Genomic DNA, 71,712 nt, shown 5'->3' with positions numbered 1-71,712 from the left:
TTCATCAGAAAATAGTCTGTTTTTAAACAAAAAACAAAAAAACTTTTACTGAAAAAATGGCGACACTGTTGATCACAGACCTCTCCACAACATTTTTCTGTGATAGCATTAGTGACATTTTTGCCAAGTTTTCTTTTAAATCCTTTTCAAAACCATGTCCGTAACATTTTTTATTTACCAAACACTGAGTAAGAAAATGTAGTTTTTGGTAGTCTAAAAAATGTAGATCGCGATTTTGATAAATTATTGGAGAACATCTCAATAAAAAATCAGATAAAGTTTCTAATTAATAAAAAGAGGGGGCAGTTTTGTGAAAACCAGAAAATGGATTGTTACAAACCCTGTGAACTGGAATCAACTTCCAAATAAGCATTTCATGAAATCATCTCCCTGTTTTTCATCCAGCTCTGATTGGCATTTCCCTTAATGCCAGTTCACCATGCAAACAAATGGTGGTGTTACTACTTCTAATAGGTTTCCAGATGGAGGGGAGGTGGTACCCACAATCACGAATGAGAGGAGACATCCACAAGATCACTCCCTCTGTTGAAATGGGATCCAAACAATGAATATTTTAAAAAGCCCTGTTCTAGATGCTTAAAGCACTACTGTCCAACTCTTATAAGCTCAGGTGTTTTGGATCTTGTCTGTATCAACTCTTATTTCCTTCTCCATTTCTACTAGTTAATTCACCCTGACACTGTCCAAGATCCTACTGTTGGAGAAGAGACAAGAAAGAGGAGTTTGTACTCGATCATCTTGCTATTACCCCAACTGTGCACGTTCATGTAACCACCTTCCTAGATATCTTGGTACACCAGTCCTTTGGCTCTGGACTCTTTTTATGTAGTGCATGCTGACAAAATGTGAGCTTGGCAGCCTTCTCTTTTATTCCCAGAGCAGATGTACTGCTATTGCTCAGGCTGCAAATTTCCTCCAAACTCCCTGCTATGATGCCTTTCCCCTGCACTAGAAGGAACTCCTCAAGAAGCAAGTTCAGTCTCCAAGGTCCCAGCAATCCCTGGTCTTTTCTGAGATTGAAAACCAGGTTGCCAGTTAGTGCCAGCATTTGTTGGGATGTGGACTGAGATTTATATCATTTGGACTGCTGCCAGTTGGTTAACTTCCTATCACAGCTCACTAATCAGCTGGGCTGGATCCAAGCTGGAAACAGAGGTGAATGGCTCAATGTGCCACTAGCCGTTCCATGAGACATCCAGTCCCCCAAGCTCTGCACGCTTATCTGTAGCCATACACAGCCTTGCTTCCTTACTTCTCTTTACATCTTTCAGGCAAAGATGAAATTATCTGTGTCTGAGCCAAGAGGTAGTGCTACCCATAAGCAAAGCAAGGCTGTATTCCTTACTTTGTTCCAAACTCCTCTTGAAGCCAAAGGTGTTTCATATGAGTGAGCAGCTACAAAAGAAAATTTTTATTAAGAATTAAAGTAATAAATCAATGGAAGTTTGTTTTTACTACAGCTGAAAGGCCAAAGCTGTTTGATATTTGTCTCGGAAAGATCAATAGAGTCAAGGGCAAAACCAACTGCAATGAATGAAATGATAGATTAATCTATTGTTTTCACGTATGACAGTGGAGCTCTGAACCATGCAAGCATGCTGCAAAAGGACAAGTCCCTCTATATTCCCTAAGATGAGTTCATTTTGTTTTTCCAAATAGGTCCTCCTGGTGTCTCAGGTCAAGTTCCTATGATTTGCCTCCAGCATAAGACAAACCCTACCTCATTTTTCCAGGCTTCCTAGGTCATAGCAGTGTGGGCAAGTCACTAATAGAGTGAGTGTGGCCTTTGCAAATATTCAGCCCAATCCTGCAAGCTGCTAGGCTTGGAGCGCTCTCAACTCTAACAGGACCTACCATGGAAATTGAGACCACTCAGCAGCTTATGGGATCATTTCCTGCATCCAATTGTATAGTAGTGTGTGAAGTGACTCTCTGCTTGGTGAGACCCAATTCCTTGAAGACTTATCCCAAATTGCAGTTTTTCCTCCTCTTCACTCCAGTGCAGTGACCCATAAATTCCAATGGATCCCTGACCTGTCCTTCCTCTGATCACTAATACTCAGCCACTGACAGGTCATCTTCTTCCCATGTCCTTCTCCCTAATCCCCCAGAGTGTCTACAGCCTACAACCTGTCCCCTTGGCCCCCTTACTACTTCTTCCTAACCCTGCCAACTATTATTGGTGATATTCAATCAGGGAGATGGGCCTGACTGAGAATGAATCATCCGTGACACATTGGCTGCTGGACTCTGATTTCCTGGGGCCGTCTAATCTCACACTTTGGGGATTCCCTGGATCAGAGGTTGTCTCAGGGTGCATTTCATCCTCCACAACTCTGGACAAGACATGAGAGTTGAACTGGAGCTGGGCTAGTGAAGTTACGGCCAAAGATTGTAAGAACTGCTGAGAAAGATGTGAGCAAAGGGAATAGGCTGCAGGCAGGAAGCAACGATAAATTATATGGTTCACTACTCTCTTCATAAAGGAAAATGAGTCCAAGAAGAAGCTACATGATGGGTAAATTATGTTAATCTTCCTGGTGATTCCAATTGCCATGGATTCAGAGAAGCTTTTTTTATTGAAAGTTTTGAATGCATGAGGTATTCATGCAAGTGCTGTGACAGTCTACAGCAGTGGATCTCAACCTCTTTACCATTGTGGGCCACATCCAATACTACCTGTATGGCCCTAAGGCTGTAACATGGATTGCAGCTGTGTGCTGACTGGGCCGAAAGTGGCCTGTGGGCTGCAGGTTGAGAACCACTGGTCTACAGCCAAGTTCAGTGTAGGCAGGTACTCTGAAAGCTTCCCATATGGAGCTTTACCAGTGTTCCTCCAGCCTGACCTGCAGCTCCTGCTACTGCAGTCATGGACACTCCCACAGTGCTGAACCTCAGACTTGACCGGCAGCATCTCCTGTTAATTCAATCCTGGGCTTCTAGTCAGGAGAGAGAGACAGAGAGAGATTTTGGTTCTGGGCCACCTTTAAAATAAAATGTCTGTTTTTTTTAAACATATATTATAATGGTCCCATTGTGCACCACAACACTAGAGCTGTCTGCCCCACGACAGGCAGGGAACTTCTGGCAAGCAGCCTGTCCAGTGTTTATGAGCAATGTACTGTGAAAATGACCTGGAATACTCTCATGGACACAGCTCCTGCTTTATATTACAGCAGAGAAATCATCATCACTGCCAAAAAAAAAAAAAAAAAAGGACAAAAGGCCACCAAACAATAATGCCACCATAAATAAGGTCTATAAAATAAGATATGAAGAAGTTGCATAACTAACCAGGTCTGTGTCACACACATGCTACTCAGCTTGGGAAGAGTCCTCTGGGTCATGTAAATTACTCATTCCATGTGGCAAAGTACCCAGTAAATCATCAAATAAAGCATGTGCAGGCTTACAACCCTCATAAGGAAATGAAGGCAAGAATTTTGAAGAACTTAGTTTCTGCAAACCTCTGCTCAAATTCTGAGCTGGATGGGAAAAGAAGATAGATATGTTGCTCACACTGATCTCTAAAAGATATTTGTCAACATCACTGAACTACCATAGTATTGGCAGCGACTGCTAAGTATGAGGCCTGAGACTGGGATAACTTTTGTCTTCTTTATAGTGCCTTCCGTCATGCTGAAGAAATACTGGGATTGCTATACAACTGGACAGCTGTGGATGTTTGTGGGATGGTTCTTAGGGTACCCAGGACTGTGAGTCACCTTGTTACCTCCTGCCTCAAGTGTGAGGGAGTCTTGCTTGTGCTTTGCTAGTTGTCAGCTTGCTAAAACCACCCATCTAGTAGTTACTCAAGCCCTCTCCTTCAGTTCCAGCCTGTACTTTTCCCCTGTTGGTTTTGGATAACTTCATGCAATGACTGTATTTAAAAATAAAACTAAACTATTTACCATATATATTGGTCAAATCCTGAAATGTCATTTAATATTAGCAACGCAACACCACACAATAGTTGTGAGAGTAACAGAGTGTGCACTGGGATAGTCAACTGCCTCAGGTGATTGATGGCATTTGGTTTCCATAGGTGCCTACTAATAAATACACTTGAGGCAAAAGTTTCTCTCTGTGGTTTCTGTGTGTTTCTGTTTAATTATTTCTAATCTGCAGTACTGACTGTCTTGCAATGGCATCTGACACACCCAGAAACATTGGGCCAAATTTTCTGCTGGTGCAAATGGGTTGTCAGCAGCGGGGTGAAACCTTGTTATGGGTTGAGTTAAAACCTTATTGAGATTCTTAGGTGTGAATACACCTTTCAATTAACATAATTGTAACAACAACCCCCAACCTAGGACAAAAGGAGTATGTGACCCTACCCAGGAATTTTTCTTGAGTACTGTATTGTTTGGCTAATGTGGGTACATGTGAGTGTGAGCAAGGGAAGGCAGAACACAGAAGACTATAGAGAAACACAGTCACCATGAAGGAGCAGCTGAAAGTGAAGTATCTGACCCTGGAAGAAACCTGGGGAGAAGTTTTTGGGTGGGATGTGAACTGAAAAGAGAGTGTTCTTGGTGCTGTGAGTAAAATAAGCTGTTTCCTGCTATTTGATTCCTTCTGTGTTCAGACACATAGGACTTTGTATAGTCCCTGTGAATTACAAGATTGCATTGAAGAAATCCTTGACTGTTACCAATTGAGCATTAAAAAATTAAATTGAACATTAAGTAGCTGCTCAGGTCAGGGGCAACATAAGCAAAACTCTATTGAAATCAATTTACAGCAGTAGTGAGGATTTGGCTACTCTTCTTTGGGTTTTTCTTAATTTAGCTTGCTATAAGGCTCAGGCTCTTCTCCCCATCATCAACGAACTGGGATGTGAATGTAAAAACATCATTACTGTTAAAGCTGGCATCTAGTAGTGCTAGCCACGGAAACAACAAGGGTATAAAGGAGGAAGCCTAAACTGAAAAGCTCTGAAGGGAGTAAATTCTTCCTTGCCCATTGGTCTGACTGTGTAACTCCTGTTTTTGAATCCCTCCACTGGCTTCCCGTCTAATATCATACGAAATGTATGCTGTCCCCCCCAACTTCAAAGCGCAACATACTCTACCCCTCCCTGCTTATCCTCTCTTGTCCAGCTTCATGTCACCCTGTCCCCTCCATTCTGCCAAGGCTCCCAACCTCATCCTACTTTCTTGGATTTTCACATAATCACCTCCATGCTTTCTTCCATGCAGTTCTTATGCATGGTTTGACCTCCCTTGGGTTGTCCACACTCAAGTCCCTGTAGAGACCCAGGACTATTGTGCTAGTTACAGTGAATCTTGCTGATTTGTACCTTCATTGTACATATCTTGCCTATTGTTTTTCTCCTTCCCCTGACCTATGTCTTTCATTCATGAATTTGTGTGTCATTCTTGCACAGGGGCTATGTTAATCTTCTCTGTCTCATTCCAATTGTCTTATATGTGTGAGCTTTCAGCAGGAAGTATTCTTACATGTTTGGAAAGCACCTAGCACATAATGGATGCTACTGTAAATAAATAATCATAACCACCACCACCACACCACCAGGGAAGCATCCATGAAAGGAACAAAGAATGTAGGCCATACTTACAGGATGGAAACTCTATCCTGGAAAGCAGTGACTCTGAAAAAGATTTGGAGGTCATGATGGATAATTGTCTGAATATACACTCCCGCTGTGACCAAAAGGATTAATGCGGTCCTGTGATGTATAAACAGAGGACTCTCAAATAGGAGTAGAAGGATTATTTAGTCTCTGTATTTGGCACTGGTGCAACCTCTGCTGGAATCCTGAGTCCAGTTCTGGTGCCCACAATTCAAGAAGGATGTTGGTAAATTGGAGAGAGTTCAGAGCAGAGCCACAAGAATAATGAAAGGATTAGAAACATCCCTTATAGTGATAGACTCAATCGATTTATCTTAATAAAAAGAAGGTTAAGGGTTGACTTGATTACAGTCTATCAGTACCTATGGGGAAACAAATATTTAACAGGCTCTTCAGTGTAGCAGAGAATGGTACAACACAATCCAATGGCTGGAAGTTGAAGCTAGACAGATTCAAACCAGTAATACAGTGTAAATTTTTAATGGTGAGAGTAATTAGCTATTGAACAATTTACCATGGGTTGTGGTGAATTCTCCATCACTGACCATTTTAAATCAAGATGGATGTTTTTCTAAAAGCTCTGCTCTAGGAATTATTTTGGGGAAGTTCTCTGGCCCATGTAATACATGAAGTCAGGTGATCACAATTATCCCTCCTGGCCTTTGAATCTATGAAAAAAGCAATGAACCTACTTTTGTCATCAACATGCTCCAGAACAGACAGTGAAGATTTGAACATTGAGCAAGTGCTGCATTGGTACAGCCAGACATGAACAGGGGAGCCCCGTAAGCAGAGAGGTGGTAGGTGATGATCTAGATACAGGATCCAATTTTGGAGAATTCTCCCTTGCTATAGCCTGAGATGGAGACAGAGATGCCTATTTCTGAGTCTGACTCAAAGCCCATTGCGGGGAGTCTTTCCACTGAATTCAGTGGGTTTTCACTCAGGGCCTATGAGAGGATTAGGGCATTGCTGAATGACTGGTCTTATGAAAGGAATCTGGATGCTGAAATGTCTGAAGAGCAAGTGAAAATGGATCCCGCTATACCAAGCAAAATCTGCTGGAAATAATAAAATGTACTGAAAAGAAAATCCTTTGAAAGGCAAGCAAGTCTTTAGATGAAATAGATATAGATGGCCAGGATGCTGCACACTGGTAAGAATAAATATGTCATTAGTACACTGCTTATACTTAGGCCAGAAAGCTGATGCTCCAACATCTTTCTTTGTTTTCTCAAGCCACATCTTGAGAGGACTGGGCTTAGATACCACAGTGATGAGTGTTATGTAAGTACCCTAAGAAAATGCTTCCAAACCAGCAACTGTTGCCAAGAATTGTGACATATATAGTTATGAAATTCCCTGAGTTCGGCACCATCACACAGTGCTAGGGAGAGAGGCTATTTCAGGACATTACAGATGTTCTAGGGAGAAGTCAACACGTGAATCATGCTGGATAAGGAAAATGGAGGCAACAAAACTAGAGATATAATTAAGAAATGGTGACCAGAAGCAAAAGTGACAATATCTGTGTTTAATAGCCGAAAATTCAGGTGGTAAACAGTGTGACTAGTTTTGAGGAAACAGAAACTGTTTGACATGAAGTAAGCAGATATAAAGCTATTTGCATAGGCCATCATGAGTCATTTGCTTCATAGCAGATCATAACTCATTTTGTGAGAAAGCAACAGAGACTCTCAAGTCTGCAAAGTCAGACAAAACTGACATCTTGTAACTATAGTTTCTATAGTATCTTCATATATATTTCAGGCAGGGTGACAAGACAGCAAATTTGAAAAACCAGGACAGAGGGTAGAGGGTAATAAGATCCTATGTAAGAAAAAGACCCCAAAATTGGGACTGTCCCTATAAAATTGGGACATCTGGTCACCCTAATTTGAGGACCTAAATATGATTATAACAATACTGTCCACAGGCCCCAATGAGAAATTATGGCCCTATTGTATTGGGCACTGCACAAAACATAATGTTAAGAGACAGTCTTTACTATCTGAAAAGCCAAAAGAATAAAGAGGATGGATGAGTTAAAGTGCTACACCATGCAGACAGAGTGATGATGGGCACACACCAGGTTAGTTTAAGATCTTTCTTTTCATGTTTATTATTTAGATTTTTGTTTATTGGGGCAAAGGATGAGGTGAGGGAGAAATAGGCCTCTGGAGCTATTGCTATCTGGTAGCCAGAGATCACTAAAACACAGTTTAGTCCAGCAGCACCAACCCTCAAATATGTCCCATGCAGAACTCACATTGCATAGGCTATGCAGGTTGTGACATTGGATCTGACTCCGTACTACTTAAGGAATCCCCTATGCCAGAGGAATCTGGGGCTAGGGAATTCTGCCATCACTCTGGCCCTTTTTCACCACTCCATTGTGTAACACCAGCTCCATTCTGCTTCCCATTGTTCCCTATAGGAGGGAAGCCAAGCTGCCCTCAGAGAAGATGGTGGCCACTTATATTTGTAGGGGACAGCATCTTCCCTGAGGGCAGCTTGGCTTCATTCCCCTTGGGAACAATAGGAAGCTTTGTTAAGGACAGCTTCTAGCAGCACTCCCCTTGTGAACAGTAGGAGATGGCAGCCATTTTGAAAGAAGGCCGTTCTTCATGGAATTCTCTATCATCAAACAATATTTGTCATCTGCTGAAGGAAAAGCTTTCAGTTATGAAGGACAACAGCAAAAAATGGCCATTAATCCTAACCCAAATTAAATTCTTCAAACCTAGTCAAAGCATGAGATTTCAGTGAGTTTTAACTCTATGGAACACTCTGCATTATTCTGTTAACATAATCTGGGATAAATAATTTGACATGGGTGTTAAATTTCTGAAAGGATCCATTTTTAAATTAGTTTCAGTGTATAAACTAAACCAATTTCCTTGTAAATTCTCAGACAATTCCTTCTATACTCAAAGTGGATATGCTGTAATACATTTTTACATTGAGGAGGAGCTGTACTCTTCTGATGCAACCAAATGGCTGAATCCCTGCTTATGGTGGTCATGACAAAAAGCACCAGTGCCGACAATGCTTTGTCAGTGGGAGACGCTTTCCCACTGACAAAGCTACCACTCCTCATTGGTGGGTGGTTTTATTTTGTCAGCAGGAGAGCTCTCTCCTGCGGACAAAGAGTGGCTACACAGTGTGCCTTCACTGGCAAGGCTTTAGCAGCACAGCTGTGCCGCTGTAAACTGCACAGTGCAGACATAGCTTATGTGTTCCCTACTGTGCTTTAGCGCAGTACTATTTCAAACAGCGCTCTGCTAAAGGGCAGCAGTAGAGGGTCTACACCACAGGTGGGCAAACTATGGCCTGTGGGCCACATACGGCCCAAGGGACCATCCTGCCCAGACCCTGAGCTCCTGGCTGGGGAGGTTAGTCCCCGGCGCCTCCCTTGCTGTCCTCCCCTCCTCCCCTGCCCTCCCCTGCAGTTACACCACCGTGCGGGCAGTGCCCTGGGCGGTGGGGTTGTGCACTCCTGCAGAGCAGTGTGGCAGCGTGTCTGGCTCTGGTTGGGTGGTGCGGCAGCCAGACACACTGCTCGGAGCAGCAAGATAAGGGACCAAGTCCAGGGAGGTTGGATAAGGGGCAGAGGTTGGGGGGCAGTTGGGGGACATGGAACAGGAAGGGGTTGGATGGGCGTGGGGTCTCAGGAGGCCTGTCAGGGGGTGAGGGGTGGATAGGGGTCAGGGGGGCAGTCAGGGATCGGGGGGATTGGATAGGGTGTGGGGTCCCAGGGAGTAGTTAGGGGAGGGGAGTCCTTGGAGGGGGCAATCAGGGACAGGGAGCAGGGGGGTTGGATGGGGGCAGAGTTCCAGGGAGCAGTTGGGTGGGGGTTGAATGGGTCAGGGGTTTTGAGGGGGCCAGTTAGGGGGCAGGAAATGGGAGGAGGTGGGGTCCAGGCTGTTTGGGGAGGCACAGCCTTCCCTACCCGGCCTTCCATATAGTTTTGCAACCCCAGTGTGGCCCTTGGGCCAAAAAGTTTGCCCACCACTGGTCTACACAGACCTGTTAATGCACAACACGCTAGTGCACTTTAGAAATCACATGCCTGTGCTGTGCATTACCTCACCATATAGACAAGGCCTTAGTCCCACAACTCATTTTGCCTCAGCCACTAAACAAACATCAGATGGTAACAGATGACTCAAATTCATACAGAAATACAACATAGATATCAGAGTACAACATTCAACACCCGCAGCCTACTCTGCCAGTGTCCATGACCCAGCTGGACTGGAGTTATGACTTGCTGGCATATGGTCTCTCCCCTACTAGGAGGTAGCTCTTAGTCTTTCAGTCTGGGAATGCAAAAAAGCTAAAAACAGCCCTCGTCCTTCTTCTCTGAAATTTGGTTTCCTTTCATTCTGTTTCCTGATAACATAAATCTCTGACCCTCCACTGCAGCGCTATCGGCATTTTGCTAGATAAGGGTGCCCCAGACGAAGCCAAGGGAAGAGGAGGAGTTCACTAGGTATCTGAGGCATTGGAAATGGAGGAGGTGAGGGTAAAAAACAGAAGGGGAGACACTGCAACCTTGCCCTTTTAACGTTGCTAGTACAAGTGAGCATAGCATGTTTTGAACGTAAAGAGCTGCAGACATCTGGTGGAAGACTTGAACAACAAAACCATTAGGCAACACTTCTGCTTTAACAGCTGATAATTTCCCAATTGCAGTTATTTCCCCAGTGTTCTTTAGGCATTCTTACGTCCATTTTTGCTTATGACTTTAACCTTGTGAAAAGCAAACAGTAGGCTGAAGGATTGGGTTGAACTTTCTCCACTCTTGGCTCCTTAAAAATGATCTAGCTGAGACTGAAGAGGTCTAGAGAGGAACAAAAAGATTAGAAGTCTGACAGGACATATACACAACAGTAATGCTCTTACACTAAAAGTTTGTAAGGTGCCCTAGGAAACCTCAGAATGAAAGATACTATATAAGTGGATGGTCTACATACAAAACTGTATATCAAGGAAGTATTTCACCCACTGAGTTAACTGAAGTCCCATGTGGCATTAATTCCTGAGGTTAGTGTATTTATCTTATGGCTGTTATCAGTTTCTAAAAAAGTATGACCTCTCTCTCTCTCTCTAAGGTAAGAATGCACAGAACAGTATCACCAAGGATGGGATACTAGAGTGGCTTTGCTACCAGGGCTGGGTGAAATTTGGATAGTCTATTCACAAAGGGCGTGGGGAAGCAGTTTCAGATGGAAAAGAAAAAATTGAAAAAAAAATGTATCCCTTTTGGTTCCTACAGTTTTGAAAGAAAATGTTTTGACTTTTCATTCTGAAGTTTACAGGATTTTTTTAAAAAAGGAGAGAGGCTGAAAGATACCCATTAATGAAACAAAATGAAAAAACAACAACACCTGTTTCAGGACGAACAAAATGTTTTGTTCAACCCAAAATTATATATGCAAATTTTTGGTTCAGCCACAGTCCCCAAAAAGTCATTTATTCACTCAGCTGTATCTGCTACAGATGAAAATGGACATTGACATGATAATAGCGGCTTTTTTAAAAGTACTGATCTGCTCTGAAATATGACGACAATATGACAATAAAGCTCCTTCTTACTCAGATAGAACAGTCACAGGGAGCCTGAGACATATCTGCTCCCATTACTGACAAAAGAAAAATCTTTATTAGTGTTTACACTCGGGGTCTGATCCTGCTTTCTTTGAAGTCAAGGGGGCCTGGAAGAGGTCCTGTGTTCCAGATAAAGGGTCAAACTACTACATCGGTGCAATTGCATCAAAGGCAATGGAGGTAGCAGAGATGTCACTGTGGACATGATTTAGACATATATAAGTCACCACACTGGCCAAATGTGACTGATTTTTTTTTTTTGATAGAATTACATTAGTGTAACAGCCAGTTTTTGTGTTTAATAATGCATTTGTTCAAGCATATCATGACATTTTACTTGCACAATTCTAAATTGGGCACAATGACATGATTGAAGATTTGGCTGAAAAGCCAAACACAGATCATAAATAATAATGAGTTGGGGGAGGTGTTCAGCAGGTTACCACAGTTATTGGTGCTCTTGTTTAAAGCCTCATTAATGGGCCTGAAAACGAGGGGTGTAAGCAGATAAACAGAATATTAATGGCATTTCTGGTTGGCACTAAGTTCAGAGGCACTGTAAATAACTAGTGAAGACAGAAAAACAATACAAAGGATCCTAGAGAGGTGAGAACCATGAGCAGGAAAAGGGCAAAGTGACTCAGCTTGGAAAAATTTGAGTTAATATGTTTGGGGGAAATCGGGTGAAAGACAAATGTTGCAAAGCAGTGTGGTGCAGTGGCCAGAACACTAGACTCAAGAGATTTGGATTCAGTTCTCAGCTTGGTCTTTGACCTGTGTGACCTTGGGCCAGTCACGCCATCTCTATTTTCCATCCACCTTTGTCTGTCTTTTTTATTTAAACTATAAGCTCTTCAGAGTAGGGCCTGTTTCTCACGATGCATTTGTACAATGCCTAGCACAATGAGGCCCGGGCCCTCTTTTGGGAACTCTAGTCATTACCATGATATTAATCTCATGGAAGGGAGAAACCTAGAAAGCATTAAGACTGAAATGTAAGAATGATAATGGTCAGGGAAGCAGAGGTCCACGTGAGATCATTCCTGGAATCCTCCATTTAGTTCAGGCCACCTCAGTGCCAGAGAGATTGAACTCCATCCAGTCTGTCAACACAAGTAATCTAGGAACTGGAAGTACTGACTTACAAAGACAGATAAGAACTAAATTCACCTAATCGGCTATAATGAAGTGGCCTACATTCTAACCATGTCTGAAGAGGATGGCGGGGGGGCGGGCACACCAAGGAGAGAGACGGGGCATTCAACAACTGTATGAGGGAGTAGGAATAAAGGGATGAAGTTGAAAGAAGGTAAAGGAAGGCTGGATGTCAGGAAGCACATCTTGACAATGAAAACTGTGGAATGTTCTCCCAAGGGCCAGTTCATGCACATCCAGTTCCCTCAGTGGAGGCCCTCAGTTGGAGCCCCCTTTCTAGGCTTATAATTAAAGCTGCACATTGTATGTACCTTTATGAAAGAGAGAGAATAGGACTGTTCTGCTCTGCTGGGTCATGTGCAGATAGAAGTTGTGGGGAGACATGGCAAAGGGCAGCACTGAACAGGTTGCAGAGGGGGATCTGGGATAGTTAGTAAAACTATGTCTTGTGGGTGATAGAGAATTGAGTGAACAATGGGGTGGGCAAAGGGCTGAGTATCTGGATAAATGCTGGCAGATCAGTAAGAGCATAAAGCAGGCAGGGAGAGTAAAGCATGAGGCTAACGAAAATGAATTCTGGGTTTGAGATCGTGGGATCTTCAAAACCAGACTCAGAAAACAAAATTCTCCCAAAGACTTTTCTGTGAGCAGCAGAACTGGGCAGGTAATCTGGCTGCTGTTTCAAAGTAGAGATTCAGTGCCCTCTCCTGGGCAAAAGGCAGCTTGTGTGCCAAAACCCTCAAACAGTTAAAGTCATGGCTATTTTTAAAAACTTAAAAAAAATCCCTGATCTTGTGATTCCCTTGACAGCCATCAGAAAAAACAGAGGAGTCTGAGTCACAAAGATCCAATTCCAAATCAGATTTGGATCTGAACTTCTGTAAAGATCTTGAGGGTTTAGGTCCTATTTCCTATTAGTGTCTATCTGTACAAGTGTGCATTTTCACCTATCCATGATTCAAATTCAACTTGGTGGTGTGGCCAAACTGTGCTACTAGAAAGAGCTGTTCCTCTGTTCTTCTGGGACAGTGGATACTCTTAACATGTGAGGGTGAAGATGGGATGTTGCTGGAAAGGATTCAGAGGCTATTTTATAGCATACATAGGTCACCCTCTGCTGGAGAAAAGATAAAACAACATCTGGGAACTAACTGAGGGATGAAGAAAATTTAGAGGTGGTATCTTCTAATGTGGAGACTAACAGATCATAATCAAGTTATTCCTTCAACACAGAACCATAGAAGTGCAGGACTGGAAGGGACCTCATTAGATCATCTAGTCCAGTTCCCTGCACTCAAGGCAGGACTAAGTAATAACTAGACCTAGAGGCGGCTCTAGGCATTTTGCCACCCCAAGCATGGCAGGCAGGCTGCCTTCGGCTGCTTGCCTGCGGAAGGTCCGCTGGTCCCGCGGCTTCAGCGGAGCACCCCCCGTGGTTTGTCGCCCCAAGCATGCGCTTGGCGTGCTGGGTCCTGGAGCCACCCCTGACTATACCATCCCTGTTAAGTGTTGCAGTACTTAACTACTCTGACAGTTAGGAAGTTTTTCCTAATGTCTAACCTAAACCTCCCTTGCTGCAATTAAAACCCATTGCTTCTTGTCCTATCCTCTGAGGTTACTGAGAACAGTTTTTCACTCTCCTCCTTGTAACAGTTTTCAAGTACATAAAAGTTCGTTATCATGTCCCCTCTCAGTCTTCTCTTCTACAGACTAAACAAACCTAGTTCTCTTCAATGTTTCATCAGAGGTCATGTTTTCTAGGCCCTTCATCATTTCTGTTGCTCTCCTCTGGACTTTGTCCAGTTTGTCCAAATCTTTCCTGCAATGTGGCACCCAGAACTGGACACAATACTGCAGCAGAGTCATTATCAGCACGGAGTAGAGTGGAAGAATTACTTCTCCTGCCTTACTTACAGCACATCCCAGAATGATACTCAATTTTTTTTTGCAACAGTGTTTCACTGTTGACTCATATTTAGCTTGTGATCCACCATGACCCCTAGATCCCTTTCTGTAGTACTCCTTCCTAGACAGTCATTTCCCATTTCATATGTGTGCAGTTGATTGTTCCTTCCAAAGTGGAGTACTTTGCATTTGTCCTTATTGAATTTCATCCTATTTTTTACTGGACAAATTGGAGAAAGGGTCTGATCATTCTGAATTTTAATCTTATCCTCTAAAGCACTTGCAACCCCTCCCAGCACCCACAAACTTTATAAGTTTACTTTCTATGCCATTATCTAAATCATTGATGAAGACATTGTACAGAACTGGATTGAGCCTATGTTGGATTGGTTGTTGGACAGGTTGAAGCTAATTGTTCAGTTAGCTGTCATTGTGTCTCATTTTGCAACACTCATTTCTAGGCTACTAAGCCACAGTTTTCGAGTCCCATACCAAACTAGAGCACATGCCAACTTCTGACACAGCAGTGTGTGCAATGCCTTGGGGAAAATCCTGTCCCAGTTCCTGACCAGGACTTTGGAATAACACAAGCAGCAAGCAGGCCAAAAGGGTATACATGAGTTTCATGCCCTTGCAAAAAGGTAACAGTCTAAATTTGTCCACATTGAATCACTAGCTGTATATGTGGTGGAGTCACAGCTAACATGAGGTAATCAGATGAAAAGCCCAGCTGAAATAGTGACCAGGGGATAGAAACCACAGCCAATGAGGTAGGATGGATGCATGCAGTAAATGCTGTGACATCTGACTAATGAATCAATTCTGCCAAAAACATTCTATTCCAAGGCATTAGAAACCGAGAGGACATTGAATCAACTTGCACACAGGGGACACAATTCACCTGGAAGCCTTACCACACCGGTAAAACCTATTCCACATCTGGAAACTGAGGCAGGAGAACTAATGTGCCCAGAAAAGCTCGATGTTTCACAAAGAAGGCCTCATCCCCTAGGTTTCTCCTATTGCTGTAGTTAAAAAGAAAAACTAAAACAAAGCAACAAGGCAAGATCTGAATCAGTGTCAGTGTGCACTTACTAAACAAAGAAATAAGACCTGAGACACATCATCACCTCACTGTGGATCAGACTGCAGATGAACTAAATGGATCCCAGGTTTTTTTGCAGCAGAGTATCACTGAACAGAGCTTCACTAGGAGTTCAGATCCATAATATTCATAACACATGAATGCTTGAATTTGCTACAAATGATTTTAGAATCTCTCCAGCTGCATAGTTCTTTCAAAACACAATCTGTGAAGTCTTATGGCCATCTGGAGTTCTAAACGCCACAGCATACAGGAAAACATCTAAAGAGCATAATTCTCACCTCATAGCTGTGTTACTTCATGAACACAACATCACACTAAGTGCACAATGAGTACGAGAGGGGATTTTTCAGGCATAGTTTTGTACTATCATACAGGCAACCTCAGCCATACCAAAGGTAACCACACAGAAGTACAAAGCTTGCAGGACCTAACGGACCTCTGTGACTGTTGTGTCCTACATTTGGTAAATATCACACACCCTATTTGACAGCTCTCCAGCAATGATGAGCACTGACCATGAGCAGGATCACACACTACACTCAGAGTCTTGTACTAGTGAGACTTATGGTCCGCCATCAGCCCGTACAGCTTGTGCATGATGCTCTAGTACAAAACTTTCACTATTATTTAAATAGCTGCCCAGGAAAAAACAGACCTGCAGTCTGTCACAGAAACTGCAGAAGCTCATGTACATTTCTTGACCTATGCCATCTGTAAAGCAATGACTCAATAACAGGTATGACCTGCCATTGCGTCAGACAGCTGGCTGGATGCATTCTGTCATTCAAATGATGCAAGACAAGGATCAGCACACGTCAATTGCATCAGACTCTGGAATCACAGGAGACGTGCTGCTCCACACAAAAGATGAAATCATGCTTGCTCTTGTGTACTACAAGACTTGTTCTCCTTTGCTCCCTGTGAGGACTGTGTCATTGATGGTCTTCTCAGCCAGATCAGTGTATTGTAAAAAGCAAATAGCTACTGTGAGAAAAAGACTGGATTCTGTGGACTGACGGTTTAACAGAACTCCATATAAAATCCTGCCAGTTATGCCAGTCTGCTATCACTGACAATCAAACTTCTCTATTACATGTTGGCTGTACATTAGTGAGGACTTCTGTAATTTCTTCAGTGAAAGACTTCTACTGGCTATCAGTCTGACTGTCAATCTAACAAGATATACATAGTGACCTAGATACAGCACCCCAAAATACAAAATTTCAAAACATTCAAAATCAAATTCACACAGCAGTGACACCAAGGGTTATTTCCCAACCCATCGAAGCGAAAATAAGCAACCCTCAGTTATCTCCATCCTGTCGTTAAAAAACCTGTGGAAATAGAAAAGCTTTGCAACATGCCTGGAAGATCAACAAACACAAGCTGTATTGAAGTGAAACTCTGAAATACTCTTTTGGTTCAATAAACTATGCAAGGATTGCCAATAAGTAAAAAGATCAGAACCTGTGAAACCAAGACCTGGAGGCTCTCCAGATGGAAGTTAAAGATCCCATGGTAACATTTGGAAAATGTTGAGGATCAATTCAATATTCCCGATATACTTCAAGAGCTCCTGTTGCAGGAGCTAGGCCCCTAGAAGTTGTGTGTGTGTGTGGACAACCTGTTTGACCACTGCAGATTAGTGGCTGCCTCACAGAGCCCCATATTGGCCTCATGGCAGCCCTGCACACAGCCCCACATCTGTTTCCATTCTTGGAGCCACCAAATCAATGGCTGTCATGCTTTCTAGACTATTGTACCTCTTTCAGGAATCTGATTTGTTTTGCATACCCCCAAGTTTCACCTCATTTAAAAACTACTTGCTCACACAATCAGACATAAAAATGCAAAAGCGTCGCAGCACATTATTACTGAAAAATGCTGACTTTCTCATTTTACCATGTAATTATAAAATAAATCAACTGCAATATAAATATTGTAGTTACATTTCAGTGTACAATATATAGAGCAGTATAAACAAGTCTTGGTCTGTATGAAATTTTAATTTGTACTGACTTCGCTAGTGCTTTTTATGTAGCCTGTTGTAAAACTAGACAAATATCTAGATGAGTTCATGTACCCCTGGAAGACCTCTGTGTATCCCCAGAGGTACATGTACTCCTGGCTGAGAATCACTGCCACAAATAAATTGCACAGAGTTTTTCTAGTCCAGTCACAACAATCCTCTTTAGGGTCTGCTTTATTAACTTTAAAGTTCAAAATTAAACACAAATGCCTTCCCTCCAGCCTTCAGCAGGGTACATCCCAAACTCCCTTGGTCTGGCCAAAGTCCTTATTGTCTTGGTAGCCTATTCCCAGCCCTTCCCAGCTGGAGCAATTCCTCTAGTTCAGACTCCCAAGGCCTTCTCTGCAGGAGCCTCACTCAGTCTCTGAAATCTCACCACAACATACTGCAGCCATGTTCTGCTCTTTATAGGAAATTGCTGGATTCCCCTCGGGCGGGGCTTATTCTGGGGGTGCCTCCTGATTCATACTGCAAAGGCAGGGCAATCGGCTACTTATCTTGGATGCTTGTACATGAACACAAGAAGCCTGAGAAACAATCAGGAAGAACTGGAAGTCCTGGCACAAAGAACTATGATGTGATTGGAATAACAGAGACTTGGTGGGGTAACTCACATGAATAGAGCACTGCCATGGATGGATATAAGCTGTTCAGGAAGGACAGGCTGGGGAGGAAAGGTAGAGGAATTGCACTGTATGTAAGTGAGCGGTATGATTGCTCAGAGCTCCAGTATAAAACTGGAGAAAAGCCTGTTGAGAGTCCTCAGGTTAAGTTTACAACTGAGAGCAACAAGGGTGATGTTGTGGTGGGCATGTGCTATAGACTACCGGACCAGGAGGATGAGGTAGACTAGTCTTTCTTTGGACAATTAATTGAAGCTTCCAAAACACAGACCCCGGTTCCAATGGGGGACTTCAATCACCCTGAAATCTGCTGGGAGAGCAATACAGCAGTGAACAGACAATCCAGGCAGTTTTTGGAGAGTGCTGGGGACAACTTCCTGGCAGAACTACTGGAGGAACCAACCAGGGGCTGTTCTCCTCTTGACCTGCTGCTTATACACAGGGAAGAATTGGTAGGGCAAGTAGAAGTGGGTGGCAACCTGGGCAGCAGTGATGACGAGATAGTTGAGTTTAGGATCCTCACAAAAGGAAGAAAGGAGAGTAGCAAAATATGGACCCTGGACTTCAGAAAAGCAGACTTTGACTCCCTTAGGGATCTGATTGGCAGGATCCCTTGGGACACTAATATGAGGGGGAAAGGAGTCTGGGAAAGCTGGCTGTATTTTAAATAAGGATTGAGGGCACAGGAACAAACCATCCCAATGTGCAGAAAAAATAGCAAATATGGCAGGAGACCAGCTTGGCTTAACTGTGAAATCTTTGGTGAGCTTAAACACAAAAAGGAAGCTTACAAAAAGTGGAAACTTGGACAGATGACTAGAGAGGAGTATAAAAATATTGCTCAAGCATGCCGAAGTGTAATCAGGAAGGCCAAAACACAACTGGAGTTGCAGCTAGCAAAGGATGTGAAGGGTAATAAGATGGGTTTCTACAGGTATGTTAACAACAAGAAAAAGGTCAGGGAAAGTGTGGGACCCTTAATGAATGGGGGTAGCAACCTAGTAACAGATAATGTGGGAAAAGTTGAAGTACTCGATGCTTTTTTTGCCTTGGTCTTCACAGACAAGGTCAGCTCCTACACTTCTGTCCTGGGCAACACAGTATGGGGAGGAGATGAGCAGCCCTCAGTAATGAAAGAACAGGTTAAGGGCTATTTAGAAAAGCTAGACATGCACAAGTCCATGGGTCCAGATCTAATGCACCCAGGGTGTTCAGGGTATTGACTGATGTGATTGCAGAGCCATTGGCCATTATCTTTGAAAACTCATGGCGATTGGGGGAGGTCCTGGATGATTGGAAAACTGCAAATATAGTGCCCATCTTTAAAAAAGGGAAGAAGAAGAACCTGGGGAACTACAGACCAGTAAGCCTCACTGCAGTCCCTGGAAAATCATGGAGCAGGTCCTCAGGGAAACCATTTTGAAGCACTTGGAGGAGAGGAAGGTGATCAGGAACAGTCAGCATGGATTCACCAAGAGCAGGTCATGTCTGACCAACCTGATTACCTTCTATGATGAGATAACTGGCTCAGTGGATATGGGGAAAGCAGTGGACATGATATTTCTGGACTTTAGCAAAGCTTTTGATATGGTCTCCCATAGTATTCTAGCCAACAAGTTAAAGAAGTATGGATTGGATGAATGGACTATAAGATGGATAGAAAGCTGGCTAGATTGTCAGGCTCAATGGGTAGTGATCAACGGCTTGATGTCTAGTTGGGCCGGTATCAATTGGTGTGTCCCAGGGGTCGGTCCTGGGGCTGGTTTTGTTCAACATCTGTAGTAATGATCTGGATAATGGGATGGTTGCACCCTCAGCAAGTTTGCAGATGACACTAAGCTGGGGAGAGAGGTAGATATGCTGGAGGGTAGAGATAGGGTCCAGAGTGACCTAGACAAATTGGAGGATTGGGCCAAAAGAAATCTGATGAGGTTCAACGAGGACAAGTGCAGAGTCCTGCGCTTAGGATGGAAGACTCGCATGCATGTCGCTATGGGCTGGGGACCGACTGGCTAAGCAGCAATTCTGCAGAAAAGAACCTGGGGATTACAGTGGATGGGAAGCTGGATATGAGTCAGCAGTCTGCCCTTGTTGCCAAGAAGGCTGATGGCATATTGGGCTGCATTAGTAGGAGCATTGCCAGCAGATGGAGGGAAGTGATTATTCCCCTCTATTCAGCACTGGTGAGGCCACACCTGGAGTATTGGTCAAGTTTTGGACCCTCCACTACTGAAAAGAAGTGGACAAATTGTAGAGAGTCCAGCGGAGGGCAACGAAAATGATCAGGGGGCTGGAGCACATGACTTACGAGGAGATGCTGAGAGAACTGGGCTTGTTTAGTCTGCAGAAGAGAAGAGTGAGGGGGGATTTGATTGCAGCCCTCAACTACCTGAAGGGGAGTTCCAAAGAGGATGGAGCTCAGCTGTTCTCAGTGGTGGCAGATGACAGAACAAGGAGCAATGGTCTCAAGTTGCAGTGGGGGAGGTCTAGGTTGGATATTAGGAAAAACTATTTCATTAGGAGTGTGACGAAGCACTGGAATGGGTCACCTAGGGAGGTGGTGGAATCTCCTTCCCTAGAGGTTTTTAAGGCCCGACTTGACAAAGCCCTGACTGGGATGATTTAGTTGGTGTTGGTCCTGCTTTGAGCAGGGGTTGGACTAGATGACCTCCTGAGGTCTCTTCCAATTCTAATTTTCTATGATTCTATGATTATTTCCATTTTACAGAAGGAGAAATTGAGGCCAAGAGACGGGGAATGATTTGCCTAAGGCCACCCAGCAGGACAGTGGCAAAGCTGAAATAAAACCTTGGCCTCCTGTGTTCCAGTCCTGTGCTCTATCTACTAGACCAGGGGTGAGAAAACTTTTTGGCCTGAGGGCTGCATCATATTTTGGAAATTGTATGGAGGGCTGTGCCTCCCCAAACAGCCAGGCGTGGCCCTGTCCCCCTCTGCTTCTCGCCCCTTGACTGCTCATATCCCGGGACTCCTGCCCCATCCAACCCCTCCATTCACTGACAGCTGCCCCCCCAGGACCCCTGCCCCATCTACCCACCCCTTCTCCCTGTCCCCTGACTACCCCTGGAACCCTTGTCTCTGGCTGCCCCCTCCTGCCCCTTCCAACGCCCACCTCGCCTTCCTGACTGCCTCCCCAGGACCCCTGCCCCCATTCAACCCCCTGTTCCCTGCCCTCTGACTGCCCCGACCCCTATCCACAACCCCTCCCCATGACCATCACCACCCCGAACTCCCCTGCCCTCTATCCACTCCCCGTTCCCCACCTCCTTACCATGCTGCCTGGAGCACCGGTGGCTGATGGCGCTAGAGCACCAGGACAGGCGCCTGGCTGGAGCCATCCATGCCACTGCACAGCACAGGTCACCAGGTCAGACCACGGCTCTGCAGCTGTGCTGCCCCAGGACCTTCAGCCCCTCTGCCCAGAACATTGTGCCAGTGGCGGGGCGAGCTGAGGCTGCGGGGGAACAGCAGGGGAGGGGCCAGGGTGAGCCTCATGGGGCAGGAGCTCAGGGGCTGGGCAAGAGGGTCCTGTGGGCCTGATGTGGCCCCCAAGCCATAGTTTGCCCAACTCTGCACTAGACCATGCCAATATTTATTTTGTGTTGCAATGTGCTAAGAGGTCCCACTGTGCTAGGTGCTGTACATATACAATTAGTGGGAGATAGTGCCTGCCCCACAGAACTTACAATCCAGATGTACAAGGCAGACAAACGGTGAGAAAAAGAAAGTTATGATTATTTGCATTTTACAGACGGGGCACTGAGGCATAGAGAATAAGATACTTGCCCATTGTCATACAGGAAGTCTATGGCAGAGCTGAGAAATGAACCCAGATCTCCTGCATCCCAGTGCACTTGGGGATCACCTGACTATCCTTCCAAAAACTCATTTAAAATTATCATGCCCACCAACCCATATCAAATACATATTCTTCATGCATCAAACCCCCTGTTTATCTGTATAACTTCCACATCTCCTGACTTAATAAATGTTTATGCTGTACTGTATTATGTTGCAGTGTTGTACTATTCTATTCCATGCTGGTCTATTGTCATATTGTACTACTGTGTGGCATTGTTTTATACAGTTGCATTAGGTTGTATTTAAATCAAATTTAAAAGACTTCATTGGCATACCGTGCAACTGTTGCCAATGTGCAAAAAGTGGACAACAGTTAGGCAGCTGGTATGCTGAAACCACAGCCTAGCATGCTGACCAATATAATCTCTTTGTTGTCACATATGATCTCTGTGAAAGAAAAGTCTGCGGGGGAAATTGTTTCAGATCATCAAAATGTTTTTTTCAACAACATTGAAATGTTTCATCTTCCTTTTATTTTACATATATATTATTGTATTATACTATATAATACAACATTTTAAAAATCAATATGAAAAGGTGTTTCAAAAGAAAAAATTGAAATATTTTCTGCTGAAAATATACAATTAGGACATTTTAACATTGTTAGAAATTTTTCCCCTTTATTTCTCCAAAACAAAATTTCAGCAAAATTGATATGATTTCACAAGGTGTTTCTGTTTTGACAAACTGCTTTTTCTGACAGTTCCATCCAAGTTTTAATGATCATCTCTAGTCTCAATGTTTCCTTGTGTCCCCCCTTCTCTGTCTGTCTCCACCTGTTGCCTCTTGTCTTATACTTAAATTATGGACTTATTTAAGGAAGGGACTATCTTTTTCTTCTGTTTGTACAGTGCCTAGCACAATGGGATCCAGGTCCATGGCTGGGGCTGCTGGTGTACAGTAGTAAAAATTAATAATAGTGGACAAAACTCTTGTTTCTCTGCCAGGTGCAGTATATCAAGTATCCACCCAAAATAAGGGCATTACAGTGATTGGTATTCCCTATCTGCATTTAGCATGACTGTTCTTTTCTGTTCCAGAGGCAGTGCTATATGGCTTAATGGTATCTCTGTCATTCTTGTTTGTGTGTTCATCGTTGGATGTATTATATTTTACTTGGTTGTTGTCAGTGAACTGCGTTGCAATTATCACTGCAGGATATAGATATATACTAATACAAGAACTAGGGGTCACCAAATGAAATTAATAGGCAGCAGGTTTAAAACAAATAAAAGGAAGTTCTTCACGCAGTGCACAGTCAACTTGTGGAACTCCTTACCTGAGGAGGTTGTGAAGGCTAGGACTATAAGAGCATTTAAAAAAGAACTGAATAAATTCATGGTGGCTAACTCCATAAATGGCTATAAGCCAGGATGGGTAAGGAATGGTGTCCCTAGCCTCTGTTCATCAGAGGATGGAGGTGGATGGCACTGGGCTAGATGGACCTTTGGTCTGACCTGGTAGGGCCATTCTTATGTTATATTGCACTCTATCAGGACCGGCGCTAGGGGTTTGAGTGCCCTAGGCAGACAGCAATTTTGCTGCCCCGCGCGCTGGTCCCGCGGCTCCGGTGGAGCTGCCGCAGTGGTGCCTGCGGAGGGTCCGGTGCTTCGTGACTCCAGTGGAGCTGCCGCAGTGATGCCTGCGGGAGGTCCACCGGAGACGCGCGAGCAGCCGACCATCCGCAGGCATGACTGCGGCAGCTCCACTGGAGCCGCAGACCAGCAGACCCTCCGCAGGCACCACTGTGGCAGCTCCACCGGAGCCACCTACCGCCCCCTCCGGGAAAACAGTGCCCATCATTTATTCTGGTGCCCTAGATGATTGCCTAGGCTGCCTAAATGATAGCGCCAGCCCTGCACTCTATAACTGGGTGGCTTAGCTGTGTTTTTGTTTTAACCATGTTACTACTGTACTTTTATGAGCTATCCTGTCATATTGTATTGCTGCACTCCGCCTGTTCGTTATATTGTACTGTGTGGCTCTATGGTATTGGATTACACCTTATTTTAATACTGTGGCGTGTTGTGCTGTTGTATTCCATTGCATTGTTCTGTCCTGTTGTGCTCTCCTGCGTCTCGCGGCGCTATTGTGTAGAACGACGCTGCCCTGCTGCACTGTGCGTCGCAGTTTTAGAAACAACCCCAAACTGCTCGCTGTGCTGTTGTGACCCCTTCTCAGCCCACTCCGCACTGCTGCTAACTGGTAATGCACGTTAGCCACAGCCCCTGAGACTGTCCCCAGCCCGGCCTCTGCGGAGTCCCACTCAGCATCAACCACCTTGTTCGCCGCCGTTAGACCCTGCCCCTTTGGGCAGGCTGATCTGCATAGCCTCGCCCAGTAGGGCTGCTTCTATCCAATGGGACGCCGTGCCTGTCTGTGGGGGCGGAGTCTCGAGGTGGAACTTGGCTTCTCGTGGGTCCCTCCAGGGTAAGAGGGAGGGTGGGTGCGTGGGTGGATGACTGAAGTGGTGGTGGGTGTTGCAGCTGATTTCATCAACCGTGGGGCCCCTGGCCAGGCTGTCTGGGGCAGAGCAGAACAGCCCTGACTTGCTCAGGAGCCCGCGCCAGGGTCGCTGCGGCTCGGAAGCAGGTAAAATGGGACATGTTTGCCTGGCGCCTGATGCCTTTTGGTACTTGCAAGTCTCATGGGTAGGGCGGTTAATTGCCTATTGATCATCTCTGTGTGTGAGCTGCCTTGTCTTGTCCGTGCTGCCCCCCCAGCTTGCCGGGGCGTCGGAAGTTACTCTGCCACTCTAGATGCTAAACAACCAGCGAATGCCCCCGATCCGTAGCGGCTGTAATCGATATGTGGGATGTACTCGTCTGTCTGGGCTGCGTGTGTCCATCCCGGCCCGTGGGTTGCTTTCACTCTGGCTGGGTCTCTCCGGCGTGAGGAGGTCTCGGGCTGGTTCAGGCTGCAGAGTTGCTGTGCCGTGTACATGCCTGGGCATATCCCAGCTTGCTGGAGCATCCCTCGCACTTTCCCGTTCGTGTTTTAGGGGAGGGAGAGGCTCCAGTGGGCGAGCCTGTCTGTCTCAGCTAGACATCCTTGTAGGGAGAAAGGAAGCGGGCTGCCAGGAAGGATCGGTCTTTTTATTAGCTTTTCCTTGTAAGTTTCCGCGCTCGGAGTCAAGGTTATGATTGTCCGGTACCAAGCTGCAAAGCAGCGCCCTCCGTTTCTTCCCGGGAGAGAGGGGGCAACGGATCTGCACTGGCGGTGCGACGGGTCCGGAGAGGAAGGAAACTGGTACTGACACGTGGTGAGCGGGCAAGTCTGGACTTGCTGCAGGTACAATCTCCAGCCATAGCTCAGCCTCCCACTCCCCGCAGATGGGGTTTCATCTGATCGCTTTACAAACGGTCCAGATATTTTGATCCCTGCAAACGCAGACTTTGGAATAAGCCGTGGAATACTTTGCCTGCATGCCAAAGAGTCACTGGTAGGTGACACCACTGTAGTCTGGAAGGACATGCTGCAAGTCCCGACACTTTAAGCGATTGCGGGGGTGGCAGGCCTGATTATAAAACACAGCAGACACCAAAGTGTTTAGCGCACTGAGCTGTGGATTTCAAGGCTGAGATTGCAGCCAACGATAAATATGAGTGAAGATTACAAATGACTAATCTTATTGGTTATTTATGATAAACTATGCTATTTATTGAGCTTAGTGTTAGCACCAGCAAATATTGAGTACGAGCAACTTTTTTCATTATTGTAATTATTTATATTAAAGTTTAATAAATAATGAGCTAGAAGTTGATATAGTAGTTGATAATGATTTCTTTAGTTCTTAAAAGTGCATTTCCTGAGCACCGTGTGTATAATATTTATGGTATCTATGGGTGTGCTCTTCATCTGTAAATATTTTAAATACTTCTAGCTAGCAACTGACTGAGCATTTTTGTGTACATTTGGAGTAATTCTTAGTAAGTACAGATTAGAAATGGTTTTATTTGTAAAATTAATTATAAATGAGGTAGTAATTTTTTCCTGTGAGATGAGTATGAATGACAGGTTGTCAGTGGTATGATGTGGTAAACATTAGAGGACAAAAGCAAAAAGGAGTAGAGGATACAAAAAATTGTTACAGTAATCAAGAAACTGGCCAGTTAATAATGGATAGGTCAAGGGAGAAAACAGACAAAAAAGAGGCCAAGATTTTCAAAAGATAACAGTGATTTTGAGAAGTCAGTTTGAGACACTCTAAAAAGGCCTGGTTTTTAGAAGATGGATGCTTAGATTGGTCATCCAGAAATTTGAGGCACTGGAAAATACTCAAACAACCCCCTAACACAGACTAGTCACATTTGGAAATCTTGACCCCAGTGTATAATTATGTATATAAAACATATATATAGTGTATATGAAAATTATACATATTATGTCCATGATCCTGCAAACATTTAAGCACAAGACAAACTGTATGTACGTGAGCAGTCCCATTGATTTCAAGGTCTCAACTGTATCTCTTTCTTTCCTATATTGTTTGTCATCTTAAGTCTCGATCCTGCATTGTGATTTGCTAACATGGCTCTCTGCACTCCTGGGGAATCTCACTGAATTAAACAGAACTTCACATGGGTGTGGAGTTCTGTATTAATCAGATCCCGATGCATGATTGGGGCTTCAGATTATAAACTCTTTTGGGGATGATATAGGTCTTCCTATGTGTTTGAATGGCATTTCGCATGCTGTGAGCACTACAGGAATCCAAGTAATAACAATACAGTAATTCCTGAATTGGGTATTATTACTGTATTTAAAGTCTCATTTTATTTGCTGTTAGAACAAATTTTGAAAGAAATAAACAGAAGTCTAAAATGAACATTACTACAAGAGTCAGAACATAAAAAAATTGTCATAATGTCAGAGAGGTGTAAAATCAGCACAGTGCGCACTCCCCTTTTGATATTGTGGTGTTTTTTCTAAAAACAAACAGAAAACAAGCTAAGAGTTTTGAAGTAGGACACATTACACACTTATTGGACTTTTTGTGACTTGGAGAAAGTCTACAAGTTCACTGAAAAACATGTTTATTTTCAAACCAGGCTAAAAGATTCAACCATTTATTACTTATGATGAGCAATACCTTATTCTGCAAGTAACCCTGTTAAAATCAGTGGGACTGTTTACAAAGTAAGGTACAACTTGATGTGAGTAAAGATAAAAGAATCTGGCTCAGAGAATCTTATATATTACGCACAATATAGTATCAAGAAATGCTTGCAGAACAAAATGAATGATGTTGAGTGAATGGGGAACAGAGGATATTGGCACTAAAGGCAGGGACTTGACTTAATATGAGGGGAAAATGCTAGACATGCAGGAATATTTTCCAGGTTAATATTTTGGGATTTAAAAAAAATCCTTTTCTCCTGTTGCTTTTATTTAACATTGTCATTCTTTCTTTTTTAAAGCAACATATAAACCACATGATGGCATTTAATCTGGCTGACCTGTTTTCCACTGCCCAATTCTACCAGCTGCCAACTTCAGATATGCAGTAAGTATTTTATAGCAATTTTTCCCATTCTGGTACACCTCTACCTCGATATAACACGACCCGATATAACACAAATTCGGATATAACATGATAAAGCAGTGCTCGGGGGGTGGGGGGCAAGGCTGCGCACTCTGGTGGATCAAAGCACGTTCGATATAATGCGGTTTCACCTATAATGTGGTAAGATTTTTTGGCTCCTGAGGACAGCGTTATATCGAGGTAGAGGTATATATTGCAAGTAGTGCTGTATGGTACCAGTAAAGACTAGGTAAATCTTCAGTGATCCTTTAACTCTAATATGTTGACCGGATAATCCAGTAATGCTAAACCTGATGCCACTATCATGGTCCATTGAAATCCCTTTGCCACTTTGAAAATGTAGACAGAAATATCCATTAGGAATAGCAGGAGTCGTCTCAAAAGATGGCAAGTGTTTATCAAACAAATAGAAATGTTCTTCACTGTGTAAATATTGTAGGTCAGACTAGGTTATAAACCAAAAAAAAGCACCCTCGAATTTCAGGGATCTTCCTGAAAAGAATTTGAGGGTTGCTGTCAGTTCCTGGATTTTTATTTCAATTCAGTGCTTTGGATATTTATAAATCAGGCAGCTACTGGGTAAACCAACAAACAAACAAAAAACCCAACAGTTTTCAACTGAATATGAAGTCTGACCAATGTTCAAGGAAAGTGCAAGTTAGACAGGGCCTAATCCAAACACTCCCATTGACTTCAATGGGCTTTTAATCAGGGCCTCAGTATGTAGTTGTAGATCTGTGTACTACAAGGTGCCAGTCTAGCTTGTTAAGTCCTCTGTGAAATATCCTATTGTCAAGTTAAAAGGCTAGGCTGTGAGTGATCCTTGCATGGGCACACAGTGGTGGAGTGCGAAAATGAAACTTCCTTCCCCTTTTGCAGCTATCTAAGGGCCTCCTATACCAGCAGTCTCTGCAATCCCTGTGCTCTGGGGAGTGCAGGGACTTGTGCTTCCCCTGAGAAGCAGGATGCTATAAGAGAAGGGTCAGGATGAGGCATGGTCATGGGCCAGCCTTGCATCTGCACTGGCCTGCAGAGCATGGCTGGGGCGCCTGGGCGACAATCAGATTCATCCACTGCGGTCACCGAGCCATCCCTGAGACGTTGTGTCTCCTGTGATACAATCTCGCTGATGCTGCCCTGCCCCACCCACTCCACAGGGCCCTGACATAAATGCCGCAGTCTAACCCAGTGGGTTAAGAATGGTGGAACTGCAGAAAACAGGACGTTTACCAAAACTATGGTATTCTACACTAATGGTCCAAACCACTCCATCTTACAATAGTTCTAGTGCAGTATTTTGGTTGGGTATTACACATACAAGGAAGTGTTTAAATAGGGGAAAGCTGTTTTCACTGAGATTTTTAACAAATCATGAAATCATTTTGATTCAATAATTTAACAGTTTTTATGTACCAAGTTCGTAGATTCCCCTTAACGCAGAACAATGACTGTAGATTGTTTCCCTATAAAATCAATGAGCAGACTGATACTGTGAGATGTTTAGGTCCCAATCCGGAAAATGAGATCTTATTCTGGCAGTTGCCTCGAGATTCTGTACAGCTTCTGCAGAGGTGGGAAAATTTCTCATTTTAACCTAATTGGGACCAGATGTTTTAACCACTTACTAGAATCTCAAGGTTGCTTTCTATTGAGGGCGCTCATAAAGTCATAGAGTTTAAGACCACCAGCTCATCTAGTCTGACCTCTTGCATATCATAGGCCGTCAGCACTCCCAAACTAAATCCAGCAATCAGAACTAGACCCAAGTATCGCAGCCCACAGGAGGATGGACTATTATGTGGCACAAGCAGAGAATAGGAGGAACTGAGGTGCCTCACACCAGAAATTCAATAAAGCTTTCAATGTCCATGTATTGCTAAACCGGAGTGAGGACCAAGGAGCCATAGATACAAAAAATAGAAAAGATTATGCAGGATAAAACTGTATTTGGGAGGCCTACTCCCGACATCATTCCTATTATTGTCTCACCTTGCCTATTTTTTATTACTATTTATTGTTTGTATTAGGATGGCACCTGGGGTCCCCCACCAAGATTAGGTCCCCATTGTTCTTAAGATACCCTAGTGAATGCCTTTCCACTTCATTTGGGAATTTGCTCTTGTTCCATTTGTTTTTATTCATAGATATGGGCCCAAATCAAAGCCTCCATTCCAAATTCCATATCTGGGTCCATATCTGAACGTTTTACTTCTACAATGGACAGACGCTAAGCCATGGATCTGAACAGTGCTGAACTTGGGGCTTCAAACGCTGAGCTTATCCAAAGTTCAGGGTGTTTGGAGTCAGCCTATTATGGAGACAAATTTCAGATATGAACTTGGATTCAAATCTGTCATTGGTTTATATTTGGGAGGATGGTTCAGGCCCATTTCTATTTTTTCCTAACGGAAATGAGCCCTAACTAGACATTAATACTGAGCCTAAACATTTCCTCCTTTAGCTTCAGCCCATAGCTCCCTGACCACCATCTTCTGAGACTATGACAAACTCTCTTAATTTACTCTATAGTGTCAGTATCCTTGAAGCTATTTATGGACTGTGATCTCATCCCTCCTGCGATCTTTGCTTTACTGGGCTAGATAAATTTAGCACCCTTAATTTCTCGTTGTCATATGGCTTTCTTTGCAGCTTATACTGCTCAGGGTATGTGAGTTGATAGTAATAACTAATATCTTGCTTTCTGTGCTTATCCAGTGGAGATGCCACATCAGATGAGTCCTGATTGTTTGGATAGTGGGAAAAGCCTGGCCAATAGCCCACTTCTAAAGTGCAGCCTACTTTGCATAGGGCTCATGAGAGTGGGAGATCAGACCTGAGCAGGCTGACAAGGCATAACAAGGAACATTTACTGAGGGGCCCTTTTCATTTACAATTTATAATGGTGGCATAGATAGAAATGAGTTATGATTGAGGGGGAAGAGAAGTGGAGAGTGCTTGTGTATCTACGGCTGTAACATCATCTTTTCCAGTATGTTCCTAGGCCCTACTGTGTGAATATTAGCAGGCTGTCCTTTGACATGTTCCTAATGAGGCCTGTGGCTGGGCTGACAAAAACTTGTGCTCCACCCATTTTTGAATTGTTACAAGTTATAACAGTGGCTTCCTTGGAAAGCATGTTTCTCAAGCCCTTTCTACTCTTCTTTAATGTTTAGATTCCAATGAGTCGACCTCATGAGGCAGACACGGTGTTATTAATTCTTTCCTGATTTGCTGGATGAGGTTATGAGAGAAGTGACATGAAGAGAGACCCAGTGCTGTTTTTTGCTCTATTTCTTGTCGCCGAGGTAGGAATCCACTTGAAACAAATGAACCGAAACCTCTGCATAATGTGTTTTAATAGTTTCAGTTTGATTTCTGTTGAATTCTCTCTATGTGCTCTGCTCTCTGTAGTCTGCATTATTTGCATGGCCCAAATTCCAAATGAGTTCAGTGGGGGCTGAAATCAATAAAAGTTTTGCCATTAACTTCAGTGGGGCAAGGATTTCACCAAGGAATGCATGGCCGGGCTGTAAGCCTGTAGGCTAGCTTTACCTAGTACCTTTTACTAGTTTTGTTTAGTTTGCAGCTGAGGATTCACATCAGTTTTGTGTCTTGTGCTAAGTTCTGGCCATGAATTCCATTTGTTGCATTAAAATCTTGGGTGGTAGCATGGTGGCCAGTAATATAAAGTGTGGCTTTAGTTCTTTGGAGAACTGTTAGTTATCCCTTGCTAGGTTCTGTGCCCCATAGTATATATCCCCAGATTCCTTCTGCCTCATTGATCCAAGACTGTGTAGTTAACTTATCTTCTCTTGCACTGTTTTCACGCCAAATCACGTGAACATGAGCCCCTCTGAGTGGAGGTATTCATCAGCTCTATACCAACCAAGGCTCTGGATTGAAATCTGCTTTGTGTGCTCCATCCAGTTTGATGCTCTCTGAGGACCTGGATACCGCATTGGTGGCACTTTCCAGTGCTCCATTTATTCAGATCTTTGTGATGCTTCTAAATTAGGAAGAGTCCTACAGTTTAGCAGACCAGGATAACAAGTTATCTGGTCTGGACTATGTACTGACCTTCCATCAGGGAAGCTGCGGACCTGATCTTAAAAATCATCACTGATCAGTGTCCAACATGAGTTTGGAAATAACAACTGACCGCACCTCACTTCACTTGTAAATGCCACCAAATGGCACAAGGAATGGGCAGTTCAGCTGCATGACCTACCAAAGTCCCTCCTCTGTCTCTGCTTAGCCAGTTGCACCTCATACTGCCCTTTGGGAAGAAAGCATATGGCTTTGCTCTTGCCAAAATGAGGTTTTCCTCGTGCAACACAAGCATCTACTAAAGTAGTGGTGGGCAACCTGTGGCCCACAGGCTGCACATGGCCCATCAGAGTAATCTGCTGGTGGGCCACGTTTACATTGACCGTCTGCAGGCACGGCCACCTGCAGCTCCCAGTGGCCCCGTTTGCCGTTCCCGGCCAAGGGGAGCCCACTACTGTACTAAAGCAAATGGGAATTGGGGGTGTGCAAGGAATGCAGGCAAATTTTCCTTCCAATGAAAAAGCTTTGCCCAGTAAAGGACACGCTTGGTTCAGCTCAGGAGTGTTCTGGGACTTGTAGTGACCCCAGTTGTTTCTCTAGGTCCGAGGTGCTGCTCCAAACCCAATGGAATGCCAGGAGAGTGAGTATCTGGATGAGCACAGGAAGTGCATTCCTTGCAGGGAGTGTGGCCCAGGATGGGAGCTTTCCAAGGTAATTTGGCTGCTCTGGGATGAACCTGGATTGTTGGTACTGGTGGTACGAGGTGAATCCTCTGCTAGCCTTTAGTAGAAGGATAGTGTTAGAGCTGTCTCTGTTATGGATGTCTGTGCCTTTAAAAAGAACAGAGCTTTATTGGCAAGGGACGTTAGACTATTCCATTGATCATGATAAGTGATGCAGGGATGAGAATAGGAGAATGGGAAGATGGAAGTACCAATAAGTAAGGAGAGGTTTCAAATTGGTGTAGCTTGTTATGTGAACATCAAGGAAAGTCCATCATCTCCAGCTCTCAGGGGAAGTAAAAAATCCCTCTGGCAGATAACTCCAGTGTCCTGGTCAGAGCTATGCAATGTCTCATAGACTCATAGACTTTTAGGCCAGAAGGGACCATTGTGATCATCTAGTCTGACTCCTGCACATTTCAGGTCACAGAACCTTGCCTACTCTTGAAATGGAACCCCTAACCTGTCCTTGTGTGGGTCATTGGCAGCAGGTATCCACCTGGGACCTCTGGCTCTATAAATGAGCCTCTATGCCTAAGCTAAGAGACCTAGTTCTGTTCGTCAAGACTATAGACTCATCAACCTCTATATGTGATCCACTCACCACTAGAAGAGGACAGAGCGCCATATTTAATGGGTGTGATTTACACATTCCACTGTGGTTAGTGAGTTTGCTGTGTATAGCCTTGACTAGCTCAGGCTCATACTGTTTGATCCCAGCTGTCAGCAAACTCTCTCCTCCCCCCGAGGGCACAGCATTACACCAGCATCCCCCTGGCAGTAAAACAAGTTCTGGTGACTGAGGCAATGTGTGAGCTGTTGCTGAATGCAGAATGGCTGCCTCATTTGTTTCCTGCTATCCAGTGCAGTGCAAAGATGTGAGATGCCCAGAGTGTGAAAGGCAACTGAGAATTCTCGCACTGAAGAGAAGCCATTTGCCTCTAGAGAATAGAACAGCTTCTTCCCTTTGTGGTATCTTCGGATCTGATGCCATTTCTTTGTCTCAGTGATGGATCTGCGCTTGTCTCTTGCAGGAGTGTGGCTATGGTGAGGGAAGGGATGCCCAGTGCACTGCTTGCCCTCCCAGAAGGTTTAAGGACAGCTGGGGGTTCCATGGTTGCAAACCTTGTCTTTCCTGCCCCCTCATCAACCGTGTCCAGAAATCCAACTGCACTGCCACTTCCAATGCAGCCTGTGGGGAATGTCTGCCAGGGTGAGTACAGCTGGCAGCTGGAACACCAGAAGCAGACGCACGTGGGAGGGCGTAGGGTGGTGCTGTTCAAAGAGATGATATATACAATTCCCTTATATCTTGTCCGTTGTTAGAGCATTCTCCACTTACTTTTTGGCAGGTTTTACAGTAAAACCCGGATTGGCGGGCTGCAGGATCTGGAATGCATCCCCTGCACAAAGCAGACTCCTTCCTCTGAGCCTCAGTGTACGTAGCCAGCAGCACTCCAACCTGTTGTCTTTCACTGTGTAACATGTCATGTCACAGGGCATGCAGTGAGCCCTGCAGAATTAACAGGAGGTGGGAGGAGAGGTGGAGTGGAGACAGCCAGTGATGCATGTAATTCAATATCACCTATCTCTGACAGTGGCCACTGTTACATGCTTCAAATAAAGGCATAAACCCCCATAGTGTAACTAAGGGCAGGTCTGCACTTAAAACACTGAATTGGCACAGCTGTGCGGCTGTAGTGCTTTAATGAGGACGCTCTAAACTGACAGTAAAGAACTCTCACGTCAATTTAGTTAATCCACCTCTGTGAGAGGCGGTAGCTGTGTAGGCGGGAGAAGCGTGTCTACACTGGTGCTTAGTTTGGTATAATTATATTGCTTGGGGTATGGATTTTTTACATCCTTGACTGACATAGTTATACCAAAGTAATTCTGTAATGTACAAAGGAAAATTCCCTCCTGACCCTCTGCTGCTGATCATCTTTTCCCTGAAACATGAAGATTGAGACTTTTTGTTGTTTCTGTCCTCTTGAATGTCCTTGCAGAGGCTGTGCTTATTTATTTAAATGTCTAGTCCTTGTTATGAAGTTTATTACGCTAGCTGAGGCAGAAGAATTCTGTCCCAGTGAGTTCTGATCAAGGATGTACTGACAGTGTATACCTGGAGGGGAGGGGCAGGTAGGGCCAGCAGTGCCATGATATGTGGTCAGACACAGCAGCTCAGCCATTTTCTATCCTGTAATGTTTTGTTATTTCTGTTGTTAAAAATCAGCCCCATCACTTTTCAGTCATTCGGCAGCTGGTGTTGTTGTTTCTCAGTCTTCTTGGGTCCAGTTGGTGGTTCTGCCACTGAGGGTACATCTACACTACGGGATTATTCCGATTTTACATAAACCAGTTTTGTAAAACAGATTGTATAAAGTCGAGTGCACGTGGCCACACTAACCACATTAATTCAACAGTGTGCATCCATGGTCCAAGGCTAGCGTCGATTTCTGGAGCGTTGCACTGTGGGTAGCTATCCCGTAGCTATCCCATAGTTCCCGCAGTCTCCCCTGACCCTTGGAATTCTGGGTTGAGAGCCCAGTGCCTGATGGGGCAAAAATCATTGTTGCGAGTGGTTCTGGGTACAGCCTCACCCCTCCCTTCATGAAAGCAGCAGACAACCATTTTGCGCCTTTTTTCCTGGGTGAACTGTGCAAATGCCACAGCACAGCAAGCATGGACCCTGCTCAGATCAATACTGCAATCGTGGACGTTGTAAGCACCTTGTGCATTCTCGTGCAGCCTATGCTGAACCAGGACCTGCAAAGCCAGGCGAGGAGGAGGCAGCGGTTACGGCAGCGCGGCGACGAGAGTGATGAGGACATGGACACAGAATTATCTCAAACCACAGGCCCCTGCGCTTTGGAGATCCTGCTGGTAATGGGGCAGGTTCTAGCCATTGAACGCCGATTTTGGGCCTGGGAAACAAGCACAGATTGGTGGGACCGCATAGTTTTGCAGGTGTGGGATGATTCGCAGTGGCTGCGAAACTTTCGCATGCGTAAGGGCACTTTCATGGAACTTTGTGACTTGCTTTCCCCTGCCCTGAAACGCCAGAATACCAAGATGAGAGCAGCCCTCACAGTGGAGAAGTGAGTGACAATAGCCTTCTGGAAGCTTGCAATGCCAGACAGCTACTGGTCAGTCGGGAATCAATTTGGAGTGGGAAAAACTACTGTGGGGGCTGCTGTGATGCAAGTAGCCAAAGCAATCATTAAGCTGCTGCTACGAAAGGTTGTGACTCTGGGAAACGTGCAGGTCATAGTGGATGGCTTTGCTGCAATGGGATTCCCTAACTGTGGCGGGGCGATAGATGGAACCCATATCCCTATCTTGGCACCAGAGCACCAGGGCACCCAGTACGTAAACTGCAAGGGGTACTTTTCAATGGTGCTGCAAGCACTGGTGGATCACAAGGGACGTTTCACCAACATCCACGTGGGATGGCCAGGAAGGGTTCATGACGCTCACGTCTTCAGAAGCACTGCTCTGTTTAAACTGCTGCAGCATGGGAATTACTTCCCAGACCAGAAAATAACAGTTGGGGATGTTGAAATGCCTATGGTTATCCTGGGTGACCCAGCCTACCCCTTGATGCCATGGCTCATGAAGCCATACATAGGCAGCCTAGACAGTACTCAGGAGCTGTTCAACTACAGGCTGAGCAGGTGCAGGATGGTGGTAGAATGTGCATTTGGCTGTTTAAAGGCGCGCTGGCGCACATTACTCAGTCGCTTAGACCTCAGCCAAACCAATGTCCCCTTTGTTATTGCTGCTTGCTGTGTGCTCCACAATCTCTGTGAGAATAAGGGGGAGACCTTTATGGCGGAGCGGGAGGCTGAGGCAAATCACTTGGTCACTGATTACGCGCAGCCAGACACCAGGGCAATTAGAAGAGCAAACCACGAAGCGGTGCGCATCAGAGAAGCTTTGAAAACGAGTTTCATCACGGGCCAGGGTACGGTGTGACTGTTGTGTTTGTTTCCCCTTCATGAACCTCCCTCCGCTTTATTGACTCCTTCCCTGTAAGCAACCCACCCTCCCCCTTTGATTACAGCTTGCTTAAGGAAATAAAGTCACTATCGTTTAAAAATCATGTATTCATTATTAAAAAGTCATTATAAAAAGAGGGAGAGAACTGACAAGGTATCCCGGGTGTGGTTTGGGAGGAGGATACGAGGGAAGGAAAAGGCCATTAAAAACATTTCAATGTAATGACAGCCTTTTGGTTGGACTGTCCATGGGGTGGAGTGGGTGGGTGCACAAAGCCTTCCCCCATGCGTTCTTACATGTCTGGGTGAGGAAGATATGGAACATGGTGAGTGGTGGAGGTGGTTACACAGGGGCTGCAGCAGCACTCTGTGACCCCGCTGCTCTTCCTGAAGTCCACCAGACGTCGGAGGATATCAGTTTGATCACGCAGCAGCTCCAGTGTTGCATCCCGCCACCGCTGATCTTCCTGCCTACACCTCTGATCTTCCTGCTGCCACCTCTCATCTCGAGCGTCTCTCCTATCCTTACGTTCGTCCCTCCTATCCTCACATTGGTCCCTCCTGTCCTCACGTTCACTGGCATCTTTCCTGTACTTTGCTACCACGTCCTTCCACTCATTCAGATGAGCTCTTTCATTGCGGGTTACTTCCATTATTTCCAAGAACATTTCGTCTCGTGTCTTCTTTTTCCTCTGCCTTATCTGAGCTAGACTTCGGGATGGAGTAGGGAGGCTTGAAAAATTTGCAGCTGCACGAGGGAGGGAAAAAAGGGAGAGAAGTATTTAAAAAGATACATTTTACAGAACAATGGTTATACTCTTTCACAGCGAACAACACTATTCACCTTGCATAGTACATGTGATTTCACTACAAGGTTGCATTTTGCATCTTAATATTGAGTGCCTGCGGCTCTGGTGTTACAGATCTCACACAAGCAAGTCCGGGCATCAGAATTCAGCTTGCATGCGGCCAGGGTAAGCCATTGTCTTTCGGCTTCTCCAGCCTTCATATACACAGTGCCCTCTGATGCGTCTTTCCTGTTGACATGCAGCAGCAGAAGCCAACCCCCACCCCATCCAATTCTCTAGGATGATTGCTTTACCCCTCCCCCCACTGCATGGCTGGTATCATGGAAGATCACTGCTAATCAGTCCCCTTTCCCCCCCCACCACGTGGCTGGTAGCTGGGAATATTCCTGCTAGCCAAACGCAAAAAAGCTCAGTGCTATCCTTTCTCCCCTCCCCCAGCTTGGCTACGTGCAAGGAAGGATTTCTTTTAAGCAACAGCCCAGTAGGAAAATGGCCATCTCTGTCCCCTTAATTAAATTCCTGAATTTCAACCAGGTTACCATGAACGATATCACTCTGCTGAGGATAACAGAGCGAGATAAAGAATGGATGTTTCTTGAATGCCAGCAATCACCGGGACCATACGCAGCTATGCTTTGTCATGCAATGATACCCAATTAGTTGCTACATGCATGGCGTGGTAAAGTGTCCTACCATGGTGGACGGAACAAGGCTGCCTTGCCCAGAAACCTTCTGCAAAGGCTTTTGGAGTACCTCCAGGAGTGCTTCATGGAGATGTCCCTGGAGGATTTCCGCTCCATCCCCAGACATGTTAACAAACTTTTCCAGTAACTTTACTGGTCGCAAATGCATCCCAAGCCCTCATGGCAAATCAATCATTTAAAAATGCTTGCTTTTAAACCATGTTTTATATTTACAAAGGTACACTCACCAGAGGTCGCTTCCATGGCTTCACTGTCTGGGCTTGGGAGGGCTGGGAGGGTAATTCCGTCTGGGTCACAAAAAGCTCCTAGCTGTTGGGGCTAACAGAGTGCTGTGTGCTCTCTGCAAGGTCGTCCTCCTCTTCCTCCTCCTCCTCCTCATCTTCCCCCTCCGCAGAATCCTCAGCCATGGTTGAGATTACAACCCCCACCTCGGAATCCACAGACAGGGGTGGGGTAGTGGTGGCGCAGCCCCCTAAAATTGCATGCAGCTCAGCGTAGAAGCGGCATGTTTTCGGCCCTGACCCGGACCTTCCGTTTGCTTCTTTGTTTTTCTGTTAGGCTTGTCTGAGCTCCTTAACTTTCACTCTGCACTGCACTCAGTCCCTGGTGTGGCCTTTTTCCATCATAGCCTTGGAAATTTTTCCAAATATTTTTTCATTTCGTCTTTTGGAACAGAGTTCTGTTAGCACTGAATCCTCTCCCTATATAGCGATCAGATCCAGTACCTCCCGTGCGGTCCATGCTGGAGCTCTTTTTCTGTTCTCAGGAGACTGCATTGCTGCCTGTGCTGATGAGCTCTGTGTGGTCACCTGTGCTGATCAGAGCTCCACGCTGGCCAAACAGGAAATGAAATTCAAAAGTTCGTGGGGCTTTTCCTGTATACCTGGCCGGTGCATCCGAGTTCAGATTGCTGTCCCGAGCGGTCACAGTGGTGCACTGTGGGATACCGCCCGGAGGCCAATACTGTTGATTTGCGGCCACACTAACCCTAATCTGATATGGTAATACTGATTTTAGCGCTACTCCTCTTGTTGGGGAGGAGTACAGAAACTGATTTAAAGAGCCCTTTATATCGATATAAAGGGCCTCGTAGTGTGGACGGGTGCGGCGTTAAATCGGTTTAACGCTGCTAAAATCGGTTTAAATGCGTAGTGTAGACCAGGCCTAAGTCATACTGACTGTGGACAAGTCACTTAAACTGCTTGTGTCTCAGTTTCTCCATCTGTAAACTGGAGCTAAAAATGCTGTGCTGCTGGATGGCACTAGATTATTATGTTCAGTTTTCAAAAGGGGTTTAGGAGCTGACTGTCAAAGAAAGTTAATGGACTTAGATTCCTTAGAGTAATAGGAGGTGGGAGGAGTGGTGGAGCGGAGCATGCCAATGATGCATGTAATTCAGTATCCGCTATCTCTGACAGTGACCACCTAGTAGTGACTTAGGTGTCTAAGTCCATTAACTTTCTTTGTCAGTGGGAATTAGGTTCCTAAGCCCCTTAGGCAGTGTTCCCTCTAATTTTTCCCACCCATATGCAGAATGAATTTTGTTATGTGTGCCGCGCTGCCCTGGCTGCAGCTGCGTCTGGGCCGGGCCACCCTGGACAAGTTCAGGCCAGGGTAGGGACACCCAACCGCCGTAGGTCTGGGTCATGGCATAGTTGGGGCTGGGGGGCTACCCTAGCCATGGCAGATTGGGGGCCAGGTTAGGTTGGGGCGCCCCTCCTGGCAGCAGCAGGTCCCCGGGTGGGTTCCCTGAGTGCCTGTGCGGTGCTAAATAGGATGCTGCATGGCCATGCAGCCACGCAGCTTACAGGGAGCTTAGCCCTTAGATGCTTTTAATTTCTATGTTGAGATCTCTTGTCCTAAGGGACATCTGTGTGTATGTGTTTAATATCCTTGTAACTGGTCATGTACTAATCACACCAGGCTGGATCTGTGCTGTCCTGGTCCTGTCTGCTTTCTTCTCTATAGCATCCTGCAACACACCATGTGCTGATGAGACTCTGACCTCTTTCTTTGGCTGGTATGTTTGCAGGCAGCTCCAGGACTAGCCTGGTGAAGGTAGCAATCCCCACAGTACCTCCCCAGGACACCGCCCTCCTAGTGCTAACCAGCAGTGCGCTAGTCATCATTGTGTTGGTGCTGCTGGCACTCGCCATCATCTGCTGCAAGCGCTTCTGGAAGAGCCAGTGTCAGCGAGGTGAGTGAATGCAACGCAGCATCCCTCTGGTCCTCCTTCCCCTGCCCCTTCTTCCCTAGAAATAGCAGTGAAGAGGAGGAGGATGCTCAGGGCTCAGATTCAAACAGAGTGCCAGATGGGGTCAGCAAGGTTGTCACTTTTGAGGTTAGTGCTTTCTTTTCTAGGGTTTTCCCAGGCTGGGTTAAGACTGAGGAGATTTTGGCAGTTGTGGAGGTGAGGAGGCTGGGACTGGAGCAGCAGAGGATGAAGCAATTAAGAGGATGAGGAAAACAGCAAGGAAGAGTAGATTAGAGAGACACAACTGAGGTGCATTGGCACAGCTGCATGGGGAACAGTGCACAGTACTAGCCCTCTTCATGCCAGGCAGTGAGGCCTGATTGCTCCTGAATTTTACAGTCACCAAATAAATAGCCATACTAGATGGCCTAGGGCATTCTGGGAAAACAAGCCAGGTCTTTGCTGATATCAATTGCTCTTTATCCTTTAAAGTGTTTCTGAGGACCCAGAATTTCTCGGCCCAGAGGGTGATGTTCCAGGCCTCAGCCAGGCCAAGCAGGTTTCCCTGTGAGGAACAGATGTCTAGTTCCTGCTGCTTGGGTGTGAAGAACCTGAGCCCTTGCTCCTGGCAAGCAGAAGGTAACTTCTCTCATTGCTTTGCTGCTTTAGCTTGGGTCTGGGGGGAAGGGCAGGCTGCATCATGACCCCCCACACCCTAATGTCTGCTGAGTTTCCATTCCTCAGGCAGGAAGGAGCACCCTATGGGGGGGAAAAGGTGTCAAAATTGCTGCTGCCTTGAGGCTTACTGCCAGGGTCAGCCCCTATGGTCAGATACTGGCATAATTAAGGTGGATGGAGCACAGTGCCACTAGGAAACTTCCTCTGGGTGAAAGGTGGACGCCTGGGGAGGATTCTGAACTCAGAAGACGTTGCACTGGCACTGGGAACATGTAGGTTCCACTCCTCCAGCTTCAGTGTCTTTCTCTCCTAGGGATGTGTGGGTTGGGGAGGAGAGAGTGCTTGGCAGCTGCAGTGAGGGTGACCCAGGAGGACTGGTGATTGACTCCTGGAAGAGCGAGGAGCCTTGCTTTGCTCAGCAGTGCTCACTGCCACCTTGCGGACAAAAGGCACCGAGTAGCCCTGTCCTGTTTGTTCCTCTGCAGCTGGAAACAGGCAGTGGCAGTGCAGTGCCCCATGGGAGATGGGGTTTTTAAAGAGTGGCTGACTGGAGGGAGTCCAATCCCCAGCAGGTGGAGAGGCTGGTGGAAGGGGAACCCACATACTTTTAAGCAATGGGGTTTCTAGTTCCAGGTCCTGTTGAACCAGTTCAGTTAATGTCGAATGGTGAAGCCATAGGCCTGCAGATCCCTGCTCTCCAGCCCAATTTGGAAGAGATTGCTGTCAGTCCCAATCCCAAATCCCGGCTGGTGAGGAGCGTCTTGGAGACACAACCCCTGATAAGGAACTCAGGGTCCAGCAACTGTTCTGCAGAGGGCCCATCATCCTCAGATGCCAGGCAGGGCACAGCTGGGTTCACAGAGTCCCCGACTCCCCTCTCATCATGTGCTTCAGAGATGCAGCCTAGGTGGCCCCATGCCCCAGTGGAGTGCACGGAGCTAGACCTGCAGAAGTTTTCCACCCAGGCCGAGTTCATGGGCACCAAAAGCCAGGAGGATGCAGAGAAACAGGTGGCTCAGAGGATCTGGAGACATACAGATGAGCTAACCCTTGAAGTTCCCCTGTTTGGTGCCCCTCTGATAACGCAAAGTGAACTTGTTCTGGAGGCTGTCACGGGATCGTCCTCATCCTTCCAAATTCCCACTGCTGAAAGCAGGGAGCAGCCTGTAAGTACTTCCCATCTCGCCTGCCTCTGTATAATAACAGCTACTATGGGGCTCACACAGGGAGGGACAGGATAGCAGAGCTACTGAGGGTACAAAACCTTTCACTTCTGAGCAGGTTCAGATCCAGCACTGGCTGGTAGTGACTGTCCAAAAGTCATCACCATCTGCTGTTCAGTGAGCTGTGAGGTGTGAGTTTGGGAAGGGACACAGCCCAGTTCCCATTGGCCAGGGTAGAACATAACACATCTACCACTTACACCATTAAACTAACTGGTGCTGAGATCCCAAGGAAAGCTGCCAGTTGTGGTGCTTTTTTGTTTGCAAGAAACTGGTCTAAGACCCACCAACTTGTCTAAGGGCCCCCAAAGAGCTATCAGATGGTTGCAACTAGCAACCTGGGCTGGGTTCAGATACCCAGCCTGGCAAAAGGGCAAAGTCCAACCACGTCCTTAACTCAGCAGGATCTGTGCACTTCACTTGATCCCTGCATCACCCATCTTTGCATGTTTGCCAGTATGGGAAACTGACCTGGTGGTGAATGACTCTGCTTCCCAGTCCCCTGAGCCATCTGGTCTCCTCACCAGTTTGTGATGGATTAGTGATTAACATAAGTCTAAAAAATGTCTAGCGGGTAATTAACTTACTAGCTTAGGTTCAAGTACTTGTTTATTGAGATGGTGGTTTGCTGGAAGAACTTAGAGCATCTTAATAGGGTTGCTGCCCTAACTGAGTGGTGATGTATGGATGGAATGGAAATAGCCAGGCCATTACTAGTACCTGACAGGTCCTGTGGGTGGAGCACTGACAAGTTCCACATGTGATTGTTGCTCAATCTCTGATGAATCTCCCCAATCCTTGGGCGTCTTTGTCTTAGCAGGTGAATGATGTCCTGAGCCTTGTGAGTGAGATTAGCAGCGTCACACAAGGTGAGTGGATGTCAGGGCAGCATTTTTCAGTCATGTCCTTGCTCCCCAAGGATTCAGGTGGAGGCAGACCACCTGTAGAACCCCAGCCTGGCCAGTGTCATCCTGACAGTTGACACAGAGATCTGTGGCTGACCCTCTTTCACTGGGCCTGTGGCATTAATGCGGGGAATAGTCAAGCCGTTCTGTGACACACCTTGGAATGTGGGTGGGGTGGGGGACAGGCACCTAGTTTACCTGTATTAACAGTGAGGATAATAGGTGCAGACTCCGTATGTGCCCTGGGGCTGGAGCACCCATGGGGGAAAAAAAGGTGGGTGCTGAGCACCTACTGGCAGCCCCTTATCAGCTCCCCTCTCCCATTCCCAGCACCTCTCACTCGCCGATGGGCCCTGCCATCAGTGCCTTCCTCCCTGCACCTCCCACTCGCCGCAAACAGCTGTTTTGCCACATGCAGGGAGGCTAGGAGGGAGGGGGAGGAGCAGGGAAGCATGCACTCAGGGGAGGGGGCAGAACTGTGTGGGAAGTGGTGGGGCAGGGGTGGAGCAGAGGTGAGAAGAGGCGGGGTGGGGTTTTGGGGGAAGAGTGAATGGGGGCTGGGCCTGTGGCAGAGCTGGAGGTTGAGCACCCCGGCAGTTGAAAAGTTGGTGCCTGTGGTGAGGATTAAGCTCCCCTGGGGCTGAGAGCCAGGTTCCATGAGGCTAAGCACCGAAAGGAAATGCACTGGTGCCCTGTGGCAAATGTTCCCTCTGTGGTGAGGCCAGGCAGAGGGTGATGTTGCAGCTGCTCATCAGAGGGTGGGGTCAGGGGCCGTGGTATGGGCCTCACTGCCTTATTTGTAGGACACCCTTCCCTCGCTGGATAGACAGGCTCTCACCTCCCTTTTTTGCCATCCCCAGGTCTCCCCATAGTACAGCTCCCTCACTCCTTGGTGCTGTCACTCGGCTTCCAGTTGGACCCTTGCTTGTCTGGTCTCAAGAATTTCAGCCACGTGGGAGTGGCGCTGGGGGTCCCATCCCATCTGGTGAGCAGGATGTCTGGATTCAAGCAGCTTGTCGCTCACTTCGCCTCCTCAGGAGACACAGTCACTGTTCCTGCCCTAGCCCGGGTCCTACAGCAACTCCAGCGCTTCGATGCCTTGCTCCTACTCTGCGATCATTTCGTTCTGAGCCGGGCCCAGGGCTGCCAACACTAGGAGAAACACACGTCGCTGCCTCAGCACAAATAGGGAGGGGTGTCTCCAGGCATAGTTTTGGCTGGGTGAACCTGGCAGTGATGCAGCTGCATGGTTTTCTACCCACTCTTGTGGGTTGTGTGGAGGTGGTCTTTGAAAGTTGGGGGTAGAATCACAGTAGAATGATGAGTCTGTGAATGCTCACTGAGTAAACTTTTCTCTCAACCATTGCTCGCTTCCCACCTTGTGCTGGTGATGGTTGGCAGATGCATGTGCTACCTCCAAACACCACCTTTCTTCATATGTGTTTGTATTGATGCCCAGAGACCTTGTGGCCCTCATGGTCACCATGCATGGCTACAGGGCCATTTGCCTCCATGGGCAGGTGTGGATTTATAATGGACCCTGGAAGCACACAGTGTTTCCTTGAATCACATCTCAGCTGTAATGATTGAACTCATTGTGTGAGAGGCTAGGTCGGGGAGGGGTATGAAAATATCCCCCAACTCTAAGAGGGAGCTCAGAGGGTCTGGACCCTCTGTGTTGGATTTCTCCCCCTCAGCTGATTGTATCTTCCTCTTAGACGCCTGATCATCATTTGTTCTCTCCCCAGCCTCCCACTTTTTAGAGGTGGCCTTCTCCATTTGGCAGACGTTGCATTTTGCTGGCTTTCTGCTCAGCTTTCTGCTGTGGCTGCCTTTTTGTTAACTTCTCCTTTTGTGCGCCGACGAGGGGACCTGTTCTTGGAGAAGGGTTGTTTAGCTGCCACTCCTTTTTTTTTTTTTTTGCTGGGAAGGAGGGACTCATGCACTGAATTTCCGTGTGTCATACCAAGATAGCAGTGTGTTTAATTGTATTTCCTGGCTGTGGAATGCAACACTTTTCGTAAAGGGATATTTCAAATTGAAAGTCAGGATTTTCTTAAGCATGGTGGAATTTGCTTCAATGCAGATGCCAGTGTACTTGTTGCATTTCCCAGTCTTCTTCTAATCACCTCTGCTCCCTTGCCTGAAGGGGATTGCTAATGGGCTCCTCTGTGCTGATGTTTGGAGGACAGCACAGCACATATTCTGCTCTTCTGCAGAGTTTTAAGAACACATGACCCAAACAAAACCCTTGTGGGACTCTGGATGTGTAACCCAGGGTAAGGGTCTCCCCTCCATTGCCCCTCCTGTGAGCACCATAGGTCACATCTTCTAAACACTAAATGGAGACCACTTGGCCTGGATAGTGCCTCTTTGAAGTGCAAACTGAAGGATGGCTTGGCTTTCAGCTCATCCCGTGCCCAATTCTCTTGCTGTAGGATGCAGGCCATTCCCATTGGCTTCTGCAGGAGGTGCTTCTCTCCTATGCTGGGAAAACAGAGCCTGTGGGGTTTAGTATGTTACGTAGCCACAACAAAATAAACTCAGTATAATAATGGCGGGTGTCTCAATGGCACAACCATTCTATCCCCTTGCCATGGTTAATTAAAAACTGAAAGGATGGAACCCCTCCAGAACTAATTATGCCAAGTTCATAATGGGAAATGCTGGATGAAACACCATGGAGTAGTCTCAAAAGAGTATTTTTTCACAGATAGTCTAATGTACTGCCAGGTGCATAATGCCCCCTACTAGAATTAATCAGACCTCTGTGTGGTCAGATTCTGATTATTAACCTGTGCAGGGAGGCTAAATACTACTCCCAGGTGATGAGGGTTGCCATTTGCCTGCAAGAGGCGTCTGTTGGAAGGGCAGGAAAGTATGACTTCTCATCTCAATGCCATGTGTATTTGATTTGGCTGAATGATTCCGGTGTCCGAAGGTTTGTGTCCTGGCCACTTTATGCTTCCTGTAAAAGTAATCATGCCATGAGTGGTGCAGTGGCTTTATTGTAAAATAATGTGTTGTTCAGACTAAAGATGACCTCATTTTCTGAGAATGGCGGTTCCATAGGGATGCGCTTTTCTGTCTGTAATTTTCTCTAGGAGGATTTGTCAGAGTTTGCCATGGTTTGGCTGTGTTAGACTTTCTGAAGTTCCTGGAACTGGTGGCTGCAGGTTTTTGTGCTATTTTCTCAAAGCTGCCACCAGCTTCTCTTCTTACTGTGCATTAAGCAGGAGCAGATTACACTTTGAACTGCTACCTGACAAATTGGATTGGTCGGGGGAAGTTGCAGAATATGAAACAATCTAAGTCTCCTGTAAGGCTGGAGAAATCCTGCCACTGGGTCACTTCGCGGACTGACAGGCAATATTAAAGTAAGCTTTTAAGTGCAGTATCGTTGTCAGGGGCAAATACTTCAGGAGAAAACATGACACACCCCACGCCTCCCGGAGACAGGACAGGAATCCAGCCCTGGCAATCAGCTGCAATAGTCTGTTTTGTGGTTGCAGGACATACCCACAGTCAATTCATGAGAGGACCCTAGCAATCAGGGCATGTGACATACTCTATTATATTAATGTGTTTTTCAGCCCTGGCACTCAGCTGTGACAGATTCCTTTCATAGTGAGGTCATTTTCAGAGAGCAGCTGCTCCAGGAGGAGAGGCGTCTCCGGGAGCCTGATTGCAATCAGCACTTTGCCATGAATTCAGACAGATGGAGGCTGTCATTCAGGTTCTATAAAACACACTGTTTCACTATGTTTCGCGTTAGGTGGGATTCAGTGTGGCTCTGTCGAGTGGCTGATGACATAGGCTCCCCTAAAACGCCATCTCCAGGTGGATCTTTACTTCATTTGTGACACAACCTTGACACCTAGTGGATGGGAAAGGAGGTGCCTTTCTAATAATCTCTCCTGGGTCCTTGCCCAGTGTGTGGAGCTGGCTGTTTCAAACAAGGGTTAAGAAGACTGTGGCTGGCTCCACACTGCACACGGTGATGGTGTTGGGCTGTACAACATTTCCCACATGTGCTGTATTTCGCTGCCCCTCAGCTCGTAGGGATTGCTTTTTTTTGTGAAGGCTTGAGACCGATATCTGGGGCTGGCATTGGTGTTGCCCCATTTAGCCACACGTCTGTTTCACTCTGCTACACCTTTGAGGGTTCAAGTCCAATGTAGAGTTGTTAACCTCATGAGCTCTGGGACATACTCAAGGAGTTTCACTGGTACTAGGGTCCCTAGAACAATACTGGCTGGTGAGGACGGAGTTTTGCTGAGCATACATAGTGCTGCCAAAGTGCATAGGCAAAGCGTGCAAGATATCAGCCCATCTGCACCCAGTTAGCATTGTGGGCACTATTCATCTTCCCATGAGCTTTGGGAAAAGGGAGCTGGACTGTCCTTGGTTAAACCCTTCACCTTATCCCAGCTAAGAACCATAAGCTGTTGATAGTGCTGTGCTGTCTTAATTTCATTCACATTGCCTGAGCATCAATGGTGTCCCAGGGCCCTCACTGGTACATTTGAGAACACAGTGTCCCCGCTGCTGGGTGATCCAGGGATGTTCTGCAGTAGCTGCAGGGCTAGAGAGCAGAAAGGGTGGTGGTTTTCACTGTGTTTAGTAAACAGCTCTCCGGAGTGAAAAACATATTGCTTATGCCAGTTACCAAACGGTGCTTTGCAGCCATCAAGCTATAAAGAGACAAAGCAGAAGGATGGTCTTGTGGATAAAGCATCGCACTGGAAGTCAGGAGATCTGCACATAGCTATGCCATACATGTTGAATGTGTTTGGCAGGTCACTTCAACTCTCCATTCCTGTTGCCCCACTTCTAATGTAGGGACAATAATACTCTCCTACCTCATAGATCTCTTGTGAGGCTTAATCCATTAATGTTTACAGCCTCCTTTGAGAGCCTCAGACAGGAGACAAATGAGAATGACAGAGCTGACCTAGTAGCATAAAGCCTGGTCCATTAAAGTCAGAGGCAAAATAATCATAAACTTCAATGGGATCAGGATTTGGCCTGTGGTACATGGTTCCTCCCTTCCCTATCCTGTGTCTCAGGCTCCCCTCTTCTCCCTTTATTTTTGTGCATTTTCCTGCCTCTGTGTTTTCTGCCCTCTTTCCACTCCGCTGCCTCTTTCCCCAAATTTAAAATTTCAAACTCTTTACAGTCCAAGAAGTGCGCACTAGTCTGCACTTTTCTGATGTCATTTCTGTATCCGAGCCTCAACTACTCAGCAATATGGATAGAAACATCAGCTCTTTTAAGCCCAGGATCAGCTTCCATGTACGACATCCTTTGTGCACTCAATCGTGCACCTGATCTATTGTTCTGAGTCAGAGAACTTGCAAATGTCTAAATACATCTCTACCTCGATATAACGCTGTCCTTGAGAGCCAAACAATCTTACCCCGTTATAGGTGAAACCATGTTATATTGAACTTACTTTGATCCACCGGAGTGTGCAGCCTCGCCCCCCCAGAGCACTGCTTTACCCCATTATAACCAAATTTGTGTTATATCGGGTGGCGTTATATCGAGGTGGTGTATTTCTAAGACTATGGTTCTGATTAGAGAGCCCCTGGTATTGACAGTTCCAGTGCTGAGCTAGTTAAAACCATTTCAGTACTAATTAACTGGCACATAAAGACTGTCTTAACAGACTGACATATATTGTGATTTCATTATTGAATCTTACGGTTGAAAGTTTGATAATAGGAAATTTATATAATCAAAACCCAGTTGGGTTCATCTGATCATAGCAATCCTATTATCATAGCTCTGGGTGCCTGAAGTTGGCTGAGAACACAGACCACAAGGGAATGTGTAATTAGATTATAATTAATTGGCGTTGGTCTTTTATGAAGTAATTAAAAGCATGGTGTCTCCCAGCAGCCAGGAGGGGGCAGTATTGCCTTGTTTAAACTCCAGTGTGCATTTCACCTGGATGGTTTGTTACTAATAGACATTGGTTTCTGTTGAACATCTTTAAAACCTGAACCTGTTGAGGACAAAGTCAACTCACATGTGGGGCATGGCCACCTAAAGCTGGACATGATGCTTTCTCTGTCTGCTAGTCACCTCTGGCAAAGTCAAGCTCAACTTGTTGCTTTTGAGATTGCCTTGCGGTGAACAGAAGTGTTGAACATTTTATCCCTTCTGAGTTAAAATGTCAGTAAATGATACCTCATTACTTGGTTAGTTAACTATGCAGCACTAATTAAAAAGATGCCTGAAATGTAAAACATCTCAGGGCAAATGCAGATCTGGGGCCAAGATGCTGATCTTTGTTATACCACCATACATTTGTAGTAATGTCACTGACTTAAGTGGCTACTCTTGATTTACTCCTATACCAGTGAAATCAGAATTTGGTCACTAGTGTGATGGATTTTCACCTGCCCTTCATATCATCAACTATGGGTTATTGGAGTCAGTGGTTGTTCTGCCTCATGAGTTAGCTTTGCTGAGTACATCAGCTCCCATTGGCTTCGGGGTGGGCACTGAGAGTGCTCAGCAGTGCCCCCACGCAGGATCCGACTCAGTTTGAATGTAAGGCTTTTCCTGCTCCTTCATTTATTTCAGGGGCTGCTGTGTCTGTTACTGCCCAACAGCATAATCATGTAATGAATAATAAATGAACCTCTGGAGTTACACTCTGGGAGAAAAAGCTAAACTTGGGTAAATGCTGATGATCCTTTTGTAAGTGTTGTTAACAATCAGTGATTTCTGTATGTGAGTATTATAATGTGTGTTGCAAATTCTTGCCATTTCCTGATGTGTTGTTTGTCCTTGCTGATCTCACTGGGTAGCCTTGATGGTGAATGGGGAAAGCACAGTGTAAAGGAATTTTTCCTCTTGGAGAATTTGGTCTAAGTGAACATGTCCTTTCCCTAGTTCAAGGTTTTTATGTCTATATTTTAAGGTGCCCTATCATTTTTAAGCTGTGTGCCATGTTGTTCAGAGGCTGATCAATAATATTCATTATTAATCAAATATTAATATTCATTCAATCAAAATTAATTGACAAACCCTATTAACTTCTGCCTTAGGAATGAAGCGGTTGAGATGTAAGGTTCTTTGTTCAAGTAAAGCATGCAGATAAACTACTCTGAAGCACACTCTGGCTGTATTCTCTAGGCCAATCACAATGTAGCTGTTCAGTTATGGTGTATTTAATGAAAGAGTGTTCGTTAAATACAAGATGGGACTATTTTTGCCTAGTTTAACTGGATTCTAGTTACTCTTCTGCATATAGCAAATTAGGGGCCCAAGCAACCTCTTAAGCAAGTAGTTCTTGTGTGAGTCATCCCATTGGCTTCAAAGAAATTATTTGAAGAGGACTGGTTATATGAGTAAAGGGTTGCAGGACTGGGCTTTTAATGGTTAGGAAAAATGTAACTGGAGTTCAAGGTAAGTCAACAGCAAAACTCCCTTGACTTCAGAGGGAGCAGGATTGGGCCCAAAGTAATTTAGTAATGCCAGAATTTTAAAGAGTGACCCACTGCTTTTGGGCGCCTACCTTGAGATGTCTTGGATTTGATTTTCACAACTCCTGCAGAAGCCTATGGAAGCTGTGGGTTTTTAACACCTCTGAAAATAAGGCCCTGGTCATCTCACTTTGGCCACCAAAAATTGTGGCATCCACAGTCAATGGCCATTTTGAAGGTTTGGCTGCAAACCAGTGAGAGTGGTTCTTCACTTTTTCTTTTTCTTTTTTTAAGAAAAATTTCAGCACAGTGACTGGAATGTGAAATTTCCAGAAATCTGTGACTTACAGTTTCTGTTTTAATGTTAAACAAACTTGGGTGTGGGGAATCTCCAGAGAGTCTGAATCCTGCATTTCAGTGTAGAAAGCCAGTAATGCTGAGCAGGGATGGCTTATTATGAGTTAAAAGAAGTACAATTATTCAGCCTCTGTAAGAGTTCAGTTGGGAATAACTGACTTAGAAACATGGAAATATTTCCTGGCTCAACTTCCTTTTTCTCAATCATGTCTCAGGCTCTAATTCAGGAAAGAACATAGTAAAATTCTTAAATCCATTCTTACCTTTAAGCATGTGCTTAAGTCCAATTGACTTTAATGGCATTTAAGCACATATTTTAAATACTGTCTTGAACAGGGCTACTGAGCTGAATTAGCCTGAATATGCTATTACGTGAGCAGGTAGCTGCTGGGAAAGCTGTTTTATTGCTCAGGGAACCTTTAATTCTGGTGTGTTCAGAAAGATCTAATTAAAATACTAGGAGGAAGTCCTCATGGTGCTCATCCTGGTGTGTCTCATGAGGGTTTTTTTTGTTGTTGTTTTCAATTGCTGTAGTCAGGAACTGTCCATGGAAATACATAGGTTTTGTATTTTTTATGGTGAATATTATTTTTGTAAAGGTTGTAAACAGGTTGTTTATATTTTTGTAAATTCATTGACATTGTAAATAGAGCTGTAGCTCTTCCCCCCACCCCATCTGTTTTTAAAAAATCCTGTGTTTTAATGTACTGGGGAATGTTTTGGGGCTTCCCACATTCCGTCTTGGATTCAATGCCATTGAATGTTTTTTGTATTTGTAGTTAAATACATTTTTAAGAAGAAAATATTGGTGGTTTTCAGTGAGTTTTTCCCCCCATCCTGTTTGTCTGACATATACAGAATAGTTTACAGAACTACAGGATGTTCCACATGTGTATCTAAGTTGATAGGAAAAACAAAAACAATGTGAGGAAATAAGATATGAGCACACATAAGGGCGCAGAGTTAAGGTTCTGTATGCAATAACTTGAGTTGAAGCTGCGGTTCTTAATCTATGAAAGTGAGACCACTTGTTTAGGTATAGAGGTATAGGCACCTAACTTCAAACACCCAGTTTTGGAAATATTAGTCTGGTCTACTCTTGAAAATTGTACTGGTACTGGGGTAATATTTTTTTCACTGAAATACTTATGCTGGTACAAGCCCTAACATGGACAGTTAGACTGGTCTAAAGGTGCCTTATACTTATATAACTTATTCTTGTATAGGAAGGAGAATAAGCTATACCCCTACAAATACCTTTATAGTGGTATAGTTATGTCCACACCAGGGGCTTTGTACCACTTTAACTATGCTGGTGCAATGTGTATGTAGATGAGCCCTTAGTGAAAAAGGTCAGTGAAACTGTTCTTTTGTGAAGACACAACTGAACCACACAACCTCAGGCCTAGTACAGGGCTGCTGTTCAGCTTGCAGCGTTTCTAAAGAAGCTGCTTTCTTGGAGCTGAGTAGGCAGTATTGCATCTCCATTTTCAGAGATGCTTGAAACAACACTCTAAGGGTATGTTTATGCTGCAGTTAGACACAGACAGCTGGCGTGTCCTAGCTGACTTGGGCTAAGGGGCAGTAGATGTCCAGACTCAGGCTGCAGTCCAAGCTCTGGGACCCTCATACTTTTCAGGCTCCTAGAGCCCAGGCTCCAGACTGAACCTGAATGTCTACATTGCAATTAAACATCTGCTCTAGCCCACAGGGCAGCCACGGGTATCAAACTGCAGTGTAAAATACCCTAAGAATTAATATTGAAATGTAGAACTAGTAGCTGACGATTGGTCTGCCTGGGCTGATGTTCTCAGTAAAATGTGTCATGCATTCTTCAACCCCAGCCTGGGTTTTCCAAAGTTCTGGTCCAGAGTTGAAGGGAATGTTCCAAGCAAATCTTGGGATTTTGGCTAAGAGTTATGAAGCCTGCTCACAGAGAACAGCTTGAATTCATAAGGCCTGGCATATTGTGGCTCAGTTTTGGAGAAGAATCCCAGATTTACCGTGCTGAAAGAGCAGGATTTGAAGAGAGTTTCCCTGCAGATTGTTGTGGCTGGACTTCAGAATATAACTGCTGAATTTTCACTTAGCTCACATCCTTTGGCTTCCAGATGACTGTCACGCAAGCACCTCATTCTTCCTGTTTGGGAACCAAGAAAAGTAGGAGGTGTTGCAAGTGAGGATTAAGGTGCATTGGCAGAGCTGTGTGGTGAAAGGCCACCACTTCTGGTTGCATTAAACCTAGCCTGTACTGTTCACCTCTCTAGCCTTAATAAGGCTGATATGTTGTGGAGTTCCAGTGTGGCCCTGTGATGAGGTATATACCCCACAGAGCTAATGAAAGAGTTCCAGGAGACAGAGAGAAATTAGTGCACCTGGCTACATCTGCAGGATGGGCAAGGCCCAAACTAAGAAGAAACCCAGCAGGGAGAGGAGGTGGGTGGTGAGCATAAGGAGAGGAAGCCCAGATGAGCAGGGGACTGCAGGGAGAAAGAAGAAGAGCTCTGCAGTCCCCCTCTGGTTGCGAGAGAGTGGAGGAAAGGCCTAGATTGAGGCAATAAGCCTAGGGAGGGGCTGAAGGAACGGCCCTGGGGGAAGGCCAAGGTAGGAAGAAGTCCAGGGAGGCAGCAAGGAGTCTCAGGAAGAAGACTATAACTGCTTGCGCCAGGATCCCTGGACTTGAGCCCAGAGAGGAGAGAGGGCCTGGATCCCCCTACCAGCAACTAGAAAAGGTGGTGTGGAAACCCCCTGACACAAAGGGGAGAAGGACTACTGAGTCTGAGTCAGGCTCCCAGGAGAAAGCCCTGGGAGGTGTTGCTCTGCACCAGTGCAGGGGAACAACCCTGCTGAGCCTGGGAAGGGGTGAGGCACCTGCAGAGGAGTGGGCCAAGGCAGGGGCAAAGAAGTTTATTTACATTCAGTTTAGTGGGCTCTTTGCTTATCTTGGATATGACCTGGCCCGAGGGCTGAGCCTGGAGCCGAGGCAGACTCCCAGAAGGCCTGAGCGGCTGTGAACAGAGGAAGAGAGCCTGCTGCATCACACCCAGCCTTCAGAGTGTGGTGAGTGCACACTCTTCTACAGGCCTTTTGTGTAAGATGTCAGTTTAGAGTGCTCAGGTGGTGTGGTACACCCACAGAAGGGGAGCAGCCCCCTGGAACTCCTCCAAAGGGAAAGGAGTTACGTGCAAAAGGCTGGGGTCCTCCTGGGGAGAAAGGAAGGGGAGACAGTGTACACAGACAGAGGTAGAATTCCCATCTGGTCTCGCTGAGACTTTGGCTGACGCACCATGGGCATCACACATCAGGATCCAGCGCACGTTTACCCCTGCGCAGAGCATGCAGCTCTTGTCCTCATCTTAGAGATCTCTTGCCTGTGTGACCCCTTCTTCCAGGCAGCGAAGGTCATTGCCTGACCTGAACCTGTGAAGAATCCAGCATATGGATCTTGATCCATCACTAAGGGATGGTGGTTGGTGTCTGGTACTGACAAGCAAAGGTGCCTCTTCCCCATTTTTAGGGCATCAGAACTGGGGACAATGTGGGATGGAGGATTTGAAATCCAAACAAAGATCTGTTTCCAAAGTTTTCAGCTATATACTCATTGTATCTTTTTATCCTCAGGTTTGTATGGGGCTCAGGAACTAGAAATAAGTTTGTTTCCTTCTTGCTCATGCTCAGAAGCTGGCTGCAAACTCCAAAGAAATGTGGTGTGAATGGAGCACTCACTCACCCCCTAGAGCACCAGCAGACATACCAGGCAGGCAGCAGCATGAATAATAAGTGTGGACTTTTATAGTACTTTACAACTAAGGGTCTCCCAGCACTTTATAACCTTCATTAAGCACCACAACCCCTTGTGAGGCAGGGAAGTGTCATTGCTTTTTGTGTGGTAGAGAAGGAAACTGAGCCATAGCTAGGTTGAGTAAAGTGCTTGAATTCCCACAATGATTAGTGACAGTCAAAAATTTTGTTCCAACTACTGAGCCACACTCCCTCTCTTCTTCCCTGCCATTCATAGACAATGTCTTAACCCTGCCTGTCAGAGTTGAACTGTATAAATCCTTGGGCCTACTGCACTTCTAGGTTAACAGCCTAAATGAGCGTCATTGCAGTGTTACCGCAGTACATGAGAGATCCACCCCCCTCTCCACCTCACCCTGGATGAGTCCCCCGTTATGGGACATGTCTAATATGCACTAAGTCGTGAGAGTCACTCAGGAAAGCTGATAGGGAGGGAGGGGAGAGCGTGTCAGGCGGAAGAGACACTCATGTATTGTACTTTGCTAATGTAACAGCTTCACTCCTCAGCATGGGGTCCCACTGTGTGCCTTACTACAAGTGACAGGGCAATAACAGAATCCTGCATTAACTACATGGAATGACAGATCTGTGACTAGGTACAGCACAGATATTCCCTTATATTGTGTAGAGAAGATGGTTACATCCAGCAGGTGCTTTGACAATAACAGCCTGTCATCACTCATGCTTGCTATTCGTCTTTTCATAGAAGATTAGGGTTGGAAGAGACCTCAGGAGGTCATCTAGTCCAACCCCCTGCTCAAAGCAGGACCAACACCAACTAAATCATCTCAGCCAGGGCTTTGTCAAGCTGAGCATTAAAAACCTCTAAGGATGGAGATTCCACCAGTGCTTCACCACCCTCCTAGTGAAATAGTGTTTCCTAATATCCAACCTAGGCCTCCCACACTGCAACTTGAAGCCATTGCTCCTTGTTCTGCTTCTTTTCCTTTTAGCTCTTCTCTCCCTCTTGAGAAGGTAGACCCTGGAGGGCTGCATTTCCTCCACAGAAGGCTACAAACATTTCACACTTGTTAAGTGAATGTCATGCTGCTGAAAAGTGCCTGTAGTATAGTCAGCAAGCCACTCTGTGCCTGCATAATCCAGGCCAGGAATTACAGCATCTCTGGGTGGGGACACCATGCAGCATGGCCTGGGAGATAGAGAAGCAGAGAGACTGCAGGCTCAATAACAAATTCCTTTGAGATGCCTGAAGCTTGTGGCCCTTTGTTCATAATGAGGATTGATCAATCCAACTTGCTCTCAGCTTCCATTTTTGCTTGTGCCGCAGACTCTCCCTGCAGGTAGAACTGGAAACAGTAGCAGGCTCCAGAGATTTCAAACAAAGACTTCAATCAGTAGTTTGCATAGTGCTGTTCTTTGAGCACGCCTAGCTCTGCTGCAAGGGAAAAGATGATTAAAACAATGCCCTACCCAATGGGCTATCTGTGGTAAAGTGCTATAAGGCTGTGAAATCTCTTCCTGACTTGCTTTAATGATCTGTGATGAAATCCTTTATAACTGCCTGTCATTGAATTGCTTATTGGCTATGTCATAAACGGATAGTTAAGAGTTAATGGAACAGAAGTACTTCATATCTCTTGCCTGTAAAGGGTTAACAAGATCAGTGAGCCTGGCTGTCACCTGACCAGAGGACCAATCAGGGGACAGGATACTTTCAAATCTTGAGGGAGGGAAGTTTGTGTGGGGGCTGTTAGATTTTGGTGGTTGTTCTCTCTGGGTTCTGAGAGAGACCAGACGTGCAACCAGGTTTCTCTCCAATCTCTCTGATACAGTCTCTTATATGTCCAGATTAGTGAGTACTAGGTAGATAAAGTGAGTTAGGCTTATGTTTGTTTTCTTTATTTGCAAATGTGTATTTGGCTGGAAGGAGTTCAAATTTGTATTTTGCTGAAAGGATTTTAATGTGTACTTGTATACTTAGGCTGGGAGGGTATTCCCAGTGTCTATAGCTGAAAGACCTTGTAACATATTCCCTTTTAAATTTACAAAGATAATTTTTACTGTTTTTCTCTCTTTAATTAAAAGTTTCTTGTTTAAGAACCTGATTGTTTTTTTATTCTGGTGTGAGACCCCAGGGGACTGGGTCTGGATTCACCAGGGAATTGGTGGGGAGAAAGGAGGGAAGGGGGAGAGAGAGGCTAATTTCTCTCTGTGTTAGGATTACTGTCTCTCTCAGGGAGAGTCTGGGAGGGGAAGAGATAAGGAGGGGGGAAGGTGCATTTTCCTCTCTGTGTTAAGATTCAAGGAGTTTGAATCACACAGTGATCTTCCAGGGTAACCCAGGGAGGGGAAGCCTGGGAGAGGCAACGGTGAGGGAACGGGTTTACTTTCCTTGTGGCAAGATCCAGAGGGTCTGGGTCTTGGGGTTCCCCGGGCAAGGTCTTGGGGGGACCAGAGTGTACCAGGCACTGGAATTCCTGGTTGGTGGCAGCGCTACAGGTTCTAAGCTGGTAATTAAGCTTAGAGGAATTCATGCTGGTACCCCATCTTTTGGATGCTAAGGTTCAGAGTGGGGAATTAGACCATGACAGGCTAATTACCAAAGAGAGAGGATTAATTATCCCTAATACAATAAAACCTCGGAGTTACGAATACCTTTGGAAATGGAGGTTGTTTGTAACTTTGAAATGTTTATAACTCTCAACAAAAAGTTATGGCTGTTCTTTCAGAAGTTTACAGCTGAACATTGACTTAATACAACTTTGAAACTTGACTATGCAGAAGAAAAATGCTACTTTTAACCAGCTTAATTTAATTGAAACAAGCCGAGAAAGTTTCTTGACCTTGTCAAATCTTTTTTTTTAAACTTTCCCTTTATTTTTTAGTAGTTTACGTTTAACACAGTATTGTACTGTATTTGTTTTTTTTAGTTTTGTCTCTGCTGCTGCCTGATTGTATATGTCCAGTTCCAAATGAGGTGTGTGGTTGATCAGTCAATTCGTAATTCTCGTGTTCATAGCTCTGAAGTTCTACTGTAACACTATTAATAGGAAGCTGGAACAACGCTTGCAGCATAGAATATCACAAGGAATGCCTGTGTGCAAGACACACACAGGATGTGCAAGGGGAATGCATGTACAATGCATTGTGATGCATGTAGTGTTCATAAAAGGAATACATGTGCAGCTTAAGGCATGGAGGATCTGCCAAGAATGTGCAGTGTGGCACTTGAAGTGTCTAAGGCCTGGTCTACACTAGGGAGTGGGGTCGATGTAAGATACTCAACTTCAGCTACGTGAATAGCGTAGTTGAAGTCAAAGTATCTTATTTCGACTTACCTCCCGTCCTCCCCCTGTCGGCTCCCACACCACTGCTTGCTCTGTTGGAGTTCCGGAGTTGACAGGAGCGTGTTCGGGGATTGATATATCGCATCTAGATGAGACGCGATACATCGATCCCCGATAAACTGATCGCTACCCGCCGATCCGGCGGGTAGTGTAGACATACCCTATGAAAGGCATGCCCATACATTCCCTCAGATCTACTGAATGGACCAGCTTCACCCAAAAGAATGCCCTGAAAACATTGTAAACATACACCGGCGCGGGGAGGGGCAGGCAGGCTTAGAAAAGCATGCTCCGTATCCCACTGAAATGGCTCTCAAGGCAAGTGCCTTGCACGCTTGTCAGAGAGTGGGGGTCAGCATGTTACGCACAGCACGGGGTGGGACAGTGGACTAAACACAGTGAAGTTGCACAACATTAGGGACAAATTTCGTCCCCCTAAGGAAACATCTTCACTAGGAAAAAGGTGTGTTTATACCTTGCATTAGCTAACACATGGTAATTAACATGAGGGAAAATCCTAGCAAGGGGAAAGCAGTTGGTAGCTTTCACATGTGGTAATGTAACCCAGGCCTTCCTGGTGTGGCACTCTGTCTCCTTCTACTGTCACCTAGCCCAGCTAGAGATTGATGAGTCTGCTACAGCCTTGGCTGAGACACATGGCTTTTAGCTCATGCAGTAGAGGCTCATATACTAAGCTTCAGAGCTCCCAGGTTTGATCCCACTTGCTGAGGATTGCAGCCTGTCAGTGTTACATAAGCAGTTCATAATAAAGACACTATGGAAACTTAAGGTTTACCTGGACCTCCTAACTTTTATTCAAACTACAGATTGGATTGTCTTCCCTAGGATATATAACATTGTGTTAGTTACCACTTGTTAGCTAGCACAAAGTGAGAACACACCTTTTTCCTAATGAAGACAAGGCCTAAGAGAACATAGGGCAGAATCACTAGTTTCAAAGAATTCCTTCAGAAGCCCTGGAAAGTAAACAGTGGCTGTGCTCTCTATAACGTCTACATAGGATATAGCCTTCTAACTATATATTATCTGGATGAGTCAATCATGCTGCTCCAGGGTGCAAAGCAGCCCTAAAGCTGTCTCAGCCCACTCAGAGCGATCCCCCTCCATAAAGGCAGTACAGAAGACATAGTAGCCATTCATAGAATATCAGGGTTGGAAGGGACCTCAGGAGGTCATCTAGTCCAACTCCCTGCTCAAAGCAGAACTAATCCCCATACAGATTTTGCCCTGGATCCCAAAATGGCCCCCTTTAAAGACTGAACTCACAACCCTAGGTTTAGCAGGCTAATGCTCAAACCACTGAGCTATCCCTCTGCCTCATTCCTCCACCCAGTCTATCCTTGCCTGTTAAAATGATCCCTTAGGACAAATGAAGGCTGATGCAGGCTGTAGTTATTCCATCTTAAACTGAGCAAGGAGCAAAAAGTAAAGAGCACAAATGATAAGTGGTGCATTCGAGTTTTAAAGTCCTTTCAGTTGAATAATCTAAGAGGTAAGGACAAATTGATTTTTAAAAATGTATGAGTTCAGTGCCCCTGTATTGCTGACTGCAAGCACAGACACAGTCTATCCTCCCCTATACCTCATTGAGCTCAGTTATAACTTTCCTCTAAAGGCCCAGGCTGAATGAACTTAAGTTATAGGAGCTGTTGTGGTTCCTCCAAAGCAACTAAGAAATGGAACTCACTGAGGCTACACATAAAAGTCAAACTCAACAAAAGTGCCTGAGGGAGATTACCTCTGGAAGGATTTGTCCTAAGGGATCATTTTAACAGCAATACAGGGGCACTGAACTCATACATTTTTAAAAATCAATTTGTCCTTACCTCTTAGATTATTCAACTGAAAGGACTTTAAAACTCGAATGCACCACTTATCATTTGTGCTCTTTACTTTTTGCTCCTTGCTCAGTTTAAGATGCAGACTGTAGTTATTCCACCTTAAAAATGTATGAGTTCAGTGCCCCTGTCTGACTGCAAGCACAGACACAGTCTATCCTCCCCTATACCTCATTGAGCTCAGTTATAGCTTTCCTCTAAAGGCCCAGGCTGAATGAACTTAAGTTATAGGAGCTGTTGTGGTTCCTCCAAAGCAACTAAGAAATGGAACTCACTGAGGCTACACATAAAAGTCAAACTCAGCAAAAGTGCCTGAGGGAGATTACCTCTGGAAGGATTCCGGAAGGCTGCAAAGGTCTGATAAATACATTTTGTATCAAAAACAAAATTGTTTTCCCCATCACCTGTCACTATCTGAGTTCAGACGCTGATTGTTTACCTGAGGCCTGGTCTACACTATGCGTTTAAACCGATTTTAGCAGCATTAAACTGATTTAATGCTGTACCCGTCCACACTACGAGGCCCTTTATATCGATATAAAGGGCTCTTTAAATCGGTTTCTGTACTCCTCCCCAACAAGGAGTAGCGCTAAAATTGGTATTACCATATGGGATTAGGGTTAGTGTGGCCGCAAATCGATGGTATTGGCCTCCGGGCAGTATCCCACAGTGCACCATTGTGACCGCTCTGGACAGCAATCCGAACTCAGATGCACTGGCCAGGTAAACAGGAAAAGCCCAGTGAACCTTTGAATTTCATTTCCTGTTTGGCCAGCGTGGAGCTCTGATCAGCCCGGATGATGATGCAGTCCCAAATCCAAAAAGAGCTCCAGCATGGACCGAATGGGAGACACTGATCTGATCTCTGTATGGGGAGACAAATCTGTTCTATTAGAGCTCTGTTAGAGAAGACAAAATGCCAAAGCATTTGAAAAAAATCTCCAGGCCATGATACAGAGTCCACAGCACAGTGCTGTGTGACAAGTGTAACGGAAAGCCAAAGAATCAAATGGATGCTTATGGAGGGAGGGAGGGAGGACTGAGGACTCCAGCTATCCCACAGTCCCCAGCAGTCTTGGCTGATCTCCCAATGCCTGTAGGGTCAAACACATTGTCTGGGGTGGCTCAGGGTATAGCTCGTCAATGTACCCCCTCCCCCCCGTGAAAGAAAAGGGAAAAAAATCATTTCTTGACTTTTTTCAATGTCACCCTATGTCTACTGAATGCTGTTGGTAGACGCGATGCTGCGGCAGTGAAGCGCAGTATCCGCTCCCCTCCCATCCCTGGTGGCAGACAATACAATGTGACTGCTATCCGTTGTCATAATCAGCCCGTGAGTGCTCCTGGCTGGCCTCAGGTAAGGCTGGCCGGGGGCGCCTGGGTAAAAATAGGAATGATTCCCGGTCATTCCCAGTAGATGGTACAGAATGGCTGGTAACCGTCTTCATCATAGCAACGGGGGGCTGAGCTCCATCAACCCCCTCCCTTTCATGTCTAAAGAAAAGATTCTGTACTGCCTGGACTATCATAGCAGCAGGATGCTGGGCTCCTCTCCCCCACACCGCTTAATGTCCTGCCTGGACTATCATAGCAGCTGGAGGCTGCCTCCCAGCCATTTTATCTCAGTAACAAGTCAGTGTTTCTTATTCCTGCATTCTTTATTACTTCATCACACACATGGAGGGGACACTGCCACGGTATCCCAGGAAGGTTTGGAGAGGAGGGAAGCAACGGGTGGGGTTGTTTCAGGGACACCCCCTAGAATGGCATGCAGCTCATCATTTCTGACACGGAGCGGCTGTGCTCTCTGATACACTGGTTCTCTAGTACACTTGCCCCATATTCTAGGCAGGACTGACTCTATTTTTAGATACCATAAAGGAGGGATTGACTTTGGGAGTCATTCCCATTTTTGTCTTTGTGCCCCTGGCCGACCTCAGCCAGGGGCACCCATGACAGCAGCGGATGGTACAGAACGACTGATAACCGTCATCTCATTGCCAATTTACAGTGGCACAGCAGATGGTACAGAATGACTGATAACCATCTCTGCTGTCATGCAAAGGCAAATGAATGCTGCTGTGTAGCGCTGCAGTATCACCTCTGTCAGTGGCATCCAGTACACATATGGTGACAGTAAAAAAAGGCTGAAAGGGCTCCATAGTTGCCGTGCTACGGCGTCTGCCAGGGCAATCCAGGGAAAAAGGGCGCGAAATGATTGTCTGCCATTGCTTTCACAGAGGAAGGAATGAGTGACGACATTTACTCAGAACCACTCGCGACAATGATTTTTGCCCCATCAGGCACTGGGATCTCAACCCAGAATTCCAAGGGGCAGGGGAGACTGCGGGAACTATGGGATAGCTACGGAATAGCTACCCACAGTGCAACGCTCCAGAAATCGACGCTAGCCTCAGACCACGGACACACGTCACTGAATTAATGTGCTTAGTGTGGCCGCATGCACTCGACTTTATACAATCTGTTTTACAAAACCGGTTTATGTAAAATCGGAATAATCCTGTAGTGTAGACGTACCCTGACACATCAAGCAGGGAGAGGAATGGAGGAGAAGGCTTCTGCCACTAGGAGGCTAGGTAAACACATGCACCTGATTAAATCCTTCCATCCAACGTATGAATGGCCATATTAGGTCAGACCAATAGTCCATCTCTAGCCCAGTATCTGTCTTCTGGCAGTGGCCAGTGCTAGATGCTTCAGAGGGAATGAACAGAACAAGGCAAGTTTGAGTGTTCTATCCCCTGTTGTCCAGTCCCAGCTTCTGGCAGTTGGAGGTTTAGGGACACCGAAAACATGGGGCTGTGTCCCTGACCATCTTGTCTAATAGCCATTGATGGACCTATCCTAGATGGATATATCTAATTCTTTTTTGAACCCACTTACACTTTTGGCCAGCACAACATCCCCTGACAATGAGTTGTGGAACTTGATTGTGCGTTGTGTGAAGTACTTTCTTCCTCTTGCCTATTAATTTAATCTGCTGACACCAAGTCCTTGTGTTATGTGAAAGGATAAATAACACTTCCCTACTCATTTTCTCCCCACCATTCATGATTTTATAAACTTCTATCGTGTTCTCCCCTTAGTCCTTCATTTTCTAAGCTGAACAGTCTGTCTTTTTATTCTCTCCTCATAAAGAAGCTGCTCCATACCTCTCATCATTTTTGTTACCCTTCTCTATACCTTTTCCAATTCTAATCTATCTTTTTTGAAATACTGCATGTAGTATTGAAGGAGTGGGTGTATCATGAATTTATAAAGTGGCATTATGATATTTTTGTCTTTTTATCTATCCCTTTCCTAATGGTTCCTAACATTTTGTTAGCTGTTTTGACTGCTGCTGCACATTGAGCAAATGTTTTCAGAGAACTATCCACATTGACCCCAAGATCTCTTTCTTGAGTAATGAAACTCAAGAAACAGCTAACTTAGACCCCATCATTTTGTATGTAGAGTTGGGATTATGTTTCCCAATGTGCATTACTGCACACTCATCAATATCTAATTTATTCTGCCATTTTGTGGCCCAGTCACCCAGTTTAGTGAGATCCCTTTGTAACTCTTTGCAGTCAGCTTTGGACTTACCTATCTTGAATAACTTTGCATTGTTTGCAGATTTTGCCACCTCACTATTCACTCCATTTTCCAGATCATTTATGAATATGTTGTACAACGCAAGTCCCAGTACAGATCCTTGGGGGACTCCGCTATTTATCTCTCCATTGTGAAAACTGACCAATTATTCTTACCCTTCAAATTCTTTTTTGGCCAGCATTCTTATCCTTTTATGCTTGACTTGCCAGAATTTTTGTTCTGTTCTGTTTTCCTCATGAGGATTTCACTTCCAATTGTTAAAGGATGCCTTTTTGGCTCTAACTGCCTCTTTTACTCTGCTGATTAGCAATGGTGACGTTTTTGGTCCTTTGAGAGAGAGAGTGTTTTGAAGATGGAGTATACATTTTATTTGAGCTTCTATTATGGTGTTTTTAAGTAGTCTCCATGCAGTTTGCAGACATTTCATCCTTGTGACTGTTCCTTTTAATTTCCTATTAATGTCCTCATTTTGGTGTAGTTCTCCTTTGAAATTAAATGCTATCGTGGTGGGTTTTGTTGGTATTTTCCCCGTACAAGGATATTACATTTAATTACATTATGGTCACTGCTATCGAGGGATTCAGCTATATTTATCTCTTGGACCAGAACCTGTAGTCCATTTAGGACTAAATCAAGAATTGCCTCTTCCTTTGTGGGTTCTAGGAAAGTTGCTCCAAAAAGCCATCATTTGTGGTGTCTAGAAAATTTCTCTCTGCATCCCTTCCTGAGGTGACATGTTCCCAGTCAGTACGAGGCTAATTGAATTAAACCATTATTAAACTGCATCTTCTGCCTTTTGTAGACTCTCTAATCTCCCATAACATTTCATAATCACCATCACCGTCCTGGTCATGTAATTAGGAGCAAATTCCAACTGCTATACTCTTATTGTTCAAGCATGGAATTTCATTCTATGGTACAGTTTGATTCATTTATGATTTTTGCTACTCTTCTACTCCCATGACCTCTCTGTATATTTTGTACCCTGGTATTACCAGGTCCCATTGATTATCCTCATTCCATTATGTTTTTTGTGATGCCTATTATATCAATATCCTCATTTAATACCAGGCATTCAAGTTCACCTATCTTAGCATTTAGATTTCTGGCATTTTTATATAAGCACTAGTACATTTTGTCAATATTCAGTTGCTTACCTTTATGTTATATGTAAATGGGACTCTTTTACATTTGATTGTTCCTCATTAGCTCCTACCTGTACTTTACCAATGTCTTGCCCGTCCTCTTTATTAGGACATTATTTCTCCTTTAATAAATTCATCCCTGGGGGATGTCTGTGCCCAAACCCTGTGCTCCTCTGCATCTGTCTGCTTCACCCCAGCCCTTAATTTAAAACATCTGCCATACCCTTTTAAATTCTACATGCTAGCAATGTGGTTCCATATTGATGTAGGTGAATCTCCCTCTTCCTGTATAGGATCCTGCTTCCTCAAAGGGTCCCACAGTTCCTTATAAACCTAAAACCTTCCTCCCAACACCATCATCTCATCCATGCATTGAAACCCCGCAGTTCTGCCTATCTTTCTGGCTCTGTGTATGGAATTGGAAGCATTTCAGAGAATGTTACCATGGAGTTCCTGGACTTGAATCTCTTACCTAGCAGCCTAAATTTGGCCTCCAGGACCTCTCTCCTACCTTTCTGTAAGTCATTGGTACCAACGCTGCATATACATCTGTCCAAATGTCTTGTGAGATCTGCAGCTTTTGTACCCAGAAGCTAATTTACCATGCAGTTCTCCTAGTCGTCACAAACCCAACTACCTGTATTTCTAATAATGGAACCCCCCATTATTATTAACTTGCTCTTCCAAGTTAGGAGGGTTTCCTCCCCAGGAGAGGTATCCTCTGTGCAGAGGATACCATGACTTCTTCTGGAAAGAAGTCCCAACTATGGAATTGTTTCTCTCCATACCAACGTGATGTTCTTCTTCCCTGAGACATTCATTCTCCTCAACAGCATGGAGGCTGTCAGACTGGGGTGGGATTGCTCTTTTGTGTCCCTGAAAACCTTATCTACATACCTCTCTGTTTCCCTTCGCTGCTCTGATGTCAAGAGCCAGTACTGTGTCTCTGAGAGTCATGAGCTGCTTGCATCATATACGCACACAAGCCACATATCCATGAGACAGATAAAAAATGTTCATGCTGCATTCAGTACAATAAACTGGATAGCTCCCACTCTGCTGCTGGACTTCTGACAGCATTATTTGTACTCATGTAGGGATTTTTTTCTGGTGGTGGTGGGTGGTGTTATTGGCCTACGTTTTGAGTATGTTTGTTAGATGTATCAGGGTTTTGTTTTCTCTCTCTCTCTCTCTCCTCTTCTCCTCCCACCCTTGTTTTTCTTCAAGAGGGCTTTTCTGACACCTTTCTAGTAGTTATAGTCTCTTAGCTGCAGGAGTGGCACCAGGCACCAGCATGCCAAGCGCGTGCTTGGGGCGGCAAGCTATGGGGGGGGCGGGTTTCCAATTGCCTCGAGGGCGGCAGGCAGGTTGCCTTCGGCAGCATGCCTGTGGAGGGTCTGCTGGTCTGGCGGCTTTGGTGGACCTCCCACAGGCAAGCCGCCGAGGGCAGCCTGCCTGCCGTGCTTGGGGCGGAAAAATACCTAGAGCCGCCCCTGCTTAGCTGTACCTGGATGGAGTGACTCACACTCCCTCTCTTAACTCCCTGACAAAACTCCCTTGTTTTCTAACTCAGAGGATACCAGCACACAGCTAAATCTTGTTAGCACATTAATGGAGGCATTCATACAAAATGAGGGGAGAGGGATAGCTCAGTGGTTTGAGCATTGGCCTGCTAAACTCAGGGTTGTGAGTTCAATCCTTGAGGGGGCCATTTAAGGATTTGGGGCAAAAATCTCTCTGGGGATTGGTCCTGCTTTGAGCAGGGGGTTGGACTAGATGACCTCCTGAGGTCCCTTCCAACCCTGATATTCTATGAACAAATCCAGCTCCAAGGGAACTTAGGACGGTAAGAAAGATGGGGTGTCATAATTGTGATGGGTTTCCCCTTCCTCTGGGGTACCACTGAGCCCCCCTTTCCACCAGCCTGGGCTCCCTCACCCTGTCCTGCTGAGCCAGACCCTCAAGCCTCCTCCAGCACACACACAGTTAGGGACACACCCAGCAGGAGAAAGACATAGACACTGAGATCAGCTCTGCAGGGGAAGACTTAGTGCAGGAATTGCTCAGCACTCAAGTGCACACCCCCTCTGGGGTGAAAACCCAAAATTATATTGTCGTGCACTGTACAGCATAAACTCATGAAATTCCCCCTCTCCCTCCAACATGGAGGGAGAACTGCACAGCTTTTGCCCCTCATTTATGAATTCCACAAACTGGTTTTAGAGAAAACAAAAACAAGTTTATTAACTACAAAGGATAGATTTTAAGTGATTATAAGGGATAGCAAAGAGATCAAAGCAGATTAGTGAAGAAATAAAACAAACACACAAACTAAGCTTAATACACTATAGAAACTGGCTACAAGTAGTAATTTCTCACCCTAAATGTTGTTTTAGGCAGATTGCAGAGTTTCTTGAAGGCAAGCTGCTTTTGTTTGCAGCTTAAAACTCCAGGTATTTCTTTCACAAGCCAGACACCTTTTCCAGCCCAGGCTCAGCTCTTCTCCCCAGCTCTGTCGTTCTTTCTTAGATGTTTCCAGCAGTCATCCTAGGCAGGGACTCAGTGAAGAAGGAACCCCGATCATCTCCCTCCCCTATCTTAAATAGGATTTACATATAGCGGGGATCCTTTGTTTTCCAGTGTGGTTCCTCCCCTTCTTAGTGGAAAAATACTGATATTCTATCATGGAGTCCAGTACCAGATGACATGATCACATGACCCTGAAGCGTCAAAGCAGCTATGAATCAAAGGCCGATTGTAGCATCCCAGGAAGGTGGGAGATTAGCATTTTCAAAGACCTATTGTTCTCCCTAATGGTTTATTGACTTGTCCCCAGCTAACCAGCCTGACTGATTTCATTCTGTCTGGTGGGCATTCCCCAGGTGCAAACATTTTTGTAATACAGATGTATAGTCAATATTCCTAACTTTAGAAACAAAAATGATACATGCATACAAAGAGGATAATCATATTCAGTAAATCATAACCTTTCCAATGATATCTCACAAGACCCATCTTGCATAAAATACATCTTATATATGCTATAACAGGGGTCGGCAACCTTTCAGAAGTGCTGTGCCGAGTCTTCATTTATTCACTCTAATTTAAGGTTTCGCGTGTCAGTAATACATTTTAACATTTTTAGAAGGTCTCTTTCTATAAGTCTGTAATATAAAACTAAACTATTGCATGTAAAGTAAATAAGGTTTTTAAAATGTCTAAGAAGCTTCATTTAAAATTAAATTAAAATGCAGAGCCCCCCGAACCAGTGGCCATGACCCAGGCAATGTGAGTGCCACTGCAAATCAGCTGATGTGCCGCCTTCGGCACGCGTGCCATAGGTTGCCTACCCCTGTGCTATAATCATAACAATATTTCTATGAAGAATATGGGGCATAGTGTCACAATAATAAACTGTGCCAAGAGGTAGAAAAGGCATCTGGGATTTGCATCAGCTCTGTTGGTGTGGTGCTTTTATTACACATTAAAAATATTTGTAATGCTAACCCCACATTTGTTCTTCCCTGAGGACATAGATAATAGAAGGATTGGTGGGTTCCACCTGCAGTTGGGTAAAGCTTAATGACACTGCAGAAGTGGACAGATAGTCACCTTAGGTCGCCCAGAGCCACTTTTAAAAGCCCAGATTGAATAGAAAGAGATTGAGAAAAGGATCTGTAATAACAGGGTGGACAAGGGTTCTCAGCTATACATTTCACTGAGGTTTAATGAGATGGCTGTCTCATCAGCACACAATAAAGGCTGATTCAGGTCAATTGTTATGTGACAGATATGATTATCTTTTATTAATGCTCAGAAAATGCTTCTCAAAATTAAATTTACTTTAGCAATGATTGAGTCTTTGTGATGGGGTGCCTGCCCCACATATGTATAGAAAAGGTTAACCAAGCCCTATCCTGGAAAGAGCAATGGAGGTGAGTCCTCTGAGTGGCCCAGGGAGGCTGCGTGAAGCACAGTCAATCAGAGAGGAGTTGCAGGGAGCAACCAATCTTACCCCGGCAGACTCAGATACAAAGGAGCTGCAAGGCAGAGTAGGATCAGTTGCTGCAGGCAGTCCAAGGACAGAGAACTGCGTTCTTAGTGAGCTGCAGGAAAGTAACACCTTAGACAGAGCAGTTGCTGGCAGAGACCAAGGGAGCAAGAAGGAGCTCCTGGCTGGCTCGTGGGCCTGAGAGGAGGGAGAAGAAGGTGCTTGGGCCACAGAAAGGTGGCCCAGGGAACTGAAGCAGCTCTAACAGAAAAGTTAGAGAGGCAGCAGGAAGCTGCTATTGACAGGGTCCCTGAGCTGGCACCGGAGTAGTGGGAGGGCGGGCCTGGGTCCCCCTACTTGCAACTGGGAAAGTGGCTGGACTACAGCATGGGGAGATCCTCTCCTCCACCCCCATGATCCCCAAGATGGTGGGAAAACACAGATAGTGACATGGCCGGAAGACTGAGTCATGAAGAGGATGCTGCAGTTCCAGGACTCAGGCAGGCTTGCAGAAGAAGGCAGTGGGAGAAATACCACCAGGAGACGGAGCGCTGGCTGAGAGAGCTAATCCTTGATACAGTCAGCAGGAGGTGCCCCTCCAGTGAGTGAATTCTGTCACAGTCTGATTCTTCATTGCTTTATACCTTGTGTTATCATTTACACTCACCATTGGATATTAATCTCAATAACAAACCCAGCTTCTCAATCTCAATTGAAATACAGAAGAGTTGGTGAAGTCAGCTAAACTCATTGCATCAGCTGAGAATCTGGCCCGTTAACTGGATGCAAATCATAGAAATGTACTGAAGGGATGTGTTTAATTCAGCAGACGCTAGCTAGGGAAGAGTTATCAAGCTATGTCAGTATTTTGAAATTCCCCAGTAGGTCTATTTCCATTAGAGTTCCTATTTTCAGAGTCCCTGTGCTCCTAGGAGTGAACGATTTCAGTTGTGTATGGAATGAAAACACGGGGATAGATGATCAGCTGGTGTAAATTGGCATCGCTTCCTGACTCCACTGATTTCAACCCCTCAGCTCTTTAGCCAGCTTAGTAGTAAATGAATCTCACAAGTATATTGCATGTTAGCTATTAAACAGGAGGGAGGTAGCATGATGGTTTCAGAGAATGGAAAAAGTCAACAGCATTGAGTGTTCTGCAGATTCTGTGTAACTACATGTGTTAAAGGTATGGAAATGAAAAGTAAAGCCTCATGAGGAATGGGTTTTATGGAGTACAAGTGCTGTATAGCTAGAGGTTAAGAGGTGCAGCTTACTATGTTTGGAAGCATTAGAGAGCTAACTCCTTTAATAAGGTCTAGTCACTGAATGTGGTATGGGAGTGTACCTATTGGGTTCTGGGAAGTGAGCGGGCAGAAGTCTGCCCACTGCTAAAGGATCACTCCCCCCAGCCTAAGAGGAGGATCTACAGGACCTCAAAACCCAACTGAATTTGGGGGACAACTAATAAAAGAACAGGAGTGCGGTCAGAGGGTCAAAAGAAGGGAGCCTGACGGGGACACCGAGCAGAGAACCCCAGACAGCGCCCACTGCTCCTCGAAGGCATCAAGGGAGCCAGTGGACGCTGCCCAGAGGAACTCTACCTGGATACGTGAAGGGACAGAGAATCGGAAACAAGCCCCACAGTCACAGGAGTCTCCATTGGCCAACCTCCTCTTTCTGGTTGTGTGGATGGCTGTTTTAGTGAGGGGTATGAGAGTGTATCTATTGGGTGTCTGGGAAGTGGGCGGGCGAAGCCCACCCACTGCTAAAGGACCCTCCCCCAGCCTAAGGGGAGGAACCACAAGGCCACAGAACCCACTGAGTTCGGGGGACAACTAATAAAAGAACAAGGACAGGAGTGAGGTCAAAGGGTCAGAAGGAGGGAACCGGACGGGGACACCGAGCAGAGAACCCTGGACAGCGCCCACTGCTCCTCGAAGGCATCAAGGAAGCCAGTGGACGCTGCCCAGAGGAACTCTGCCTGGATACGTGAAGGGACAGAGAATCGGAAACAAGCCCCACAGTCACAGGAGTCTCCATTGGCCAACCTCCTCTTTCTGGTTGTGTGGATGGCCGTTTTAGTGAGGGGTATGAGAGTGTAGCGGGGTGGTCCTCCGCTCCTGCCTGGGAGGGCTGCAGTGGTAAAAGCAGCCCTGGAGAAGGCTGCAGCTCTAAAAGCTGGGCTAATTAGGGAAGTGGCCGCAGCTGGGCCACACCCCAATCAGGCCACAGCTGGCCTGTATAAAAAGGCTGGGAGCCAAGAGCTCAGCAGTCTCTCTCTGCATTCAGAGAGAGAAGGGCCTGGCTGCAGGAAGGTTAACTAGGTATCTAGAGTGGAGCAGGGCTAGGGAAAGGCCAAGGGAGCCAGGGAGTTCTGGCCTAGGAATGCCCCAGGCTGCAGGCCTGGTAAGGCCTATTAGTACTAGGTTGCAGGGGCAGCCCACGGGTAGGCAGAGGTAGCAGGTCTAAACCCCTTTGCTGTGATGAGTGGCTTACACACTGTAGTTCTTCCCCAGTGAATGGGGGCTAGATGAGGACTGGCAGTAGCCAAGACTGAGGCAAAGTGAGGATAGTGAGTGGGGGTTCCCCTGGGAGGGGGAGACCAGGAGGCAGCACCCAGTTAAAGGGGCACTGGGGTCCTGGGAGGGACACAGGAGGCAGCAAGCAGTAGCGGGACACAGGCCTGCAGAGGGCACTCCAATGGTTGGAGAGCTAATTCCTGGAGACAACCAGCAGGAGGTGCCGCAGGGGTGAGTCCCGCACATTTACAGGGAGCAAAGCATGGGTTGCACTGAAGGCCTGGTTATTTCATACAGCACCACAAACCTTTCTGAGCCGTGGCTGTCACTGATTCTTGCATCAAATTGACCATCTGTCATGCAACCAAACACAGTGGAAGTTATGCACCAGATAGGCAGCAGTGCTGTAAAGTCAGTGCATTTATACTGACTAGGTTCAACTGTGATGCTACGACAGGGGGACACATGACATTTTCCCCCTTCCCCCAAAATGGCAACTGCAACATCTTAACTTCAACCTTCAACTTCCTCATGAACAAATAAGACACTGTGGACTTGTCCAGTATGCCCAGGACTTTAGAGCAGGGGCCACATCTGAATATGGAAATTGTATGGTGGACCATGAATGTTCATGAAATTGGGTGTTGGAGGGGGTGAGGGCTCTGACTGGGGGTGTGGGGGCTGGGGATGAGGGATTGGGGGTGCAGGAGGGGGCTCTGGACTGGGACCGAGGGGTTCAGAGGGCAGGAGGGGGATCAGGGCTAGGGCAAGGGGTTGGGGTGCAGGAGGGAGTCAGGGGTGCAGGCTCTGGGTTATCTCAAGCAACTCCCAGAAGCAATGGCATGTCCCATCCAGCTCCTATGCAGTTGCACGGCCAGGCACAGTTGGCTCTCAACCTGGTTGCTAGGAAACCCAGCAAGCTCA

General features: G+C 45.6%; 1 protein-coding gene and 1 non-coding gene across 8 annotated transcripts; one reads left to right on the top strand and one right to left on the bottom strand.

Annotated features, from left to right (window-relative positions):
* Positions 1-5,366: 5,366 nt before the first annotated feature.
* Positions 5,367-5,468, bottom strand: LOC127057368 (U6 spliceosomal RNA). The gene has a single exon (XR_007776092.1). It is a non-coding gene; the product is annotated as a U6 spliceosomal RNA (small nuclear RNA).
* An 18,892-nt stretch (positions 5,469-24,360) lies between these two features.
* On the top strand, positions 24,361-56,412 carry EDA2R (ectodysplasin A2 receptor). 7 transcript variants are annotated; one of them, XM_050964670.1, is made up of 11 exons: positions 24,361-24,521; positions 27,350-27,435; positions 30,648-30,779; positions 32,122-32,232; positions 33,278-33,456; positions 33,596-33,681; positions 39,787-39,951; positions 40,441-40,587; positions 41,254-41,792; positions 42,670-42,718; positions 43,615-56,412. In XM_050964670.1, the coding sequence occupies exons 3-11, from the start codon at positions 30,732-30,734 to the stop codon at positions 43,908-43,910; spliced, it is 1,620 nt and encodes a 539-aa protein (XP_050820627.1). In that variant the 5' UTR covers positions 24,361-24,521; positions 27,350-27,435; positions 30,648-30,731; the 3' UTR covers positions 43,911-56,412. The 7 variants fall into 7 exon arrangements, with proteins under 7 accessions (XP_050820627.1, XP_050820623.1, XP_050820628.1 ...); XM_050964666.1 differs by having other exon boundaries at positions 42,667-42,718; XM_050964669.1 differs by lacking the exon at positions 24,361-24,521 and adding an exon at positions 24,725-25,220 and having other exon boundaries at positions 42,667-42,718.
* The last annotated feature ends 15,300 nt before the right edge of the window (positions 56,413-71,712 follow it).

This window comes from Gopherus flavomarginatus, chromosome 8, assembly GCF_025201925.1.
Source record: "Gopherus flavomarginatus isolate rGopFla2 chromosome 8, rGopFla2.mat.asm, whole genome shotgun sequence".
NCBI lineage: Eukaryota > Metazoa > Chordata > Testudines > Testudinidae > Gopherus > Gopherus flavomarginatus.
Note: the sequence above shows the minus strand (reverse complement) of the source record. Positions and strands in the feature narration are given on the sequence as shown.

Excerpts from the sequence above, each read along its gene's own strand:
- EDA2R (XM_050964666.1), top strand. The coding sequence starts at position 30,732 with ATGAAGAGAGACCCAGTGCTGTTTTTTGCTCTATTTCTTGTCGCCGAG. Across the intron at positions 32,233-33,277 it reads CAGGATGGGAGCTTTCCAAG|GAGTGTGGCTATGGTGAGGG; the intron begins GTAATTTGGCTG and ends TGTCTCTTGCAG. Across the intron at positions 33,682-39,786 it reads TCCTTCCTCTGAGCCTCAGT|GCAGCTCCAGGACTAGCCTG; the intron begins GTACGTAGCCAG and ends GTATGTTTGCAG.